We start from the raw sequence: 72,089 nt of genomic DNA, 5'->3' as shown, positions 1-72,089 counted from the left end.
TTAACTTTTTGGGGGGAATGTGGATATTTTATTTTAGTGTGACTGAAACCCAGAGATAGGCTGCCTACGTATTCTTTCGGAATCAAGTCGAACGTAGTTCAATGTAACATGAACTGTTTTTTTTCTTTTGTCTTTCTGTCTGTTTTGTTTTCTTTCTCTTTCCTTTTTTTTTTCTTTCTTGTTTTTTTTTTCTTTTTCTATAACTCCTTCACGCTCCAAAGAGGGTAATCAAAGAAAGGTAACAGTCTCAAAGGATTGGCAAAAAGGGTTAATGGTATTTGGATAGCGAGAATGAAAGCCTTCGTCATCTCAATCAAAGAGCATTAAAGGTCTGAAGGGTCAAACACACTACCTTTTTGACTGAATCAATTTGGAGCCAATTTCCTTTAGCTTCTTCATGATGCGAGAAGATACATCTCAGAACGAGTTGCCCCACTTTAAATTTTCTGGCCGCACTTTCTTGTTGTAGGCATTAGCCACTCTTTGTTGGTACAACTACTCGTGACAAACTGCGGACAATCGCTTTTCATCAATCAGTGTCAATTGTTCCAATCGATTCTTGACCCAATCTTTATCCTCAATCTCGGCTTCAACAATGATCCGAAGAGAGGGAATTTCAACTTCTTCTGATTTCATTCGGACTTGGCCTAGACCTATTGTTCAAATTATTTGTTTATTTTCTCACAAGCCTTATCTTCAACACATTCTGCTTCTTGATTCATTATTTCGAGGTCTGGCAGCATTTTAGGATCTATGCATGAAGTTCGCAAGCATGTCATGTCATTAAAATCTGCATTAACAGAACTGAAAAAAGAACAAGAAATATGACAAGATTAAGAAAAGAGACATTCAATAAAATATTAATTTCATTTGATTTGATTTTTTTTTAAAAAAAAAAAAATTAAAGATAGAAGGGTTTACATCACAAAGAAAGACAATAAAAGTAAAACGTCCGCATTACACCCTGAAATAATCCTGACGCAGAAAAGATAGCAAGACCGGCTACCGAGACTCCCATCTGATAGAAAACTTTTCAGGTTTGGCGCCCGTTTTTAGGTTTCTCTTCTGCCGCGGAAATTGCTACTGTGGCTTTCAGTATTGAATCAAATTCCTCATCTTCACAGATCATTCCGATTACTGGCCCATTGGTGTGAATAGGCAGAGGATTGTTCATCATATTAGGGGTCTCTTCATCCCTAAGCACTATTGCCTTGACTTCGATGAGGTCTTCCACTGCTCTCTTAAGAATCCAACAGTCTTATGTATCATGTCCCACTCCTCTAGAGTGGTATTCACATCTAGCATTAGCCTGGTGTGAGGGGGACTCAGGGTTTGGCCGGTTCGGGGCTACTAGCTACAGTAGACCTAGCCTCACTAGATTTTGGAATATGCTCGAGTATGATTCACCAATAGGGGTGAACTGATTCCTTATGGGGAGGTTCTTTTTTTTTTGATTTTTTTTTTCATATCTTCATTTCTTTTTCTTTCTCATTTTTTTTTCGCACTTTGTTTTTCTCTGTTATTTTTTTGTCACTCAATTTTTTTTATTTTTTTCGGTTTATTTTTTTACTCAATTTGTTTATGTCTATGATCGAATCCGATAGGAATTGCCTACGTATCATAACGCCGCATGAATCAGATCATTACGCAGTTCAAGAATATAGGGAACAAAGTACATAAGCTAGCTCTTTTTGTTTATTTGGAAATTTTTGAAAAGAAGATTTATTAAAGGAGAAAGAAAATATATATTTTTTGAATTTTGATTGATTTTGTTTTTTTGAATTTTAGGGAGAAATACTTCTAAAGAAGGAAAAAACATATTTTTGGATTTTGATTTGATTATTTTTTCAAATGAGACACTTCTAAATTTAAAGAAAATATTTTTTGGGTTTTAAATCTTTTTTTTATTAGAAATTTTCTAAGAAAAGACTTCTAAAGAAGAAATTAAAGGAAAATATTTTTGAATTTTTAAAAATTGGGGGCCAGAACCGATGAGGTTTGCCTACGTATCTCACATCCGGTGAGAATCAGACCCGCATAGTTCGATCAGTTTTGACTCATTTTGAAATGACTTCTCTTTTCCTTTTTTTTTTCTTCAAAATATTCGTCAGAATTTCAGAAATTTTCAAATAATTGAGTTTTTCAGAACCGGGGTGAATTTCCTTTTCCTACTCCGCTCTTGATTTTTCTTGATTTCCTCCCATATTTTAAAAGTCGATCAACATGCAAGCCGAAACAAATAAATGCACAAATAGCACGTATGATGCATCAGGATGGTCTTTTATTTTTGGGTACACTTGTCCTACACGGACCCAACCCCTGTGTTGAGTCCCCAAAGTCAAATGCACATGATGCAAACCAACATTCCTAATAGGGATCCGGCATGAGGCTATGTTATTGTAGGTTTAAAATCCTGGGGAGAGTGTTTTAGACCTGGCTTACCCAAGCGGACAGCTCGAGCCGAGGTGGGGGCAACGTACCGGGAGCACGAAAGTCTACCCGGCCTAGTTACTGATCCAACCTCGTTCTATTTGGTATGATATCTAACAGAAAAGTGGGCCACGCGCACGTGTGCACCATAAATTCAGAAGACTCGGAAGGGAGGCGTAAGAAGGCAGTTTATATAGTTCAAATAATATCAAAGTGGTAAATGAGTGGCAATTAGCACATAGGCCCACAAACACAGTAATATCAACAATCAAGAAAGCCAAGTATAGATCACATTACAAGCTCGAATTCTGAAGCCTAAACCAAAAGTTTTGGGTTCTTTTCCCCAGCAGAGTCGCCAGACCTGTCACACCTCATTTCCCTCCCACAAAAGATATATGTGTTAATGAATTGTTGTGGGTTAAAGAGTTTTTCCAATTAAAGTGATAAATTTGAATAGGAATTATTTTATTTACAGAGTCTCTATTTGAAATTGATTTTTTGGGTGTTCCAAGTCACATTTTATTTGAATCCCTAGTCAAAGGAAGGTTTGACTCTATTATTATTGGTCTGCGAAAACAAAGTCCAGGTAAGGAATTCTGTTGACCGAGGGGTTGACTTTTTGATATCAGGGTCGAAATCCGATTCTGAAAATTTTCATAAATCCATTACATCATTTATGACTTATATGCAAAATTTGAGGTCAATCGGAATTGATTTGATATGTTTCGGCGCAAAATATAGAAGTTGGAAGATTTAAAAACTCATAATTCGATTCGATGTGCGATTCGTAATTTCGGCGTTGTTTGGCATGGTTTGAAGCCTCAACTAAGTTCATATTGTATTTTGGGACATGTTGGTATATTTGGTTAAGGTCCCGAGGGCCTCGGGTGGATTTCGAAAGATTAACGGAATGGATTTCGGACAAAAAGTAACTGCTGGAATATTTCTGCTGCACAAGCTATTTTTGGACGGCAACCGGTGCAATCGCAGAGCTGACTTTGGAAGCTTATATCTCAAAATCTATAAGGAATCTGAACATTATCAAAACATAAAAGTTGTAGCCCTTTGATTCTAGTTTCCAGAATGATAAACCATTTATCATTCAGACATTTATACAAAATGTTATGATCGATTGACTGAAGCTGGTACTGCAGATTTTGGCTACAGCAGTGTGCATCGCCAGAAATTTCTGCTGCACAGGGCTGACTTTGGGAGCTTATATCTCGCAATCTATAAGGAGTTCGGCGATGAGAAAAACATGAAAGTTGTAGTACTTTGTATCTAGTTTGCAGAACTTTAAACCGTTTGGCAGTTGGAGTTGAGTACAAGAAGCTATGATTGATACACTACAGGCTGTCGAGGAAGAGTTTGATGTTTTCAACATAAGCATGTAATGATCCAAAAGTCCATTTTTAGTTGTAGAGATCGAAATTTAATTTCGAGACTTTCGACATTTTGATAATGAATTATAGGAGTGATCTGGAAAGTTTGGTCTAATTTCATCAAGTCTCGATTGAGTTTTAAGCGCGAAATATGAGTTAATTGTTTAACGAGCGAAATTGGTATCACATTGAGCAAATGAGCTCCGAATTGAGTTTCGATTGAACGAATGGGTTCGTAGTTTTATTTGTGACTCATAGGAACAAGAATCGTCGAATTTCAAGTTCGTATGATGGAGTTAGAGCCTTTTAGTGAAATAAAACTGCTGGTGTGCACCTTTACCGACCAAATGTGACACTTTAAGAGACGGGATTGGACTTTTAGCGACCGCAATAGTGTTTTTAGGGCAGAAACTTAAGGACCAAAAATGGTCATGTCCTTCATTTCGTTTTTGGAGTTTTGGAGCACGGTTCTTGGGCGATTTTGAGGATTTCTTCAAGACTTCAACTTGGGTAAGTGTCCTATATCCAAATGTGATTATATTTCATAAATCCATGGTCATATTCATCATTTATTTCGGATTTAAATGGAAGAAATCAAGATTTTTGCAAAATCTTCCAAAAATAAAAATTTAAGATTTGGAGGTCGAGTTATTATCGAATTTTGGTAAAATTGGTATGGGTGGACTCGTAATTGAATGGATTATCGGATTTTATAAGTTTCGCCGGATTCCGAAATGTGGGCCCCACTAGAAAATTTTGAGCTAATTTCGGATTTTAAAAAAAATATAATATTTTCTTATGAAATTGATTACTATAATTTTTGTTGACTGTATTGAATTAATTATGACTAGATACGAGTCGATCGGAGTCAGAAAATTGAGGAAAAAATATAATACTTGATTAAATTGGAGCAAGTCGAGGTAAGTGACTTGTCTAACCTTGTGTGGGAAAAATTTTCCCTAGGATTGGTATTGATGTGATTATTGAAATGTGTTGAAAGTCATGTGCACGAGGTGACGAGTGTGTACACGGGCTAAATTGCGAAAGATTATATTTTAAAATTGTGTAGATCATTGTTGCGCATTTATTAAATTATTTTATCTTGTTATATTCTTCATCATTGATCTGAGATATATACTTCAAATTTGTTTAATCTTTTCTTACTAATTGTTTTACTTGTTTAGTTGAAACTTGATTTCTTTTATTCTGTACATTATTTGAAGGTTGATTTTTTTAAAATTAAATATTATTAATATGAAGTATTTGACATTTTTAAACTTGATATTGAAGCAACGTAGTAAAGATTTTGAAATATTATTTTCGTAAATTATTTACTCCAGAATATTTTTATACTCATTGTGAGGGAGCTGTGAGCTCTTTATTGTGGAAAACTATTATTGATGATTTATTTTGGCATGAGCCGTGAGCTCTTTATTGTGAAAAAATATTGTTGTTGAATTATTTTGGCAAGTTAAATTATTTGAGCACTTGAGGTGCAAATTGTAATATATTGTGATATTGATACGCATGCAGTGGTATAAGGTCTGGGTGTTGAAACGCATGCGCTGAGATAAGGGTGGCTTGATACGCGTGGCTAGTAGGGGAACTACTGGAAGTCATGCGGTGTGATGAGGATGGCTAAAACGCGGGATGCTATTTCGGAAAAAAATATTTTCTTTAAATAAATTGTGAAGGCTCCCGCGGTGATATAAGAAAATGAGATATTGTGAATTTATTTATGATTTGGGACTACGAGGCGGTACCTCGGGAGTGCCCTTGTTGATATTGATTTATGGTCATAGTTGCTTTCGATTAATTGTTGTGATTTTCATAAAGTTGAAGGAAATTATGTTTTGATTCCACGAGATATTATTTGTAATTATTTGATGTCATTAAATGTGACATGCTATTTGATTCATTTCCAATGTCATCTTATTTTACTACATTGATAAATATTTTACCATGCCATTATTATATTCCAGTAGGGCCTCACCTGACCTCGTCACTACTCTACCGAGGTTAGGCTTGGCACTTACTGGGTACCGCTGTGGTGTACTCATACTATGCTTCTGCACATCTTTTTGTGCAGATCCAGGTACATTTTACCAGCCTAGACGTCAGTGAGTTACCTGCGCACGGAGACTTCGAGGTATATCTGCCAGTGTCCGCAGACTCCGGAGTCCCCTTCTATCATTTTATGCTGCTTCCTTATATTTTATTTAGACCTTGACATATAGAGACATTAAGATAAATTCTTAGAAGCTTGTGACTTATTTCTACCGGGTTTTGGGAGTTGAAATTATTTGAATTGTAGTTTATTTATTTCAGATATTTATTATTATTCCGCATTGATAGGCTTACCTAGTCTTAGAGATTAGGTGCCATCACGACATCCTACAGAGAGAGTTTGGGGTCGTGACAGTTTCGCCCAAAGTTGCACGAACGCATACCTTGATTTTAGTTTTGGGAATCGTAATTATGTCACGCGAACGTATACATAATCATGATGATTTAGTTAATTATGAGTACGCCTAAAGCATTCTAGCGCATTCATGATTTGTTTCTTTCCTAAGTTTGAGATTATTGTGAAGGCCATGAATTATGGAATTACTTGTAGAAGAAGTGTATGATTTTAGATATTTAAATAAATAAAACATCATATACCAATACCCTACAACTCAACAATTGACGCCCAAACTCATTAGGGTCCAAATCTTTTCAACTTTAAAGCAAGTTTGAATACCATATTTCCAAAAATATGATTAAGCATTTTCATTTAAGGACTAACTTACATTATTATTTATAAAGTTTAAAGGTAAATAAATAAATCACATGAAATAAGATAAAAAAAAACAGAGGGAAAAATAAACCTTTAAATCAAAATTTCCAATTAAATGAGTCTCCAAGAACAAGTACAATAACTCAGACGAACGTCGAACAAGCATAAGCGACGAATAACATCAAACCTAATGAACGGAGCTCCAACGGAATCCTCGACCTCGACTATTGACTCCACTTTTTGGCGTGTAAAAAAGGATGTTATGAAGTATTTTTGTTGGGTTTTGGGTGATGACTTGCTGGATTGTTTGAAAGAAAGACGAAGAAATAATGACACGAGTAGAAATTCTCTTAGCGTAGAAGAAGAAAAAACAATTTATCTCAATTCCTTCCTCCCTTTTTTTTTTTCTTATCCCCCTTTTCTTCTCACATTTCTCTTCTATTTATAGGGGAAAAATCGAAATTTTTTCAGATTTTTTATTTATTATTTTATTATTCTTTAATTAAAAAGAATTCTCACTTCTCATTTTTTTTTTAAATAAATAATTCCCTACTTTCCTTTACTTTTATTTTTAAATTTTCCACCTTTTTATACTTTACTTTTTTTTTTCCACTTATTTTATTTTCTTTTTTTAATTTCCACTTATTTTCTTTTCTTTTTTTAATTTCCACTTATTTTACCTTCTTTTTTTTTTTTAATTTTCACTTTCTTTTACTTATTTTTTAAATAAAAATTCAGCTACCTTTACTTTTATTTTTTAATTTCATCTTTCTTTTACATTTCATTTTTTAAAATTTTCACATTCTTTTACTTTTATTTTTTTAATTTTCCACTTTCTTTTACTTTTTTTTTTAAAAAAAAATTTCACCTACTTTTACTTTTTATTTTTTATTCCATACTTTTAATTTTTCTATTATTTTATTCCCATCCGAAAATTTTAAATAAAAAAATTGTTTTTTTTTTTTAAGATAAAGATAAAAAAAATACTAATAGTAATAATGTGACCTTTTTAAATTATTTTTAATTCTTAACCTATATATAAATAATGTAACAAAGCTAAAAAATATATATATTAAATTTCTAAAAATATTTACCTAGTAGAAGGTTGTAAAAATTCAAATATAGTCAAAAATTAGGTGCTCACAATGATCTCTCTAATACAATTGATTTGTAAAGCAATCACTCTCTGTGGTCTCAACTCTCAATTATTTTCATCTTTTAATTACTACTACCTCCGTGCTAGTTTATGTGAACCTATTTTCTTTTTGGTCCGTTCAAAAAAGAATGACCCCTTTCTAAATTTGGAAATAATTTTGCTTAAACTTACAATTATGCCCTTAATGAGAAGTTTTTATAACCACACAAATACTCTGGCCCCTTTTTGAATTGTTTAGGACCACAAATTCTAAAAGTCTTCATTTTTTCTTAAATTTTGTGCTCAGTCAAACATGTTCACATAAATTGGAACGGATGGAGTAATATTACCATGCATAAATGACTACAATTTCAATTCAAAATGGATGAACTTTAATATAATAATCAAGCATAAATTAACTCCGCACGCTATGGGTACTGTTGGTAAAAATCTGTAACACATTTTGATATTTTGTCATATGCGGTTTGGTTATCAAAAACTACTTTTACCAAATGAGAGAACGTATTTTTCTCACCTTTGGGATGCAGTCATTAGCTTAATTATTACTATAACTTCAAATCTACTTCAATCACACTTAAACAATACTATCAATCTTTAATATACTAAAAGGTTTCATCTGGACACTATCAAATCTGCTAGCATTGTTATCAATCTATAATAAAAAATAAAAAATATTTTTCACTATCCATCAAACGTCGGAATACATTTTCTAGAAAGAAATTCCTGTGGCGCGCTTATTTGTAATTTACATGGCATTGTTCATCTAGTAAAGGATGAAGTGCAATGCGTTTTTGATAGTTTTTGATAATTTTATCTTACGTGACAGTTCGTTGTAATTTTTGGTGTTGGAATGATGAATTTCCTACAAATTTCCTTTTACGTATAATATAAGGATAATTCATGTATTTTTTAACTTTGCTGAATACAATAGACCTTTAGTTCAATGATTATTAATGAAATTAACTTAGTTGGATTTGATTTTGACTCAATATGAATAAATATAGAAACCTTGAGGAAGAAAATGACAAGACGGATTTCTAATTTTCCTTTTAGTTAACAAACGATAGTCCTAAATTTTGTTTTAAATTACTTCTTTAAAAAAATGGAAACTTTTGAAAGAGAATGTCTAACTTCTAACAGCTTTATAAATTGTATATGCACTGACTGGCGGCCGCGCTGGAATAGCTCAGTTGGTTAGAGCGTGTGGCTGTTAACCACAAGGTCGGAGGTTCAAGCCCTCCTTCTAGCGTCCAATTTTATTTTTTTAATCCTAAAATTTCCCTCTTTTGTTTAATCTGATAGTAAATGCGCATATGGTATGTCCTAGGGGTGTCAAACTGTCAATGGTTAGGTTCGACCGATTATTTTATAAAATTTATACTCTACCAAATTTTCGGTTATTCTATTATGGATAATCACAATTAAATTTTTCAAAACCGTCTCAATCATGTCGGTTTCTCTTCAGTATCGGTACGGTTAATTTTCGATATTTTTTAAATGTCATGTAAAAGTCACTAGTAAAAGTAGAATGCAATAACATATACTATATTTTTATATGACTTAGCAAAACTCTCTAGACAGTTTTACTGTTTAAATTGTGATAAATTAAGAAAACATGAAAGATGACCAAAGTATAGATCCATCAACTACTCTACAGCTGCGTAAAAGAAACTAAGCAAAGAAAAGATAAATCACACGAGTATAAAGATATTAACCAAGTTCGGGCTCAAGAATAAAGTTTATAGAAGATTAAATATTCAAAAAGATAAATCTAAATCATACGAAAGGAAACATATTCAATACATTATAGTTTGCAACTCATAATCGCTAGAATACTGTGTCTTGCTAGTGAATATGCCGAAAATAATTTAGTTTCAGTAGGAATAGCATAATAGGTTTGGGAATTAGGATTTTGATATTAATTACTTGCTGGCTTGTAAAACATTTTCATAATTCCAAAGCCCAAGGAAAAATTTAATGCTTTATTATTTTTAATATACTTTTCACACATAAATTTATTCGGTATGGTTCGGTATTTTTTTCGATTTATTTTTATAAAATAAAAAATCTACCCTAATTATCGGTACGGATTTAAATTTATATAAAACCCTATGATTTTATTAAAAAAACCTAAAAATCGGTTTGGTGCAGTACGATTCGGTCGATTTAGTCGGTTTTAAATATCTATTGACACCTCTAGTATGTCCTATAGCTAGCTCACGCTTTAACTTTTCATACTCATAGATAAATCCTCTCTTCCATTACTTTTTTTTTCCCTCTCTTTTGGTTTGAAGTGAATGTTTCGAAAATTGAATTTTCAGTTACACTAGTGCAAGCTTTTATGAGCTCAATATATTTGAACTAAGGGTAAATTTATATTATTTTAATACAAACATTGAGCGCAAAGAAATATTTAAGGCATGTTCCCAAGTTATATATCAAGATCAGTTATAATAACAAGAAAGAAATGACGCTGGATGGTCCTTTTTTTAACCACTGCTCCCTTTATATTTTGATCCCATTAAAAAAAGTTTTGAAAATATAGCTCAGTGTCAGAACTATAAAGCACGATGGTAAAAATTATATAGCACTGGTCAGAATTTTGAAGCATCAAGAATTTTGACGATTACCAAAATTTTCAAGCACCATGAATCATAACGATCACCAGAAAAATTTCAGCCACAATGCGAAAAATTCTTGTGATTGATCACAATGTTTTTGGCCAATTGCACAAAAATATGGCCACCATAATTTGCAAAATTATGGCAATCATTAGAATTCTGACAAATCTATCTATACTATATTAAAAATACGAATGCCTTTAGCAAAATGTCGTTCGTCTTTTTTATCCTTTTAAAATAGAGTTCACACTAGACAAAATAATCATTTGATTATTCTCTTAGCTCATATTTAGGTGTTTAGAAATAAATCAGATTTATTATTTTAAAATTTTTTCTTATTTCAATTGAGTAAGAAGTCCTTATATTTAGGACTTTAAGATTTTACCTAGAATACATACCAAAAAATACTAAATTAAAACACTTTGTTTCCATGGCAATACATTAATTTATTTTAATGCATATTTCCGTTAACTAGATGAAAAGGACTTTTTTGGTTAAATGTTTTTAGAAAAATACTCCATTAGCTTTGAAATTCATCTCATAGCTAATAGGATATTTTAGATAACCCATCACTAACCTATAGCTAAATTCTAATCGAATATTTGCCCTTTAGCTACATAATTTATTTGCCCTGTCTGAGATACATATTACCTATATAATTATTTTCATCCGAAGTTAATATAAAAGAAGTATAAATAATACATCACTAAGCTATCAAAATTATTTTTGTTGACTAAATAGGATCAATATTCATCATTTTCAAGAGCTTATATTTTTAAATTCTATTTTATAACTCAAACACATTATTTAATAATATTTATATAATTTTAAAAATTTATATTCATTGATATATGGTACACGCGCAAAGCGCATACCCTAAGACTAGTACTATATTAAAAGCACAAAGCACCTTAACGAAATATCATTCACCTTTTTTACTCTTTAAAAATAGATTTTGTATTGGTTATAATTGTAATTTAATTATTCTCCTAATATTTAGGACTTTAAAATTAATTAAATTTTGGTTTTTTTATATATATATATATATATATATATATATATATATATATATATAAACTCCTAAATTTTAAGAATTTAAAACCAAATAAAAATTTACTTATAAATACTTTCCTTATTTAAATTTTGTAAAGTAATTATCTATATATATTATTATAAAAGCACGAATGTTTTATACTAAATGTTGAACAACTAAAATATCCTTGAAATATTGATCGACTTATATACCCTTAATTAATAAGATATCTCTACAATATTAATGTACAAAAATGTAAAAGTCTTGCAATTAAAGTCCAAGATTTTTGTAAATAAGACCAAATTTTATGTTGAAGATTGTATTTTAATAAAGTATAATCGAAGAAAGAGATGAAATTTTGTGAGAATTAGGAGAACGAGAAGCTTAATTAGTTGGAAAATGAAGCCATATTGTAGCCAGATATAATTTGAACACAAACTCTAAATAGTCTAAAATTTGTGTCCAATGTAGAGTTGAAGTTTCAAAGCAATTTCACTTGGACTAGAACATTGTGAACCACTTATTGCCTTTATATGAAGGTCACAAATTATTTTACCGAGTAGTATCTTTTTATTGGAATATCACTATCTGACAACTAAATTAATTATTTCTTCCATCACGTGAATTCGATCAAAATTAATTTTTTATGTACCAATACGAGAAGGAAGCAGTCGCCCATAGTAGCATTCGAGCCTTGAAAAATATAATTAACGTTCAACAACTATTATTAAATTGAAAAAAGTACAAGAAAGCCTCCAAAAAGTTGCTTCTGCAACGAAGAAGCATTGATGTCTAACAATTTTTAATTAGAAAAAGAAGGTTCAATCCGTACTTGGATTTGTTTAGATTTTCAATCATGACAACTTTCTAAGTTTTACTCTCTATACACAAGAGGTATGAAAGAGTAGACATAACTTAGATAAGGTAACTTTGCATTTAAGTTTGGTTTGGGATTTTGTTAAGATAATTTCATAACTGAGTTCATTGTTGAGATTGGCAAAAGCAAATTGTATCTATCTCAAGTTGATAATATGAAGACATCACTTCCGTTGTTCAATCACCTCCTTTTTACGCTAGATATTAGATCTTAGATATCTTTGACTAATGATTTGAGGACTTGCGCTACAACGTTAAATTTTTGTGTCAATTTTTTATTTAATGTTAATGTTTTATGTATTTGTTGTATAGGTTCGATATGGAACTTAACAAAACTTTTTTAAAAATTTTATCAAGAAATTTTATTTTTTCATGACTTAATTTATTTGAGAAATCGTTGGTCAGATTTGAGTTTGGGAAGCTTGATTGTTGTGAGAGTTATGGTTGAGAAAAAATGGCTTTAGATTTGTTATGTTACTATTTAACTATTAATATAATCTTAAAAGGGAGATTAAACGATTAATTAAAAAGGAAAAAATTATCAAGTACGTAGCATAAATTTGCTAATTAGCTACGAAGTTAAAAAAAAAACAAAAAAAAACAGGACACATGATTCATAAACCAAGTTCAAGAGATATGCAAATCTACTTGGTTATGTTATTTTTAGATATTTTTGGGATTAAGGATTACTACGCTATGTAACTCTTTTATAGGAGTAAAAAACATAAAATTTGAGTGAGAGACACCCCATATCTAATATCTTTATAAGTAGCATGAAACTATTATTGTCTGGCAACATACAATCACTTATAAATATAAATTGATAATCGCATCTACGGAGTACACTGTTAATATCTACTTTCTTATATTATTATTTTATTTATTTAATATTTAACACTAAATGTCAAACGATGAAAGTATTTAAATATGGATAAGAATAATTTTAGTTACACTTGTGTTTCGTGGAGAAGATAAATAAAGCACACAAACATACAATCTCAGATAATAGATTGTCTTTGTTGCTATGATTTCTCACATGAAAAATTATATGTTGAATTTTTAAGAGGGATATTAATATCGACAACAAGAATTTATTGTTCCTTCATATGAATAATTGACTAAACATTTACGTGCAAAGCACATATATAGAGACTAGTACTATATTAAAAGCACGGGATCCTTAGCTAAATGTCGTTTGCCTTTTTTGATATTTAAAAATAAATTTTACACTAGACAAAAGTGTAATTTAAGTGTCACAATCCAATTTCACTTATAGGTCGTGATGGCGCCCAACACTACAGCTAGGCAAGCCAACTAGTAAGTCAAACGTACATTGGTTAAACTTTTATTCCAAAAAAATAATAAAATACCAACTTCTACCAATGTGTGTGCCAAGACCCGATGTCACAAGTTCATGAGCATCTAGTAGATTATACAAAACTTCAAATACTGTCTGAAATGAAATAGATAGAATATAAATATAAGAAGAGACACTGGTAGCTGCAGAAAGGCAGCTCACCACTATACCTCGGGATAACGTGGGTATGTGATGATAGGTCATCCACTAGTACTTGTCTAAGATCCTGCACAAAAAGTGCAGCAAGTGTAGTATGAGTACGTAAACAACGTGTACCCAGTAAGTATCAAGCCTAATCTCGAAGTGGTAGAGACGAGATGGCCGACTTTGACACTCACTATGTGTCAATAATAATAACTGAAATAAAACTAGGATATTTAAATCAACATGATTTACAGAATTTACAATAATTTATTTAATCAGTAGAAATAATCAAATTCCTTCAAATGTAACAATTCTCAATATATTAATTAAATTCCTTCAATTTAAATAATTTTTAATTTATCAATTAAACCTCATTTACAGGAGTAACAATTAATTCCTTAACAAGCAAGAGTAATAATTCATTAAATTCAAAGATTTTTTAATTTATTAATTAGCTTCATAAGCTGAAATAAATTATTAAAGTATCGTGTAATTATTATTATTAAGCACGATTTCTGCCGAGGACGTACGGCCCGATCCAGAGTGTCGTGTACACTGCCGAGGGACGTGCGGCGCGATCCATAGATGCATCTATCCTGCCGAGGCGTTCGGCCCGCTCCACAAGAAAGGAGGACAATTTCTTATGTGCCTCCGGAAGGAGAGTATATTTATTATAAGATAAATTTGGGAGGAGAACAATTTCTTTTAACAATTAATTGATTTAAACAAAAATTAAGCATATGAAAATTTCATATTTTTCTACTTTTCATAACAATTCACAATATATACATCAATTATTTTAATTAATAAAGAATATAATTCACACAAGTAATTCATGCTTTGAGTCTTAAACTACCCGAACTTTAGCATTAATAGTAGCTACGCATGGACTCTCGTCACCTCGTGCATACGTAGCCCTCGCAATTAGCAATAATTATTCAATTTAATCCCTATGGGGTAATTTCTCCCTCACAAGATTAGACAAGAGACTTACCTCGTCTTGCTCCAATTAATCCATTATAAGGCCTTTTCCACGATTATCCAACTCTGTCTGGCTCGAATCTATCCAAAATAATTCGATACAATCACTAAAAATTATAGGAATCAATTCTATAAGAAAATACTACATTTTAAAATAAAAATTCCGAAATTAATTAAAAATTCGTCTGTGGGGCTCACATCTTGGAATCCGACAAAAGTTACGAAATTCGACAACCCATTCAATTACGAGTCCAACTATACCAGTTTCACTCAAATCCGACTCCGAATCGATACCAAAATCTCAAAAATTCGTTTCTATGAGATTTCTAAAAATTTCCCAAATTTAAATCTCAAAACATTAATTTATGGTGAAAACAATGATATACTTATATATGTAGACCAAATCCGAGTTAGAATCACTTACCCCAATGTTTTTCCCTTGAAAATCTGACAAAAGTCGCCTCTGCTCAAGCTCAAGTTCGTCAAAAATGGCAAATGAGACGAATGTCCTCTATTTTTATAACTTACAGCTCTGTCCAGTTCGATCAAGGAGCTCGATCAGGGGGAGCTCGATCTCAGGGAGCTCGATCTTGGGAGCTCGATCAAGGAGCTCGATCTTGGGAGCTCGATCTTGGGAGCTGGTCATGGCCTCGATCAAACCTCGAGCCTAGGACATGGTCATGGCCTCGATCAAGTTCAATCTTGGGTCTTGATCCTGGCCCTCTAGCCTTGACTTCAATCATGGCTTCGATACTGAGCCTCGTCCCTGACTTCGACTCAGGCCTCGATCGTGGGCTCGATATCTAGGTTCAATCATAGCCCGGAATATACAGCAGAAGGGAAAATTGCAGCAGCTTGTTAAGTATAACTTTTGATCCGTTAACCATTCGAAACTCACCTGAGGCCCTCGGGACCTCAACCAAATATACCAACAAGTCCTAAAACATCATACGAACCTCTAAATCACACCAAACAATGCTAAAACCATGAATCATACCCCAATTCAAGCTTAATGAAACTAAAAGTTTTCAACTTCTACATTCGATGTCGGAACCTATCAAATCAACTCCGATTGACCTCAAATTTTACACACAAGTCATAAATTATATAACGGAGCTATAAAAATTTTCAGAATTGGATTCCAACTCCGTTATCAAAAAGTCAACTCATCGGTCAAACTTCCAAACTTAAATTCTTGTTTTTAGCCATTTCAAGCCTAATTTAACTACGGACTTCCAAATAAAATTTCGAACACGCTTCTAAGTCCAAAATCACCATACGGAGCTGTTGAAAATCATCAAAATTCTATTCCGGAGTCATTTTCTCAAAATGTTGACCGAAGTCAAACTTAGCACTTTAAGGCCAACTTAAGGAACCAAGTATTCCGGTTTCACCCCAAACACTTCCAAATTCCGAACCAACCATCCCCACAAGTCATAATTCATTATAAGAACCTACGGAAAGTTTTATTTTAAGGAACGAGGTTCTAAAAGTTAAAATGACCGGTTGGGTCATTACATTCTCCACCTCTTAAATAAACGTTCGTCCTCGAACGGGTTTAGAATTGTACCTGGAGTGCTGAATAAGTGTGGATATCTGCTCCGCATGTCTTCCTCGGCCTCCCAAGTCACTTCCTTGACTGGTTGGCCCCTCCACTGGACTTTTACTGCAGAAATCCTCTTGGACCTTAACTGGCGAACCTGTTTATCAATAATGGCAATTGGTTCCTCTTCATAACCCAAGCTATTATCTAGTTGAACTGTGCTGAAGTCTAACACATGTGATAGGTCGGCATGATACTTCCGGAGCATAGATACGTGAAAAATCGGATGAACTCCCGATAGGCTGGGAGGCAATGCAAGCTCATAAGCAACCTCCCCAAATCGTTTCAACACCTTAAATGGGCCTATATACCTTGGGATCAACTTGTCCTTCTTCCCGAATCTCAAAATTCCCTTCATCGGCGAAACCTTCAAGAGAACTTTTTCACCTACCATAAATGATATATCATGCGCTTTCTGATCCGCGTAACTCTTTTGTCTGGACGGTGCTGTACGAAGTCGCTCCTGAATCAACTTTACCTTTTCCAAGGCATCCCTTACCAAATCAGTACCATATAACTTAGCCTTACCTGGCTCAAACCATCCGATAGGTGAATGACATCGCCGACTATATAAAGCCTCAAATGGAGCCATATCGATGCTGGATTGGTAACTATTATTATAAGCAAACTCGGCCAAAGGCAGGAAACGATCCCACTGATCTCCAAAGTCGATCACACATGCCCTAAGCATATCCTCCAAAATCTGAATTGTCCTCTCTGACTGTCCATTGGTCTGCGGATGAAAGGCTGTGCTGAGCTCTACACGGGTCCCCAACTCACTCTGTACTACTCTCCAGAAATGTGAAGTAAACTGATGACCTCTATCTGATATGATGGAAATTGGCACACCGTGCAACCGAACTATCTCCTAAATATAAATCTGGGCCAACCTCTCTGAAGTATACGTAGTCACAACAGGAATAAAATGTGCAGGCTTAGTCAACGTGTCAACAATCACCCAAACTGCATCAAACTTCCTCAAGGTCCACAGCAACCCAACTACAAAGTCCATAGTAATTCGTTCCCATTTCCACTCTGGTATAGTCATCTGCTGAAGTAGGCCACCTGGCCTCTGGTGCTCATAATTAACTTGCTGGCAATTTAGACACCTAGATACATACTCAACTATGTCCTTTTTCATTCGTCGCCACCAATAATGTTGCCTCAAGTCACAATACATCTTAGTAGCACCTAGATGAATAGAATACCGAGAACTGTGTGCCTCTTCCAGGATCATTTTCCTCAGTCCATCTACATTAGGAACACATAGACGATCCTGGAGTCGCAGAATACCATCCGCTCTAATAGTAACTTCCTTGGCACCACCTCGTAGTACCGTTTCACGAAGAACCATCAAGTATGGGTCATCATACTGGCGAGCCTTGATCTGCTCAAATAGTGAAGATTGGGCCACCACACATGCAAGAAATGGGCTGTCCTCTGAAATATCCAGCCTCACAAGTTTGTTAGCCAAGGATTGAATATTTGAGGCTAATGGCCTTTCCTCTGCTGAAATGAAAGCCAAACTACACATACTCTCCGCCTTCCTGCTCAAGGCATCTGCAACCACATTTGCTTTGCCCGGATGATATAAGATAGTAATATCATAATCTTTTAGTAACTCCAGCCATCTGTGCTACCTCAAATTTAGATCCATCTGCTTGAACAAATACTGCAAACTGCAATGATCAGTGTAAACTTCACAAGACACCCCATAAAGATAATTCCTCAAAATCTTTAGAGCGTGAACAATCGCAGCTAACTCCAAATCATGTACTGGATAATTCTTCTCGTGGGGCTTCAGCTGACGTGAAACATATGCAAATGCTCGCCTTTCCTGCATCAATACACAACCTAAGCCAACACGTGACGCGTCGCAATACACTGTATATATTCCCGAACCAGATGGTAACACTAACACGGGTGCTGTAGTCAGTTGTCTTGAGCTTCTGAAATCTTGACTCACAATCATTGGACCATCGGAACTGAACACCCTTCTGGGTTAATTTGGTCAAAGGTGCTGCAATAGATGAAAAACCTTCCACGAACCGACGATAATAACCTGCTAAACCCAGAAAACTCCTGATCTCAGTCGCCGAAGTGGGACGATGCCAATTCTGAACTGCCTCAATCTTTTTGGGATCAGCTTTAATACCTTCGCCCGATACAATATGTCCCAAAATGCTACAGACTCTAGCCAAAACTCACATTTAGAGAACTTAGCATATAACTTTTGTTCCCGCAATGTCTGAAGCACTGCTCTCATATGCTGCTCATGTTCCTCCTTACTGCGCGAATAGATTACTATGTCATCAATGAAGACAATGACAAACGAATCAATATATGGCATGAATACCCTGTTCATCAGATCCATAAAACGATGTCGGGGCATTAGTTAAACCAAAGGACATCACCAGAAACTCATAATGATAATATCTAGTCCGAAAAGCAGTCTTCAGAACATCCGAATCCCGAATCATCAACTGATGATACCCCGACCTCAAGTCGATCTTAGAGAATACCCTAGCACCCTGTAACTGGTCAAATAGATCATCAATACGCGGCAACGAGTACTTGTTCTTAATAGTGACTTTGTTCAATTGGCGATAATCAATACACATCCGCATTGTTCCATCCTTCTTTTTCACAAATAATACTGCTGTACCCCAAGGCGATACACTCGGTTTGACAAACCCTTTGGCTAGTAACTCTTCAAGCTGTTCTTTCAATTCTTTTGGAGCCATGCGATACGGTGGGATAGATATAGGCTGGGTATCTGAAGCCAGGTCAATACAGAAATCAATATCACGATCATGTGGCATACCTGGAAGATCTAACGGAAATACATCAGGGAACTCCCGAACTACAGGCACTGAATCAATAGCCGGAGTCTCTGTAGTAGTATCCCGAACATAGGCTAGATAAGCCAAACAACCCTTCTCAACCATGTGTTGAGCCTTTATAAAAGAAATAACTCGATTAAATGAACTAACAGGCGAACCCTTCCACTCCATCTTAGGCAATGCCGGAATAGCCAAGGTAACAGTTTTGGCATGATAATTTAGAATAGCATGATATGGAGATAACCAGTCCATGCCCAGAATAATTTCAAAATCGGCCATCTCAAGCAATAGAAGATCTACTATAGTTTCATAACCACATAATGTAATAATACAAGACCGGTAGATCCAGTTCACAACAACAGAATCGCCCATAGGAGTGGACACATAAACATGAGTACTCAAGGACTCACGAGAAACACCCAGGAATGGAGCAAATAGAGATGACACATATGAATACGTAGATCCTGGATCAAATAATACTGAGGCATCTTTGCCACAAACAGAAATAATACCTGTAATCACGGCATCTGAGGCCTCTGCATCTGGTCTATCCGGAAAAGCATAGAACCGAGTTGGAGCGCCAACTGTCTGGCCTCCGCCTGGCTGACCTCCACCTCTAGGATGGCCCCTACCCACATGTCCTCCACCTCTGGGTGGTCGGACTACTGGTGGAGCAACTTCTCTGGTAAGCATAGGCTGCTGACCCTGTTGTACTGGTCTACCCCGAAGCTTGGGGCAAAACCTCCGCATGTGACTGGGATCCTCGCACTCATAACAACTCTTCGGTGCGATGGGATATTGACTAAGTGTCTGGCCCTGGGGACCTGAATACCCATAGAAAGAACCCTGAATAGCTGGTGGGCGATAAGAACTCTCTGGTATAACACTGAAATAAGGTCGTACTGGAGCACCTCGAGGAGGTGGTGGTGCTGGATATGGGGGTCTACTGGACTGCCTCCTCACGAACTGACCTCTGCCCCCGGATGGAGCACCTCTGAACTCTTCAGAGTACCTGAACCGCTTATCTCTCATAATCTGCTCTCGGCTCCGCTGACGTACACCCTCAATCCTCCGGGCTATATCCACAACTCGCTCATAAGAAGTACCCATCTCAACCTCTCGAGCCATAATGGCCTGAATACCTATATGTAAACCGGCTACAAACCTTCGCACTCTCTCCGCCTCAGTAGGGAGTATCATTAGTGCATGGCGAGATAATTCAGAAAACCTCGCCTCATAATCAGTCTCTGACATCTAACCCTACTGGAGCTACTCAAACTAAAACCGCAACTCTTCCCTCTGGGAGGGTGGAATATACTTGTCCAAGAAGATACGGGTGAACCTGTCCCAAGTCATGGGAGGAGAATCTGCTGGTCTGCCAAGAGCATAAGACTGCCACCATCTACGGGCTCTACCCTCTAGTTGAAAAGTAGCGAAATCAACCCCATGTGATTCCAATATCCTCATGTTGTACAGTCTATCCTTGCAACAATCAATGAAATCCTGTGGATCCTCATGTCGCTCACCCTCGAAGACAGGAGGATGTAGTCTAGTCTATCTGTCCAATAGTTTCTGAGGATCGGCGGCTACAGCTGGCCTGGGCTCAGGTGTAGCTGCTGCCACTAGCTGGACTCCACCCATGGGTAGTGCACCCTGGGTCTGATATACAACAGCTGCCTGTCCATGAACCTGCACTGTAGGGGTCTGTTCTCCCCCGCCCGCCTGAGATGTGGCTGGGTATGCCGGAAATAAACTGGCCTGAGTCATATTGTCCATGAATCGCAGCATACGACCCATGATATCCTGAAATTCCGGTGCAGATGTGAAGTCCACTGGAGCTGGCTCTGCCACAGGCACATCACCTTGCTCCTCAATAATGGGATTCTCTGTTGGATCCACTGGCGGCATAACTGGAACAGTCCTAGGACGTCCTCGCCCTCTACCACGGCCTGGAGCCCTCCCTCGACCTCTGTCTCGGCCTCTAGCAACTGGGGGAGTAGCTCTTCCCTGGTCTGGAATCTCATTAGAGCGTGTTTTCACCATCTGTGAGAGAATAAGAGAAGGATTTTTAGTGCTACATTAATTGCACGATGGAATGTGAAGAAAGGTAACTTCCTAACACCCTATAGCCTCTCTAAGATAAGTATAAATGTCTCCGTACCCATCCGCAAGACTCTATTAGGTCTGCTCATAACTTGTGAGACCTACGTGAACCTAAGGCTCTGATACCATGTTGTCACGATCCAATTTCACCTATAGGTCATGATGGCGCCCAACACTACAGCTAGGCAAGCCAACTAGTAAGTCAAACGTACATTGGTTAAACTTTTATTCCAAGAAAATAATAAAATACCAACTTCTACCAATGTGTGTGCCAAGACCTGGTATCACAAGTGCATGAGCATCTAGTAGATTATACAAAATTTCAAATACTGTCTGAAATGAAATAGATAGAATATAAATAAAAGAAGAGACACTGGTAGCTGCAGAAAGGCAGCTCACCACTATGCCTCGGGATGACGTGGGTATGTGATGATAGGTCCTCCACTAGTACCTGTCTCAGATCCTGCACAAAAAATGCAGCAAGTGTAGTATGAGTACGTAAACAACGTGTACCCAGTAAATATCAAGCCTAATCTCGAAGTGGTAGAGACGAGATGGCCGACTTTGACACTCACTATGGGTCAATAATAATAACTGAAATAAAACTAGGATATTTAAATCAACATGATTTACAATAATTTATTTAATCAGTAGAAATAATCAAATTCCTTCAAATGTAACAATTCTCAATATATTAATTAAATTCTTTCAATTCAAATAATTTCTAATTTATTAATTAAACCTCATTTACAGGAGTAACAATTAATTCCTTAACAAGCAAGCGTAATAATTCATTAAATTTCAAAGATTTTCCAATATATTAATTAGCTTCACAGGCTGAAATAAATTATTAAAGTATCGTGTAATTATTATTATTAAGCACGATTTCTGCCGAGGACGTACGGCCCGATCCAGAGTGTCGTGTACACTGCCGAGGGACGTGCGACGCGATCCATAGATGCATCTATCATGCCGAGGCGTTCGGCCCGCTCCACAAGAAAGGAGGACATTTTCTTATGTGCCTCCGGAAGGAGAGTATATTTATTATAAGATAAATTTGGGAGGAGAACAATTTCTTTTAATAATTAATTAATTTAAACAAAAATTAAGCATATGAAAATTTCATATTTTTCTACTTTTCATAACAATTCACAATATATACATCAATTATTTTAATTAATAAAGAATACAATTCACACAAGTAATTCATGCTTTGAGTCTTAAACTACCCGGACTTTAGCATTAATAGTAGCTATGCACGGACTCTCGTCACCTCGTGCGTACGTAGCCCCCGCAATTAGCAACAATTATTCAATTTAATCCCTATGGGGTAATTTCTCCCTCACAAGATTAGACAAGAGACTTACCTCGTCTTGTTCCAATTAATCCACTATAAGGCCTTTTCCACGATTATCCAACTCTGTCTCGCTTGAATCTATCCAAAATAATTCGATACAATCACTAAAAAATATAGGAATCAATTCTATACGAAAATACTATATTTTAAATAAAAAACCCGAAATTAATTAAAAATTCGTCCGTGGGGGTCACGTCTCGGAATTCAGAAAAAGTTACAAAATCCAATAACCCATTCAATTACGAGTCCAACCATACCAGTTTCACTCAAATCCGACTCCGAATCGATACCGAAATCTCAAAAATTTGTTTCTATGAGATTTCTAAAAAATTTCCAAATTTAAATCTCAAAACACTAATTTATGGTAAAAACAATGATATACTTGTATATGTAGACCAAATCCGAGTTAGAATCAATTACCCCAATATTTTTCCCTTGAAAATCTGATAAAAGTCGCCTCTCCTCAAGCTCAAATTCGTCAAAAATGGCAAATGAGACGAATGTCCTCTGTTTTTATAACTTACAGCTCTGTCCAGTTTGATCAAGGAGTTCGATCAGGGGAGCTCGATCTCAGGGAGCTCGATCTCGGGAGCTCGATCTCAGGGAGCTCGATCTCGGGAGCTCGATCTCAGGGAGCTCGATCTTGGGAGCTCGATCAAGGAGCTCGATCTTGGGAGCTCGATCTTGGGAGCTGGTCATGGCCTCGATCAGGCCTCGAGCCTGGGACATGGTCATGGCCTCGATCAAGTTCGATCTTGGGTCTTGATCCTGGCCCTTGAGCCTTGCCTTCGATCGTGGCTTCGATACTGAGCCTCGCCCCTGACTTCGACTCAGGCCTCGATCGTGGGCTCGATATCTAGGTTCGATCATAGCCCAGAATATACAGCAGAAGGAAAAATTGCAGCAGCTTTTTAAGTATAACTTTTGATCCGTTAACCATTCAAAACTCACCCGAGGCCCTCGGGACCTCAACCAAATATACCAACAAGTCCTAAAACATCATACGAACCTTTAAATCACACCAAACAATGCTAAAACTATGAATCATACCCCAATTCAAGCTTAATGAAACTAAAAGTTTTCAACTTCTACATTCGATGTCGGAACCTATCAAATCAACTCCGATTGACCTCAAATTTTACACACAAGTCATAAATTACATAATAGAGCTATAAAAATTTTCGAAATTGGATTCCGACTCCGGTATCAAAAAGTCAACTCATCGGTCAAACTTCCAAACTTAAATTCTTGTTTTTAGCCATTTCAAGCCTAATTTAACTACGGACTTCCAAATAAAATTTTGAACACGCTTCTAAGTCCAAAATTACCATACGGAGCTGTTGAAAATCATCAAAATTCTATTCCGGGATTATTTTCTCAAAATATTGACCGAAGTCAAACTTAGCACTTTAAGGCCAACTTAAGGAACCAAATGTTCCGGTTTCACCCCAAACACTTCCAAATCCCGAACCAACCATCCCCACAAGTCATAATTCATTACAAGCACCTACATGAAGTTTTATTTTAGGGAACGGGGTTCTAAAAGTTAAAATGACCGGTTGAATCATTACATTAACCTTTTCCAAATTTTTAGGAATTTAAATTAACTAAAATTTTAGTACATATTAAATCCTTCCATGTTTTGAACTCGTATGAAATTAGTCCTAACATATAGGACTCGCACAAGAATGGAAACAAAATATTTCTACGAGGAAAAGAAAACTTAGGCTCACCAAGATTACAATTTGCTTTGTGTACATAGTTTGATAGAAAACGTTATTGAACTTATAGACAAATTTTATTCTAACCGAGTTGTCATCATTTTTTTCTAAATATTTCAACAAATGATAATTTTTTATAGCAATATCATTCATTTTTTTACCCTTTAAAAATGACTTTTACATTGAACAAAAATAATTATTAAATTATTTCTCTAAAATTTAGAAATTTAAAATCAACTAAAAAATTTGCACATTAAATCCTTTTATATATGAACTTCTATGCAATAGTCACAATATATAGGGCTCACGCATGCTATAAGCATGAAGAACAAAAACAAAATATTTTTATTTATGAGAAAAATAAAACTTAAGGCTCACCAAGATGCAACTTACTTCGTTAACCAATGAAAGAAGAAAGATATCATCGTTGATGTCCTACTTTTAATAAAGAAAATATATTCAACTTATAAACGAAATCTATTCTTACCGAATTGTCATCATCTTTTTAATTATTTCAACAAATGATGATTTTCGATATTTCTATATATTTAATTATCTGTTGTAAAATATTAAGCCCACATTAGTAACTTTTAGATGTTTTCACTTATCAATTTTTTTATGAGCTATAAGCCAACATCTTTATTCCAAAAGACCAAAATATTTAATTTTTAAATTTATTTTATTTGAGAAATTTTATTATTTGTTTACTTAGGTCACAAATATATCAATAATTTTCATAAAATATTCTCCTAGGAGTTCTCATAAATCACAATTATGTATTTGAGGACTTCTATGGCCAAGATTTCTTCGCGATCAACATTCATCTTTTTAGTAGCTTATACTTTTTTTAAACTTTTATTTTACAAGCCAATCACATATTTAAAAATATTTTATATTTTAAAAAATTATATATTCATTTGTATTAGGTACACACGCAAAGCGCGTACCCTAAGACTAATAACTTTCTTCTTATGTGCATTGGATAAAGTGTATATAAACGTGTTAGAAATCTAACAATAAAATTTTAGATCTAATTTTACGTCTTCAAAAATTGAAAATTACTATAATATGTAAATCAAACTTACAACATACTGAGCCGAGTATGAAAATATATGTAAATAAGTTTAACACAATATGTTTACGTTTTGAAAATAATAGTAGTATTGTAATTTAAAGTAATAAGTACTATAATGTACTTTAAGTTAAGAATACGTTGTATACATGTTGTAAATTTATACATATTATGCCACAAATTCAATTACAACATAGATACGATAAATTTATATATTAAAATTAATAGAAATAAATCATATGCATTTATTCATATGTAATTTAAGGGAGTACCTAAAAGAGCTAAAAGAAAACATAGAAAATGAAGGTATAAATTGATATTCCTTATTGAATTAGCTGTACAGAATCAATAATATTATTTTTTAACATAAATTTATATATTTATTTTAATTCAAAAATAATCTTTATATGATTTTTTATAAATTTTATATTCATTTAGATAAGTTACACGTTGCTGCGCGTACCACAAGACTAGTCACTATAAAATGTACCAAAGAATTTCTGACTAGCTACTTTAAAATTTTCATCTAAGACTATTTTTTCTAATACTTTTCTTACAGGATTCGAAATTTAAACGGTGACACCAAATGATCCTATTTGTGACATTCTCCCAATTACAAGTTACTAAGCCCAATGGGCCGTTATTTTTCCCCATCAACGGGCCGTTATCCAATAAACTAAATCCAGCCCACTCAATCAAAACCGTAGAGCTGCCTCATCCTTTATACACATCAAAACCCTAGGGTTTCTTTTCTTCCTCCCGCAAACAAAGCTCTTGCCACACACACACGCACCAGCTCTGCAGTTGCCTCTTACTCCCAGGTACTCCTCTCTTAGCCAAAACTTCTTCATATTTCACATCAAAATTCAATCTTTTAACATTTTCCTTAGCTCTTAGAAGCACATGATTATGGTATCTCTAGCTTTGTGTTATTGATTCTCTGTTAAAGTGTGAAATAGATGAATAAATAGACAAACCAATGCTGATTTGAAAATAAATGACGTTTTTCCTCGACCCCTTTTGAGGTTGTACATTAGATTATCTGTAGAGTGTTGATGTTAGTTTTTTTTTTCCTTTTGTATAGCTACCACTGTATTGATGTTAAATGCGGTTCAGTAGAGCAAAATGGATGTAGAGGATTTATATAGCTGACCCCAATTAGTTTGATTAATATGCTGTTTTATTGATATTATTTAGAAAATGTTTCTGCTGTATCGTGTTATACATTTAGAAAAGTTGAATATTTTTAAGTTGCTCGTGTTGAGTCGTTCTTTATGGTACTTATTTGGGGTTATTGTTTAATACTGTTTAATTGGTTTGATAAACAGATCTGTCAAGATGTACACGTCAAAGCAAAAGATTCACAAAGATAAAGATGCTGAACCTACTGAGTTTGAGGAGTCTGTTGCCCAGGTTGCATTTTGTTTTTACATGATGACATTTGTTATTTACAACCTGAATAGGTTCATTGGATATAAAATGTTTAAAGAAAGGCATTAAATTGTTTCTGAACAGGCTTTGTTTGATCTGGAAAACACCAACCAAGAGCTGAAAAGTGAATTGAAGGACCTATACATCAATTCAGCAGCGTATGTGTAGTCAAGTCTATGTTACACCCTTTTTAATGGCTGTCTAGTATATGTTGTTGTTAGTCTATACTGTATTTTTCACATTGTAGTAACTGGTTCTGTTTCTGGGTTATTGCAGTCAAATTGATGTGTCAGGAAACAGGAAAGCTGTTGTTATCCATGTGCCCTACAGACTGAGGAAAGCTTTCCGCAAGGTTCATGTTCGCCTTGTTAGGGAGTTGGAGAAGAAATTCAGTGGCAAGGTAACTATTGAATTACTTTCGTTATTTTCTGTCTTCATCATTGCCTTTGAGAATGTTCTCTAGGATTGGGTTTTGAGTGTTTAATCTTAAATGCATATGCTATTTTAGTTAATTGATGGTTATCAAATGTGGTTGTGATTTGTAATGAATTCATTCTTCATAATTCCCATTATGATTTGTCAATTACTGATCCCTTCCTCATGGCGCTTCACATTTTGTTTTTCCTGTATTCTGATTTGGGTGAAATTGTATTTTCTTAGGTATCAAGGAGGAAAATATTTGACATTGCCTTTTGGGATTGGCATTTGTGAAATTGACATACTGCTATTTAGGTCTAGTGGTATTGACATTATTATAAAGTTCTGGCTTCCGCTCTTTTTTGAATTACAGCTGTGGTACTATACTGATAATGGAGGCCAATGTTTGAAGTCCTATTCAGTTGGCCTTGTTCATCTGTACCGCATGCTTTGTGGAACTTTTGTAGGTACCAAGTACCTGAAAAAAATACATAATAAATAAAAGAGTTAGTATTTGATTAGTTGACATCCAATGCGAGTAAAATAATGAGGGTAAATTGTCATACTCATTCTGAAGCTTGATATGTCACATTGTACTTGCACTAGTTTATTAGGCTAACTATTCTTGTTTCCTTGTTTTACAATGTAGGCCACTGGTCTTCCTTCCTTTGACGTTTTGATTTTTTGTAGGATGTAATTTTTATCGCCACTCGGAGGATAGCTAGACCTCCCAAGAGAGGTTCAGCTGCTCAACGACCCCGCAGCAGAACTCTTACTTCTGTTCATGATGCCATATTGGAGGACTTGGTTGTTCCTGCTGAGATAGTTGGGAAGCGTACTAGGTATCGCATTGATGGCTCCAAGATAATGAAGGTAATATTATGAAGCACTATAGAAAGCTCTATCTTCTTGCTTAAATGTTTATGGTTGTGGTTAACTGGAATATTCTTTTGGGTGAAGTAATAGTACTGCTTGTGCATTTTCACTAATGTCAGAGAACTAGTAACTGCATGTTTTCTTTGTTGGTATCGTTTTCTCCATGATAACTTCTTTGACATTTTCATTAAAAGGGGTAGAAGCTCTATTGTGGTTTTCCTGATTTGTTTTTCATCCTTTTTTTTTTTTTTCGTGGATAGGTGTTCTTGGACCCCAAGGAACGCAACAACACTGAGTACAAGTTGGAGACCTTTTCAGCTGTTTACAGAAAGCTTTCGGGCAAAGATGTTGTGTTTGAGTACCCCATCACTGAGGCTTAAGGAAACAAAATGCTTGTGAAACTACACTTTAGTGGTTCCTTCTTTGAAATTTTGACGATTTCATTTTGTTTAGAATGCAGAGAACCATGTGAAATTTCTATTGATTTTCACTTAAGACGTGCTGCTATGCCATAGATTTCTGGCTTGTTTGTTGAATTTGGTTTTATTTGCTCTCGCTCTGTATGTTTGTGTGATATTTGGGTAGATCTCATTGTCTGATTGTGGGTACTCTACCAGTAAAGTTTAGTGTCTTTTGTCCTAGCCAGACATCTTGTAACGGTATCCCTCCTCCCTTGACAGATCATAAGGTTCAAGGTTTGGGAATGGAGAAAACCCCTAGTTGGGATTGCCTCTCTTCAGTGTGCCTTGTGCGGCGTGGCTCTATATTACTCATATCGGTGAATGTCGGATATTAGATTCTTACTTCCAAAACGAAAGTAAACTGAAACTCTTAATTCAAGACACGCAGAAGTACTTGAGTGAGTGAGGGAGCCAAATTATGAAAAGTGGTCATGGCCAAGTGCTGAAATACCATATAGAGGAACTGTTTTCACTTAAATTTCACTTTGTACGTGCTTTCTTTCTACTGAGTATTTACCACTTCCTTTGCTACTATTCTGTCATTTTTCTAATTTTGTAATCAAAATTTCAAGTTTTTTTTTTTCCTTCTCTAGCACTTGCTGCGTTAAGGTGATATTAAGGACCCTTGGTTGACGACACAATCACTAGTCACTTAATATTCTAATTGTTGATGAGTTTAAAGCATATATTATCAATTTCATAAGTCACAACATAAAACACTCACCAGATCGTGTTCCAACATAATGCAATATGGAAATTGTGTACACAGTTTCAAACATGAAATTACAGAAAATACAGGAATCATAATAACGCATTTACCATAGGGCAGGAAGCAGTTTCTTCTTTTCTTGCTTTTGAAAATTGAGACTTTTTTTTTTTTTTTTTTTGGCTGAATGGTAAAATGGTGTTCAGCTCACCTAGTAGTTTTGGCGTTTTTAATTTTGTAATTTTTGGTCAGATATGTCTACTTATATACTCCAGACCCCATTTATGAGATTTCATTGAGTTTTTTTGTTTTTTTTGTTGTTTATGCTATCTCTATTACTTTAACTTTTAGAAATTATATTGATGTTCCGAAGTTGTTAAGTTGGAAACGACAGGCATACATTTGTTTAGCTCCTAATCCAATCCAACTTTACTGTCACGATTGAAAATTTAAATTTTCGTCAAAAAAGAAAACGGAGACACCACTGATTCGATTCATGACTAACAGCGATTCCAATACATGGCTATATAAGTTAATAACCTAATCACCCTAAACTAACGAATTATTATGAATTACATACCTAAATTTTCGGGTGTCCTCAAAATCCCATAAACTATATTGCACTTCATATTAAAAATCCTTCGTTATTTATCTAGCATAACATGTGTAATAACTTGCTAGAGAGCGCGTGACAGCTGAAAAAAGCCATCAAAATGATCCACATGACAGAGTGTAATGGCGAATTAACCTAACCTTCTTAAATTTTTTATTTTTTATTTTCTCCTTATTTCCTTTATATCACTTTTCTTCCTCATTTTTTCACATTTCTTCTTTATTTTTTCACCTTTCTTTTTCAGTTCTCCATATGAATTCCCCTTTGAATTTTCTCTCTCTTGTTTCCTCTTAAATGGTTTATTTTCTTTCTTATTTTAGTCTTCCTTCATGTTTTACCTATATTATTGAAAGAACACACATTTAAATATTCTTATTAAACCCAAATTATAAAGAATGAAGTTGAATCCCTTGAACCTTGTTTACAGAATTAAAGAATGCAGTTGCTAGCTAATTAGTTTCTTATTTGTGGAATGTTGATTTGTGCAATCTTTTGTGTAATATTAAACCCAAACTATATGACTTTATTTGGTCTTTTTTTGTGTGTGTGCTGCAAAGTGAATGTAAATAAAGGCTTATTCAAGTGGAGTCTAGCATAAAGCACAACCACAATTAAACCTAAAAGTAACACATCATATTAGATTTTATTTTGGTCAAAAATCCTAGAATTAAATAGTCATGCGAGAATACATCATGAGTAAATTACACCAAAAACTCAATATAAACCTAAGTTAATATAGTTATGTAGACACATCGCTAAGAATTTAGAAGGTTTTTTAATATATAGGGAAATATAGTTCAAGGAGGGTTTAGGATACTAGGTAGTTTAAGTAGGTAATTAACAAAAAAAAATAGTTTAGGAGGATTTTAGGCTGAGTTAAATAGCCATGTGTAGTGCCACATGACATGTTTTTTAGATAATTAGGAGCGTGTACTAGATACACATCTAAAAATGCAAAGATGAGGTTTTAATATGAAGAACAATATAGTTCATGGTTTTTTGGGGATACACGACAGTTTAAGTATGTAATTGACAAATAAAATGATAGTTTAAGAAGGTTTTAGGGTATTTACTCATTAATTCACATCGCGACTACACCAAAACAATAGGTACATGACATATGTTCTTTACATAAGATTCATCACTTGTCCATACTTAATTATTAATTTTACCTAATTTATCTTTTAGCCATAGTAAATTAATATGATTCGATACATGCACTGAAACCTTTCTCAACAAATAAACCTATGGCAAGGAAAAGCGGATCTAGGATTTAAGTTTTATAGATTCAACCTTTAAGGTTTTTAGTATTGAACCTATTGTCTTTTTAAAGTTATAGGTTCATTTTGTTATTTATTGTAATATTAGTAAATTTTTGCACATAAATTTATATTTCGCGTCAAAAATACTGAATTCGATTGAACCCGATGCAGGTACATTGCATCCGATTGCAGATTTATTCAAACGGCACGAAAGTCTTACTAATAAAAGAAAGCAGAAGCAAGGTATCTCCAAAGCAAGTTACGTTGCAACTACGAGGGTGTGTAAGCAAGTTGCTAGCTGCTGTTGTTTAGTTTCTTGTTTATCAACAAATTTTGTAAGGATTCGCTTATTGCACGTGAACTTTTTGCAGACATTTTGTCTCAACCCCAAGAGGTTTTAAACAAACATACCGGGAAAAAACCAAGAAGTTATTAAACTATCGTTTATTGGATATATTTCATTTCAGCTCTAAAATGATATTTGTTTGCCTTCAAAATCGGATAATAATTAAATTTGTAAGTGATTTTAAAGTTATACGGATTAATTTGATATAAAACGATAAATTGAGTTAGAATGGACAAGTAAAGATATAATAAATTAAATTCAAACCACGCGAGGAGGATGATTCCAGCCTTAATAAAGCATTCACCCTCGATCCGGGCGCAGAGCAGACAACTTTTATGAACGAGAAAAAGCTTATAATTACAATGACAATAGTAGTATGTTGCATTGGAATGCGTGCTACAATGTGTCTAATGAATTATTAGACCCCTTTTATATAGTAGGAGAATCCTACTCCAAGTACAACTCTATAAAAGGTAAAAATCTTCTGTTTAACTGATTGTCGATTTTTCATCGATACGTGCCGAGATCCACGCTGTGATATCTAGCCGGTCGCGGATATTACGGCCTTCTGCTAGTGTGAGCACTTAATTTTTGACTATATTTGAGTTTTTAACTCACTTTTTAGTATTTAAATAGTTTTAAGTTTAATCGTAATATTGTAGTTTTATTTCACCTTTTTATAGGTTTATTTTAGATAAATTAAAAATCAACAAAAAAAAAAAAGAAATTTCACATTGATAGAGTATACAATTTTATTCTAATTGGCAAAAGAAAAGAAAACACACAAAAATTTGTTTTCCTCTTATTTTTAGTATGTCAGTAATTTTGGAATTTCTTTTTAATAGTTCCTTGACTGGAAGTAGCTAGTTAATATTTAATTTTTCTATTTCAATTTAGTAGGAATAATATTTTAAAAGTTTTTTTTTTTTTTGTTATCCTTTACAAGAAAATCAGAAAAAGAAAGAATAAAGAACCAATCAAATTGTGCCAACTCTTTTGTTCTTGTTGAGATTTTGTCTTTTAGTCAAGATTCTTCCATATCCCAAAATAACTAACTCATAAGGCATATTCTCTCCCCTCACGTGATTGTTCTGGAGTAATCACATGCACCTTATTTTGGATCTTTTATTCACACACTTTTCATGATTTGAATTTCTTTCTCTCCAAGACTTTGCCCACACACATTATATATATAGACCTAAAGCTAACCATAGGGAAAAGAAAAAGGGAAAAAAACGGGGGAGGCAGAAATCAAAAGAAAGGGAACGAAAGAAGTCTGGGAGAGGATCAGATAGAAAAATGGAGGGGACGTGAGAAAATCGATAGCGGCGCAACAGAAGCAAGCTTTCCATCCCCTTCTCTGATTTTGCAACTAAATTCATATCCAAACCACAACCTTTCATCCTCGCCAATCATTAACCACATTTTCCCCCTCTCAATCCAATTTCTCCATGAGGCTCTAGTTCAAAAAGAAATAAGTCATCTCTCTTTTCTTTTCCATACGAAACATAGGTTCTATTTATGTGGTCTGATTTTCGAAGAATTGCGAGCTTCGAGGTCGCCGATCGAGGTCTCCGGTCGCAGGTTCATCTGCTCGTTTAAGGATTTGTTCGGTATTTTTTTCATTAATACAGTCTTTCAAAGAATGTGCAACAGTAAAGGTGCACTTTTCAAACCTTCATCTTATTTCATCTCATTATTCTGGTTTGGTAAAGGATTTTGATTGATTTTGGTATTCTGTTATGTTGGTTTATTTGCATTTGCTGTCTTAGTTTTATTATTTGGTTAAATATCTTAATTCGTGTCAGTGAATAGGATGAATTGATATTTCAATGCAACTTTGACTTATATCACTGAAAGCTTCGTGACTTTCCGGTAAATAAAATGGCGAAGGAAACGACTTGAGTTGAAATTGATTTAGGCATTTGGTGCGCCGCAGGGATATAGTATGCTATTGTTTTTAGTTTAGCCTTCATGTCTAGTTGGTACTTAAGTCACTATTATTTTGAACTTGCTTGATTAATTTTTTTTATTGTTTAACTTGAGCTACTGTGTTGGTTAATTAGGGAAAGAATTTGGGTTTAAGTTGGTTTTAAATATAAATGGTTTGTTGTGGCAATCTTGCCTGAAATTATACGCACACAGTGAGTTAGGCTCAGGTTGATAAAATAGAAAAGGGATTTGGTCGAGGAAGTTTATTTGAAGTTAGAAAAGAAATTGGGCTTGAGAACATTTCCTATTATTTTGCTTATGTTTTTTTTTGTCTAATTGTGTCGTTAGAATGTATGTTTAATTTAAAATTACACTTTTCCAACAATGTCATATCCATAATTCATGACCTCACAATAATCTCAAGCTTAGGTAATTAAACAACTTATAAACCATCGCTAGTTGCTTTAGGCGCGATTAATAATAAATCATCGTGACTATGGGTACGGTTCCCGTGGCATGGTCACGATACGTAAATTCCAATTCGGGTGTGCATTTCATGGGACCCGACCATAACTTTAAATAATAATAAAAACAAATATGTTGTAAACCGCGGGTGCATTTCATGTGACGCGATTCGCAATGTGTTCAAAAACAACGAGTGTGCGACATCGCAACTTGTTCAAACAGATTCCATAAATAATTAAAAGCGATTTAAAAGGTTAAAAATGCACAATAGGTTTTAAACATGTAATAAATCAGATAATTAGGCCAATTATTAATAGTTGAGCGACCGTGCTAAAATTACGAAACTCGGGAGTGCCTCACACCTTCTCCTGGGTTAATAAAATTCCTTACCCGGTCTTCTGTGTTCGCGGATCATAAATCGAGTCAAATTTCCTCGATTTGAAATTTAAAATAAATCGGTGACTTGGGACACCATAAATTATTCCAAGTGGCGACTCTGATAAATAAATAATCCCATTTCGATTAATGTTACTTTAATGAAAAAAACTCCCCTATCCTTTCAGAAAAAAGGAGGTGTGACAGCTCTAGCGACTCTGCTGGGGATCGAACCCAGAATCTCTGGTTCAGAGTTCAGAATTTGAGCTTAGAATAACTGTTATGCTTGGCTTTCATGATTGTCTGATATTACTTGTTTGAGCCTAATGTGCTAATTGCCTCTCTTTACCGCTTTGATATTGTTGTGAGCTGTATATAAACTGTTACGAAAACCTCTCTTCTCTCTGAGTCTTCTAAATTTTCTGGGAAGCGTGCGCTTCGCGTGACTTCTTTTCTGTTAGAGTCATATCCTAATTTTAGAACGAGGTTCAGACAAGTTGCAAAGCCGGTGAAGCTTCTGTATTCCCGGTACGCTGCCCCCCTCCCGGCTCGAGTTGTCCGCTCGGGTAAGCCAGGTCTAGAACAATACACCCAGGATTTAAACTTAGAATAACACAGCCTCATGCCGGATCCCTATTAGGTACGTTTGCTTGCATCACGTGCATTTGACTTAGGGGACTCAACACAGGGGTTGGGTCCGTCTAGGACAGGTGTACCCAAAAAATTAAAAGACCATCGTGATGCATTTTACGTGCTACTTGTGTTTTCATTTGCTTCGGCTTGTATGTTGACCGGCTTCTAGAATAGGGAAAGAAAATCAAGAAAAAATAAGAGTGAGGTAGGTATTTGAAACATTTCGAAACTCTGCGGAAATTTTGAAAAACAAAAGAGAGAAAATAAGCCAATACTTTCAAAAGTCATTGTTTCCCCTGTTCCGTCAAAACTGGCAGAACTACACGGGTCTGATTCTCACCAGATGTGAGCTACGTAGGCAAACCTAATCGGTTCCGGCCCCCATTTTAAAAAAGAAAAAAAGAAAAAAAAATCCAAAAATATTTTCCTTTAATTCCTTCTTTAGGAGTCTTTTTTTTAGAAAATCCCAAAAAAATATAAAAAAATAAAAAACATTTAAACCAAAAAAAAATATTTTATTTGTAGGAGTCTTTTATTAGAAAAATAAAACAAATGAAATCAAAATCTAAAAAAAAAATATTTTCTACATTTTGTTTAGAAAGTCTTTCTCCCAAAAATACAAAAAAAAATAAAATGAAAAGCCAAAAAATATTTTTCTTTCTTATATAGAAGTCCTTTCGGAAAAATTAGAAAAAAAAAACAAATCAAATTCCAAAAATATTTTCTTTCTGCAATTTATAAGTCTTTCTTTCGGAAATTAAAAAAAAAAAATTAAAAAAAAAAATCAAAATCCAAAAGAGTTAGTTTATTTACTTTATTTCTAATCTTCCCGAACTACGCACGATCTGATTCATATTCCCATATGATACGTAGGCAACCCACATCAGGTTCGATCGACCATAAAAAAAATTATTAAAAAAATGATGTTGATAATAAGGACCGACTGAGTCCATTCTAACATGCCTTTTGTTTTGAATCATAGAAGAAAGTTTGAGGTGGTCGGTTTGTGGTAAGCTATCAATATAAGATCCAAAGGAAAAATATCATTGACAACTGACATTGAAGCTGTTACAAGTGGTAAAGAGACTCAGGGTCAGAGGGTTCAACAAGAGTCTACTGTGGTTGAGGAAAATAGAATACTGAAACAGCAAATGATTGAAATGTGTCAAGCATTGGCCAATGGTCAAAGACCACCCCTTTCTTATGATTTCCCAAAATTCACACCCATCTCGACTACTACCACTCCTGTCTCATTGTCTGATCGATCCTATCCATTTGGGTTCAGTCTTTATCCCAACTGTACGACTACAGCTGGAACTTCTGTTGCGCGCTCCCAAAGTGTGCCATTGACAACCAATCAGACAATCACTGCTGTTATGCCCGTTTTCACTATCCCACAACCAACAGTGGTACAAAAGAAAAGTCATGAGTCACAATTTGCTACCCATCAAGAACAATACCATTCTCCTGAGTACCACTCGTATTTATTTGATCTTCCTTCAAAGGTTGAGAAGCCTACCCGAAACATGGCACAAGAAGAAATGACCCAAAGAGTGAAAAGCTTAGAACAAAAGTTGAAAAACATGCAAGGGTCGACGTGTCAGAAGAGTATTGCCTTCAAGGATCTATGTATATTCCCCGGTGTTCGTTTGCCACTTGGTTTCAAGACTCCTAAATTTAAAAAGTATGATGGACACGGAGACCCCATAGCCCACCTGAAAAGGTATTGTAATCAACTAAGAGGTGTGGAGGGAAAAGAAGAACTAGCAATGGCTTATTTCGGGGAAAGCCTGACAGGGGTAGTCTCTGAATAGTTTATGGATCAAGAAACCTTTCACTGGCATGTCTGGGATGACATGGCCCAGGCCTTTGTCAAACAGTTCCAATACAACATCGATATCGCCCCAAACCGCAATTCCCTTTCAAACCTGAAGAAGAAACTAACTGAAATTTTTAGGGAATATGCCATTAAATGGAGGGAGCAAGCGGCTAGAGTTAAGCCACCCATGGATGACCACGAGCTAATCACTGTCTTCCTTCAGGCTCAAGAGCCAGATTATTTTCAAAATATGATGTCTGCAGTGGGCAAATCCTTCTCGGAAGCAATCAAAATTGGGAAAATGGTTGAGAATGGCCTTAAGACAGGCAAAATTATAAGTCAAGCAGTTCTCAAAGCTGCAACTCAGGCTGTAAAGATTGAATCTGATAATTTTAGTGACACGAATGAGAAGGATGAAGAAACCATGATGACAATAAGGTCGAGAAGCAGTCCTAGGAGAACATCTCGAAGGTATGAGCAGCCTCATCAAGTTTTCGATGATTCCCCTGAGCACTACTATCCACCTCAGAACCCACAATACTCTATTGCTCCATTTTAGTATGTTGTCCAGCCACCAAGACACCCCAGAAGGCAAGCACCAGCACCGTAAAATCTCCACCAGCCTCCATAAAATTTTTAAGTGTCCTATAACCCACAATCAAGCCAGGGGTATAGAGGGGAACAAAGGTTGAAAGATAATTTTACACCAATAGGAGAGTGCTATGCAAGTGTGTTGGAGAAATTAAAGCATTATGACATGATTGCACCTATTCTTCCAAATCATGTGGACCCACGTGCAAGAAGCTTTGACCATGCTAAAAGGTGTGAATACCATTCCAATGCCTAGGGACACAATGTTGAAAGTTGTCGGGATTTGAAAAGAGAAATAGAAAGGATAATCCAGGAAAAACTGATTGTGATCCAAGATAATGACACCCAGAATATCACGCAGAATCCTTTACATGCACATGATGATGCACACTTTGTAGGGATGATGTGTGGTGACATGGAGTATGAGAATCCTCTTGGGAACTTGCCGACTGAAATTGGAGAAGGCCATGGTGATTCTGATGAGCAAATTTGTAGCTAAATGTCAAGCTTAGCAATTGAAAAGTCATTCCCTCCTTACTAGGAAGGAATCTTGGTAGCTTGTTTTGATATTTTTTCTATTATCTGGGTTATTCCTGGGTGTAATCCAGATTTTATTTGTTTTATTGAGTCAAACCCTTCTATCCCTCTATTTTGTTTGTGTGAGTCTTGTATGTCTGTTTTGTTGCTATTTTCATTAGCCGGGTTATTTTAGGGTTGTAACTCGAATTTTAGGTTATTTGTCTTGTTGTTTACTCAATGAAATACAGTTTGTCCTTTTGTATCATTCCATGCTTTGTTCTTTTTCTGCTAGTTTTAGTGATATGACATGCATGCAGAATTTTTGGCCAGATCTTAGAAGTGACTTAAACTTGAATTGGATAAATAAGAAAAAGGAACTTTTAAGGATGAATAAAGAGTTGAAACACTTTGGAATTAAGCTCGAATAAAATTATCCGTGGAGGTTAATGATCTTTACCTTCAAATCATTGTGAAGGTCGGGTTTGAGGAAGAATCAATTGAAGTTTATTGGAAAGTTTGACATTAATGGGTGAAAAGTGTCTTCCGACCACGACACACCAAGAAGACAAACATGTTCATCAATGATGTGTCGCGAAAGGAAACCATGATTGGCGCTCTAGAGGCTAGGAGGCCCTTTTTCTGCTACCCAAACACTTTATACCCTTTGTTACCCCTTTTGAGCCTGTGTTATTTTCTTCGACCACCCTCTTTTGGAATCAAGTTTAGAGTTAAAAGTCTAAAAAAAAAAAAAAAAATGAAAAGAAAAGTTCATGTCCCAAGAGTACAAACTGGGGCGAATCTTAGAAAGTTCAAGTGAAAAAAAGAATAAGAAAAGAACAGTCAAAGTCCATGCCCTCAGAAAATAAAAACTGGGGCAACTTGTTTTGAAAAAAAAAAGAAAAAAAAAGAGAAGAACGAAGAAAAAAAAAAGAAAAAAAAGGAAAGACAAAGAAAAGAAAGAAAGATGAAAAAAAATAATATTAGGTCAGATGTTTGAACTACGTTAGACCTGATTCCTTTAAAAAAGGGATACGTAGGCAGCCTTACACGGTTCGGTCCAATCAAATAAGAATTCAAAACAAAAAAAAAATACAAAAATCCCCAGTATCAGAAACTGGGGCAAAAATTTTATTTCACTTTTGAAAGAGTCGATTCCAAGAGTTGTAAAGTGTACAACCCATCATATTGAGTCTACTTAGAGCCTCCATGCCGACCCATCTTTCCAACCCTTTGAGTCTACTTAGAGCCTCCATGCCGACCCATCTTTCCAACCCTATTCAAAAACCTTCCAAATAAAGACCTCCCGATATGTCTTCAAGAATGCCGAGAAACGCATGCAAAGAGCAGCAGTTGTCACACGACATAGAACACTGTCGAGTTGCTCACACAAAGAAAAAAAAATAAAAAATGAGAGAGTCTTACTAGTGAAAACCCTCACGGGCACTGTAAGACGACGGTAAGCAGAGATGAATAAATGAGAGAGACTTGTTGGTGAAAACCCCTCGGGGCACCACTAGTCGAAAGTGAGTCATGAAGCTGATGCAAAGAATTGGCACAAACAAGCCCGACTTCAAATGTCATAGGAATGGTAAAAGGAAAGATTTGAACAGTTTGAAAGATCAGGCCGCTAAGTTCAAAATGCATGTCATGATCATAAAGGCTAGCTGCCCCCCCCCCCAAAAAAAAAAAAAAATCTTCCTCCTTTCTTTCCCGACAGGGATATTTCTTGTTAATATTGTTTCTTCGCATCATTGTGTCATTCGTTCTGAGTCAGTCCTTGTCAAAACAAGCAAGAAAAGATTTCAAAATCTGCTACCGGCTTTTCAGTTGCACAAAGTAAATTTGGCCAGCACACTCAGTTGTTACAACCAACATGTCTTGAGGATTCGTGCAATATGAAGGTTTCCTCCAAAAGACTCTTGTCAGCCTATTTGGCTAAAGCAAGCAAAGATAACCTCAAGGTTAATCAGGGATTCCCTGTAGTACCGAACAAGGACTATGAAGTGGCACATTGTGCAAAAGACACTTACTAGTTGTGATTCTCCCAGAGAGACAAAATTGCTCCAAAAGCAAAAGCCATTCAAGATATCTGAAAAGGTTATCCAAGAAATAAAATCTCTTTTTTTGAGATAAGGCTGATTGAGCCACAAAACACAAATGGCATTGGGAGCGAAACAATCAGGTTTGATACAGAAAGTAAAGGTCCCTTGTAAGGAACAACAGAGTCTCCCAGCAGTGCGGCCAATTACCAATGCAGTCAGTCTTCCAAAAGTGGATGATCACAAAGTCAAGCCACTCAAGACTCAAGGCCGCAAACCGACCACCACTTTTAAAACTGACAAAATTTTCTTTGTTTGAAACAGGAACAAAGCAATGCAAGGAATTTGGGTTTTCAAAAAAAAAAAAAGAAAGGAAAGAAAAAGAAAAAAAGAAGAGAAGAGCCGACAAAAGGGAAGTTTCTCAAATCTTTGCCTTTATTTGTCTTGCTAGTGTGCATAAAATATTGCCATTGCTCTTCACATTTTTCCTCCTAGAATCGAAATCTTAGTCTGATGAATCTTTCTCCTAAGATAAAAAAAACCTAGTCTGATGAATTTTCTCCTAGGATAAAAATATCTTAGTCTGATGAATCTTTCTCCTAAGATAACAAAAAATGACCTAGTCTGATGAACTTTCTCCTAGGATCGAAGTCTTAGTCTGATGAATCATTCTCCTAAGAAAGAAAACCTAGTCTAATGAATTTTCTCCTAGGATAAACGTCTTAGTCTGATGAATCTTTATCCTAAGATAATAAAAAAGAGACCTAGTCTGATGAATTTTCTCCTAGGACCAAAATCTTAGTCTGATGAATCTTTCTCCTAAGAATGAAGACCTAGTCTGATGAACTTTCTCCTAGGATAGAAATCTTACTCTGATGAATCTTTCTCCTAAGATTGATGACCTAGTCTGATGAACTTTCTCCTAGGATAGAAATCTTAGTTTGATGAATCTTTCTCCTAAGATAACAAAAAAGGACCTAGTCTGATGAACTTTCTCCTAGGATCAAAATCTTAGTCTGATGAGTCTTTCTCCTAAGATAGTAAACCTAGTCTGATGAATTTTCTCCTAGGATAAACGTCTTAGTCTGATGAATCATTCTCCTAAGACAGAAAACCTAGTCTGATGAATTTTCTCCTAGGATAAACGTCTTAGTCTGATGAATCTTTCTCCTAAGATAGAAAACCTAGTCTGATGAACTTTCTCCTAGGATAGAAATCTTAGTCTGATGAATCATTCTCCTAAGATAGAAAACCTAGTCTGATGAATTTTCTCCTAGGATAAACGTCTTAGTCTGATGAATCTTTTTCCTAAGATAGAAAACCTAGTCTGATGAACTTTCTCCTAGGATAAAAATCTTAGTCTGATGAATCTTTCTCCTAAGATACAAAAATAAAAAGACCTAGTCTGATGAATTTTCTACTAGGATAATAAGTTTAAAAAAAAAGGGAAGTCTGGAAAAAAAAAACAAAGGTCAATTTTTAGTTTTCTTAAGTTATCAATATTTAGTTTTCTTGAAATCAGGGGTCCCGCCTGGAGAATAGGGTCAGTTTTTAGTTTAGTCAAGCTTAGTTTATAGTTTTCTGCAAGCTCAATCTCAAATTTAGGAGATGCACTTCCTAGTTTGGGTTTTTCAGATTTTTATTTCTTTAGGAGACACATCCTAGTCGAGTCTTCAATTTTACTCTCATCATTGCATCCTTCATCAATAGCATAGGTAATTTATAGTTCTGCTAATAACTCACAAATCTTCCTAGTGTAAACTGGGGCAGAAAAAGTTTCTTTTGTTGTTTCCGTTTTGTTATAGTTGCAGGCGCCCACCTGGAGAACGAGGGAATTAATTTCAAGTTTTAAAGTCATCAGGCACCCACCTGGAGAATGAGGGAATTTATTTTAATTTTTAAGTCATTATCAGGCGCCCACCTGGAGAACGAAAAAATTTATTTCAAGTTTTAAGTTAGCATCAGGCGCCCACCTGGAGAACGAGGGAATTCATTTCAAGTTTTAAGTTAGCAACAGGCGCCCACCTGGAAAACGAGGGAATTCATTTCGAGTTTTAAGTCAACATCAGGCGCCCACCTGGAGAATGAGGAAATTTATTTCTGTTTAAGTCATCACAGGCGCCCACCTGGAGAATGAAGGAATTTGTTTCAAGTTTTTAAGTCAGCAGACGCCCACCTGGAGAATGAGGGAATTTATTTCGAGTTTTAAGTCATCAGGTGCCCACTTGGAGAACGAGGGAAGTCATTTAAGAATTCAATTCAAGTTAGAAGTAGCAGAAGCTCGCCTCAAGAATGCGAGCTGACAGTCCGAGATGACCAAAGGAAGAAGTCTCAATCCAGAATAAAAGAAAAAAGAAAAAAAAAAGAGAAGTGAATCCAAAATGTATAAGCCGATGAAAGACATGAACTGCTCAAGACATGGTTGAATACACGAGCACTGCATGTCCGGTCTTGATCCGAAGAAGCTGTAGAAGAATGAATCGGCACCTGCAGTTAGCAAGCAGCAAGGTTCAAATCAAAAGTCTGCATGAAGAACCATTCAAGCCTCAAGATCAAGCTTCAGAAGACTTATAGATAAGAATCTTGTAACTCATAGCTGACAGGCTTAGTTAGTCTTTTTTTAATTTTTTGATTTTGATGTAATAACAGGACCGCGGACCGGAACCTCGACGGAACGATAGCTAACTCGACTCTCTCATCCTCTCCACACACTTCACCACTTCATTCACCTCTTGAACTACACGAGACCTGATTCCCGTATAACCCGGGATATGTAGGCTGTCCAAAACAAGGACTCGGTTGCACCTTTTCCTTTTATTTTCTTCCTCTTTTGAATAACGTTATGGTCAAAAATTAGTCACACGGATCACTTTGTCTTTGCCTGAAAACTCTTTATGTTTCCAAGCAAAGAGGGGCAGCTGTGAGCACTTAATTTTTGACTATATTTGAGTTTTTAACTCACTTTTTAGTATTTAAATAGTTTTAAGTTTAATCGTAATATTGTAGTTTTATTTCACCTTTTTATAGGTTTATTTTAGATAAATTAAAAATCAACAAAAAAAAAAAAGAAATTTCACATTGATAGAGTATACAATTTTATTCTAATTGGCAAAAGAAAAGAAAACACACAAAAATTTGTTTTCCTCTTATTTTTAGTATGTTAGTAATTTTGGAATTTCTTTTTAATAGTTCCTTGACTGGAAGTAGCTAGTTAATATTTAATTTTGCTATTTCAATTTAGTAGGAATAATATTTTAAAAGTTTTTTTTTTTGTTATCCTTTGTTATCCTTTACAAGAAAATCAGAAAAAGAAAGAATAAAGAACCAATCAAATTGTGCCAACTCTTTTGTTCTTGTTGAGATTTTGTCTTTTAGTCAAGATTCCTCCCTATCCCAAAATAACTAACTCATAAGGCATATTCTCTCCCCTCACGTGATTGTTCTGGAGTAATCACCTGCACCTTATTTTGGATCTTTTATTCACACACTTTTCATGATCTGAATTTCTTTCTCTCCAAGACTTTGCCCACACACATTATATATATAGACCTAAAGCTAACCATAGGGAAAAGAAAAAGGAAAAAAAACGGGGGAGGCAGAAATCAAAAGAAAGGGAACGAAAGAAGTCTGGGAGAGGATCAAATAGAAAAATGGAGGGGACGTGAGAAAATCGATAGCGGCGCAGCAGAAGCAAGCTTTCCATCCCCTTCTCTGATTTTGCAACTAAATTCATATCCAAACCACAACCTTTCATCCTCGCCAATCATTAACCATGTTTTTCCCCTCTCAATCCAATTTCTCCATGAGGCTCTAGTTCAAAAAGAAATAAGTCATCTCTCTTTTCTTTTCCATACGAAACATAGGTTCTATTTATGTGGTCTGATTTTCGAAGGATTGCGAGCTTCGAGGTCGCCGATCGAGGTCTCCGGTCGCAGGTTCATCTGCTCGTTTAAGGATTTGTTCGGTATTTTTTTCATTAATACAGTCTTTCAAAGAGTGTGCAACAGTAAAGGTGCACTTTTCAAACCTTCATCTTATTTCATCTCATTATTCTGGTTTGGTAAAGGATTTTGATTGATTTTGGTATTCTGTTATGTTGGTTTGTTTGCATTTGCTGTCTTAGTTTCATTATTTGGTTAAATGTCTTAATTCGTGTCAGTGAATAGGATGAATTGATATTTCAATGCAACTTTGACTTATATCACTGAAAGCTTCGTGACTTATCCGGTAAATAAAATGGCGAAGGAAACGACTTGAGTTGAAATTGATTTAGGCATTTGGTGCGCCGCAGGGATATAGTATGCTATTGTTTTTAGTTTAGCCTTCATGTCTAGTTGGTACTTAAGTCACTATTATCTTGAACTTGCTTGATTAATTTTTTTATTGTTTAACTTGAGCTACTGTGTTGGTTAATTAGGGAAAGAATTTGGGTTTAAGTTGGTTTTAAATATAAATGGTTTGTTGTGGCAATCTTGCCTGAAATTATAAGCACACAGTGAGTTAGGCTCAAGTTGATAAAATAGAAAAGGGATTTGGTCGAGGAAGTTTATTTGAAGTTAGAAAAGAAATTGGGCTTGAGAACATTTCCTATTATTTTACTTATGTTTTTTTTTTTTGTCTAATTGTGTCGTTAGAATGTATGTTTAATTTAAAATTATACTTTTCCAACAATGTCATATCCATAATTCATGACCTCATAATAATCTCAAGCTTAGGTAATTAAACAACTTATCAACCATACAATAATCTCAAGCTTAGGTAATTAAACAACTTATAAACCATCGCTAGTTGCTTTAGGCGCGATTAATAATAAATCATCGTGATTATGGGTACGGTTCCCGTGGCATGGTCACGATACGTAAATTCCAATTCGGGTGTGCATTTCATGTGACCCGACCATAACTTCAAATAATAATAAAAACAAACATGTTGTAAACCGCGGGTGCATTTCATGTGACGCGATTCGCAATGTGTTAAAAAACAACGAGTGTGCGACATCGCAACTTGTTCAAACAGATTCCATAAATAATTAAAAGCGATTTAAAAATGTTAAAAATGCACAATAGGTTTTAAACATGTAATAAATCAGATAATTCGGCCAATTATTAATAGTTGAGCGACCGTGCTAAAACCACAAAACTCGGGAGTGCCTCACACCTTCTCCCGGGTTAACAAAATTCCTTACCCGGTCTTCTGTGTTCGCGGACCATAAATCGAGTCAAATTTCCTCGATTTGGAATTTAAAATAAATCGGTGACTTGGGACACCATAAATTATTCCAAGTGGCGACTTTGATAAATAAATAATCCCATTTCGATTAATGTCACTTTAATTGGAAAAACTCCCCTATCCTTTCAGGAAAAAGGAGGTGTGACAGCTGGTCGTGCTTGATTGCCCGATAATGTTCTCCGAAGTCTTTTACGATTTGGATCAATGTCGAATTATGACCGCGATATTCTCGAAAACAGACAACGTGCCTCCGAATTCTGACCCGATGAAACCTTTGCGTCGATTCCGATCTTTCGCAATCATATCTCGAGCTCATTTTACCCTATTAGAGTCTGGAGTATATCATGAGATCGATTTTACCCGTATAATATTTTTAGATATGACATTTTTTTTTTCCAACATGACATGTTGTTTCTTACGCGGTGAAATTACGGACACAAGCTAAGGTTGGCAGTTGGCACTCTGCAGAGGATTTAGATTTCTGAGCTCCGAGATTTACTACCTTTCTTGCCTGTGCTACACTTGTTCTTTTCTTCTCTTGAATTTTCCTCTCTTATCTTATTTAATTAAAGAGTTTCCTTTTTGTTCGGTCATTAATGAGTTCGTTGGAGCAAGAAATTCTAATAAGACGATCAACATAAAATTTATATATACCATCCTTGAGATTTGAACCCCTCTCTCTCTATATATATCTTATATTAAATGGATTCGATATTTTAATATAATATATATAAAAGAATTTGTATTTACGCAATTGAATTTTATTGGGTGTGCGAATAAAATTCTAGTTGAAAAAATTAAAAGTCACTATATAAGGTGTAGACATCTCTTAATGATGTGATATTTTATGAGAAAAATCGTGCAGACTTGACTCAAATCTAATAATATTATATTATATTAAGAATAACTTTGGACTAATTGAACCTTAGAACTGATATTATAATTCAAATTCGACACGAGAGAAATATGGTGATGGTTGAGTGATGGTGCCGGACTCGATTTGCACAAATTCTATAGTGCAAATAACACCCTCGATTGGTGCAAGAAAATATTCAAGTTTAGATAACTTAACAAGAGAGGAAAAGAAATAAATCAAGATTTATCTTCTCTTGCATGTCGACAAAACACGACGTTTGAAGTTTGCACCAATTCAGCAAATATCCCAATTGCGTGACAAAAAATGATAGTCCAGTTGCTTCTTGTCATTATTTTTCAGGGTTTTTTTTGTCCTTTTTCAGGTAATTGAACCTTATATATTACGGCATGAATATACCAACATCAAATCCATATGAAACAAACTCGTTAATTCTCGGAAAAATAAAATGAAAAGTTCAAACAACAAAAACAATGAGCAAGAATGCTTGCACGAATCTTGGATGAATCTTCAACGTGAAGAACTAAGGGAACTTGAACAAGCTGCAGCAAACGGCCCAAAAGATGAACAGAAACAAACTCAACTCATTGAAAAATTATAAACCATTTCCAAGACTACTGTAACAACCGTAGTCGCTTAGCCAAAAAGGATGTGTCACCATTCTTTGCACCCACCTCGTGCACCCCATTGGTAAAGCTTGTACACCGGGGGATTGATAGAGCTTGTACGCCGGGCCAACAAAGCCTCATTTTCGAGCATCGACGAGGAGTGAGATCGAGGCTGGCAGGGTCGTTTTGTTCGGGTGAGGACCTCGGATTTGATCCCGGCCGAATTCAGACCATTCCCCGAGAAGTTGAATGCATCACATAAGTAAAACTTTCCCTCGAATGTTGATTTCGTGTTCATCTCTTTTTCTCATTAGTATTCGTGGTGGTGCAGCTGTCGCTTGAGTTCCAAATGTTGTCTCTCGACTCAAGGAGTGGGTCGAAGGCATTGTCTCACAAATGCCCTACTCCGAGCGCTTGTGGCGCAAACTCTGAAGGGCCGTTGGGAGGCCCGTTCCCATGGTATGATTCCTTTCTCGAGTAGGGGCTGTTAGGCTTCTTCTCTTAGTATTACGTTCTTATTATTTTTTCTTTACTTCTCTTTTGCAGGTTTGCCTAAGAACGTCGAGCTTAGGCCCCCGGTTGGGGACGAGGACTTACCTGCCGATTCTTCTGCTTCGGAACTGCCCGGAGCCACAACAGTGGAGAATAAAAGAAAAAAGGCCCCGAGTTCCCCGAGCTCGGAGAAAAAGAAAACGAGAAGGAGACTAGTTCGTAAGCCAAAAGAAACCTCCAGCTCCCGAGTGCTTGACTTGAAATCACTCCTCCGACTCAAACACGAGCCCGATGAGGATGAAATCTTTGTGGCCCACGAGTCGTCTGTCCCCGAGGAATGGGTGGCAGCCGAGAGGGAAACGATGGAAGCTAATCTCCCTCAGGTTCGCGAGGCTGATGCCAGAGTGAAAGCCGAGAATTCTCGAGACGCCGGCTCTGCCTCGACCGACGTTATAGATATTTCGGGATCGCCTTCGTTCACAAAATCAATGTTCGATGAAGCCCGAACGATGAAGGAGCGATCCCACGAGGGGGTCCATGGAGCGGGCGATCCCCTCCAAGGTTTTTTTGATGCTGTAGACTCATCGACCCTAGAGGATTTTACCTGATTGGGTGACTTAGAGGTGCCAAAAAAAAGTTCACCCTCGGAGGTCGGCGGGTCTAGCTTGAGTTCGAGATTGATCAATCGGTTACCCGCTCTGAGCACGATTTTTGGTCGGAAGCGATATGTCGTTATCACCGTTCCGGAGGATACCCAGATTATTTTCTCCCACCGTAGGGATAGTTAGTTACCTCCGGTGCATGTTAACCGAAGAAGACCAGGCAAAAATGAACAAGGTAGATGCGTCATGCCTGTTTAACGAAGCACACAGGCGCTGAACCGAGTAAAGTGTTACCAAACTTTTTATTTTTCAACTTTAGTTCTTGATAACTCTAATATCTCTTCTCATTTTTGCAGGCCTCGGTGCTACACCATGAAACCTTCCTCCGGTATCGGGATGAGCTGAGCCAACTCGAGGCCGAAGTCAAAGAGCTTGCTGAGAAGAGAGATATGTATAAGCTTCTCAGTGAGCAACGTGAATGAGAAGTCAAGAGCCTTCAAGCCGAGTTGGATGTGGCTCAGAAAGAACACTCCGACCTGGTGGAACAGGTAAAAATCTTTGAAGTTAGTGATGATGAGCTAGGCACAACGTCTAATGGTCAGAATTCGCAGGTCCGGTAGAAGATTGATCGGGTCGACCAGCTTCGCGCTGAGATGGACGAAGTCAAGGCTATGGCCGAAGAGTAGAATGGCAAGATGGACCGATTGGCTTCATAAAAGGAGACTGCCCGGGAACAGGTGGCCTCGGCGGAGGCCCAACTTCAATTGACGAAGGAGAAAGCTGAAACCCAGTCCCAAAAAATCGAAGGCCTCCAGTCTCAGCTGGGCTCGGTCGTTGCCTCACGGGATACCCTTTCCAAGGAGTTTGAAGCAGCCAAGTCAACGGCAGAATTAACCAGGGTCGATGCTGAAGAGATGGTGGCCCAGTACAAAGCTGATGTTGCACCCGAGGGCCATCATCAAATATGTGAGGTGGTAGTTCAGTAGGGAGGCTCTCGAGAAAGTTCATGCCCGGGATTTCGATTTATCGGTCGAAATTAAAAATGTTAAGAGGCTCGAGCCCGAGGCCAAGAAGTTGGCATACCCTGAGGAAGAGGAAGATTCCGAGTATTCGGGTGGATCCGAGGACGGGGAAGACCCCGATGGTTCCGGTGATGAGGCGGGCTCCGGCGAAGATCGGGCTTCTTAGGTGCTTTGCAGAATTTTCTTCACTTTTGTACTTTTGTATTTTGTTGAGGCCGTTTGGCCTTTTTAAAAATTTATGTATATATTCAAGGCTTTTTCCTTTCGACAAATTACAAGCTTGTTTCTTTTCGCTTTTTTCGTTACGATCACAAAGATTTTGAATGCCTTAGCACGTAATAATTAGGTCTTGTTCGGAGGTTCGAACAATGCTCATTCTTGATATTATTTTGCTTAAGACTCGTGGGGGCTTGGTATGACCGGAAGCTTTCCTCGAAGTGTTTACTTAGAATTTTTTAGATTATAATTTTGCCGAGGGTAGCCTTTGAACCGGTTTAGAAATTTTGAAGGCCTTATGTTTTGGTTACGAATCTTGGACGTCTCCAAGCCATTCTAGGATGACCGTAGCCTTTTAAGTTCGGGTGTTGCCCAATGGGCTTATTACCCCGGGATAATAGTCCCCGAATGGGGATGGTTGCAGTCTTTGAAGTTCGGTCACTGCCTAATATATTTTGTGTCCCCGAGCTTCGTAGCCCGAGCCGTTCGGGCTTGCCCATGACGGAAGTCCCCGAGCGGGGGTGATCTCTTAGATTCAGACAGAGGTGGCCCTTGGGCCCGATATTCTTAAGGAACAAAATATAGTAATTTTTAAGACACAAAGTATGTATCTGATAGGTAGAAACCTTCTTTTATTTCTGTGCAACATACAAGATTGCAAATGTATACATGCTTCATGTTATGGCTTAAGTGGTCTATGTGGGCACGGTTCATTTGACCGTTTGTCTCTTACAACAAATCCTATCTACCAAGTCGAGACTTGTTTGAGCATGGAGTTTCCGTCCTTGCTAAAATCGTTACCCGAGGGTGATGGTGTAACGACCCGGCCAGTTGTTTTGAGTATTATAGCCCCGTTCCCCTATCTACTGCTCCGTTTGTGCTTTATAGCTATTGTATGACTTATCGAGTTAGTTAGTTCGGGTCCGGAAAGAATTTAGAGTGAAATGAGACACTTAGTCTCTTAAATGGAAAGCTTAAGTTGTAAAAATCTACCGGATGTTGATCTATGTGTAAACGACCTCGAATTCGAATTCTAATGATTCCAGTAGCTCTGTATGGTGATTTTGGAGTTGGGAGCGTGTCCGAAAAATTATTTGGAGATCCGTAGTGGAATTAGGCCAGAAATGTCGAAAGTTGAATTTTTGGGAAGTTTGACCGGGGGGTTGAATTTTTGATATCGAGGTCGGAATCCGATTATGAAAATTGAAATAGGTCCGTTATGTCATTTATAACTTATGTGAAAAATTTGAGGTCAATCGGACTTGATTCGATAGGTTTCGGCATCAAAAGTAGAAGTTGAAATTTCTTAGTTTCATTAAGCTTGAATTGGGGCATGATTCGTGGTTTTAGCATTGTTTGATGTGATTTGAGGCTTTGACTAAATTCGTATGATGTTTTAGGACTTGTTGGTATATTTGGTTGAGGTCCCGAGGTACTCGGGTGAGTTTCGAGGTGGTTTCGGACCATTTCTAGGCCATTTTTAATTGCTGGTTTTTGTCTACAGGGGTGTGCATCGCGATCGCGAATATTTGGTAGCATTCGCAAAGAGCAAACAACAGTTTGGGGCATTGTGAATCGCGATCGCGGAAGCCCTTTCGCGATCGCGTAGAACAAAATCTCTACTGCATTGACCCGACTTTAGAAGCTTATATCTCGCAATCTATAAGGAATTTGGAGATGATCCAAAAATAAAAGTTGTATCCCTTGATGTCTAGTTTTCGGAAAGTCAAACCATTTGTCATTTGAAGTTTTGTACAAAACGTTATGACTATTATAATAGAGGCTGTCTGGGAGAGTTGGGGAGTTTGTTCTTCGCAATCGCGATTGGTTTTTCGCGATCGCACAGGGAAAATTTTGGGCTGGAAATTATTGTGCTTCGCGATCGCGAAGTATTTTTCGCGACCGCGAAGAGTAAATAACTGGACAGAGAGGTTAAGTTCTGAAAATGGGACTTCCATTTTTACCGATTTGGAGCTCGAGAAGAGGCGAGTTTTGGGAGATTTTCAATAAAAACAACGGGGTAAGTGTTCTTAACTCAATATTGGTTAAATTACCCGAACTAACGGTTGTTTTTAACATTTAATTAGTTAATTAAGTTGAAAAATTGTGAAAACCCTCTTGGTTAAATTTGAAGATTTGAGGGTCGAGTTGATGTCGGATTTGAGTAAAATTTATATGGTTGGACTCGTGGTTGAAAGGACGTTCATATTTTGTAACTTTTGTCGGGTTCCGAGACGTGGATCCCACAGGCAATTTTTGGAGTGTAATTTCAGATTTTGTGAAAAATATTAGTATTTTGATATGGAATTAATTCCTATAATTTTGTGGACTAAATCAAATTTATTGTGACTAGATTCGAGCTATTTAGAAGTTGATATGCGCAGAAAGGAATTTTTGGAGCATTGTTTAGCTTGCTCGACATTGGATTCGTCTTGTTCGAGGTAAGTAACTCTTCTAATCTTAGAGCTGAGGGTATGAACCCCGATTATACGTGGTATGTGTTTGATGTTGAGGTGACGCACATGCTAGGTGACGGGCGTGTGAGCGTGCACCGTTTGAACTGTGATCCTGTTATTCCTGTGGTACTGTGTAGTTACCTGAACTTATCTATAATCATGAAATCTCTACGTACTAGAGTTATCGAGTTGTGACTCGTGTCAGAAATAATGCTTAGGCAAATGTTGGTATTATTGGGACCCACAGAGGTCATTTCTAGTGTCGATTTATTTGTTTAAATTGTAAATTCATACTCAGTCGTGTTCATTCATTTCATATCATCTCCCAGTCTCTGCTGCACATCATATCATCATTTTGGGCTAGTTTCATGACATTGTGATCCCGAGAGACTGGAGAGATTGATGACTGAGTGAGGCCGAGGGTCTGATTGTGAGGATAATTATGGGATCGAGCTGCACACCGCAACAACCCATATTGGCTTTATATACTTTATTATTATGGGATCGGGTTGCCCGCCGCAGCAGGCCAGATTGGCTTATTATAGCACGTGAGTTGTCCGTGCAGATACAAATATTAATACTATAGCATGTGAGTTGTCCGTGCAACACGTGAGTTGTCTGTGCAGATTATAGCGCTTGGGCTGAAGGAGCCCCTCCGGAGTCTGTACATACCCCCAGTGAGCGCAGGTACCTACTGAGTGCGAGTGCCGAGTGCTGAGCGATTGGGAGGACTGAGTGACTGTAAGGAATTAGTGACTGTGAGGACTGAGTGACTGGGAGTAGGGGTGTTCATAAAAAATCGAAAAACCGAACCAAACCGAAAACCAAACCAAACCGACTAAAAAACCGATACTTTTTAGGTTTGTTTTGGTTTTGGTTTTAAATTTTAAAAACCGATCAAATTTGGTTTGGTTTTGGTTTTAATAGAAAAAAATCGAAAAAAACCGAACCAAACCGACTATAAAAATAGCTATATAAATTTATTATTACACCTATATATATGTATATTTTTATATAAAGTTTCTGAAATTTTATGGTACATATTAGTCATTTGTATTTTTGGTCTAGTTCTTTGCTATTATAATAATCTAATTCTTTGTCTTCTAGTTTGATTGGTAGTTTTCTTTTGCTAAGTACAAGAATTTATTTCATGTTAAAAATAATCAATTTTTAATTGAGTACTTAAATTATTCATCACTATTTGAGTCAATTATCATCAATATATCTCGATAAATGATAGATTTCTCAAAGAGCAATTAGTTTGATAGTGTTACGTTGAAAATGTAGTCGCCGGAATATGCGTTTTGTAGTGTATGTCTCATATTTAAGAAAAAACCGATAAATAACCGAAAAAACCGAAAAACCTACAAAAACCGAATCGATAAAAAATCGACTTAATTAGTTTGGTTTGGTTCCAATATTTGAAAAATCGACTTACTTGGTTTGGTTTCTTTTTAGGCAAAAACCGACCCAAACTGAACCATGAACACCCCTAACTGGGAGGACTGGGTAATTGGGAGGATTGAGTGAAATGATACTCTGAGAATATGCATATGATTTTATCACTGAGTTGCATCGCATTGACATGCACATTTGACATACATGCATAGATATGCATTTTTCTCATGTTGTATGGTATCACGTCATTCATGACTTCTCACACATATTGGCATATGGGCATAGTGATGCATTTTCCAGTGGTTATCTGGAAAGAAAATAAAACATCTTATCATTGTTGAAAGGAATTTTGGAATTTCTTTTTTACTGTTTTCAAATTTACTTATATTTTTGGTAAATGATTTGGATTTTCACTGATACACTGGAAAGGCAGAATTACTTTTAGAAATCATGATGTAGCTGAGCATTTATTCTTTGAGTTACTTCTTGTATTACTTGCTTTATGTTGTTATGAACTGTTGTTGGTTATTGGAGCTGGACCCTGACCTTGGTACAAGCTCATCACTACTTTCAACCTAAGGTTAGGTTTGTTACTTATTGAGTACATGGGCTCGGTTGTACTCATACTACACTTCTGCACCTTGCGTGCAGATGTTAGCTGCTGATGTTGTTGTGTTCGTTGGGAGGTGGATCTGAAGGTGTACATGCATTCCGGTTGTAGCTGCCTCTTGTTCATGGTAGCTTTAGATTCATAAAACTCTGTTTATATACTTTTCAAACAGATGATGTATTTATTTCATACCAGCTTTGTAAACTCTATTCTTAGAAGCTCATGATTTGTACTACCAGTTCTTGGGGAAATGTATTGGTTTCATATGTTTTCTTTTAATTAATTTCCTTATTAAATTCATTGGAATTAGATAGTTGATAATTGGCTTACCTAGCGGGTTGGGTTGGGTGCCATCACGACTAGTCAGATTTTGGGTCGTGACAGATGGCCCCCAGTATTCGAGGCCGATCTTAGAGAGGTATCAGATACTGTTGATGTGAACCTTGACTCCGGTTCATAGTCGGTATTTAGTTCTAAGTTAGTACGATCCATTGTTTCCTCATTAAAAACCTTGCCGGAAAACCCATTTAGGACAAAACCCGTTCAAGGGAAAAAGAGTGCAACACGTGCTTTCAGGCCTAATAGTTGCATCATTCCTTGGTCGTTACCTGCAAGTGTTAGTCCAATCCGTAAAATATTTAAAGAAAAGTAATGAATGGAGTCGTACCTTAGCAGTAGTATCGTTTTAAGTGGGTTATGTTCCAGTTGTTCGGTAGCCGCTCACCGTTCACCATTTTGAGTTTGCACGATCCTTTGCCGGTGATCTCAATAATTTGATATGGACCTTCCCAATTCGGTCCCAACTTGCTTTTGTTTGGATTCCGGGTGCTCAGTGTCTTCTTTCTTAACACCAAGTCCCCGACATTGAAGTGTCAAATGTTGGCTCTCCGATTGTAATATATTTCAATCCTTTGCTTTTGGGCGACCAACCGGATGAGGGAAGCCTCGTGCCTTTCATCTAACAGTTCCAGGTTCATACTCATTTCCTCGTCGTTTGACTCTTCGGTCGCATATCAGAACCTGGGACTCGGTTCTCCTACTTTGACCGGTATAAGAGCTTCAGCACTATAGACCAATGCGAACGGGGTGGCCCCGATACTAGATTTTGAGGTCGTACGATATGACCATAGGACTTCAGGGAAAGATTTCCTTCCATTTCCCTTTGGCTGGTCAACCTCTTTTTGAGGTTTTAAATTATGATTTTGTTCGTGGACTCTGCTTGCCCATTCCCACTAGGGTTATAGGGCGTTGATATGATCTTTTTGATCTTATGGTCCTCAAAAAACTTGCTCACTTTACTGCCGATGAACTATTTCCCATTGTCGCACACGATCTCGGCCGGCATTCTGAATCAACATATTATGTGGTCCCATATGAAATAAATAACCTTCTTCTCTCTAACTTTCTCAAATTCTTGGGCTTCCATCCACTTAGAATAATAATCAGTCATAAATAAGATAAATTGAGCCTTACCGGGTGCCCAAGGCAGGGGACCAACGATGTTCATTCCCCATTTCATGAACAGCCAGGGTGATAAGACCGAATGCAGCGGTTCCCCGGGCTAATGGATCATTGGAGCATGCCTCTGACATTCGTCGCATTTTCGTATGAACTCCTTTGCATCCTTTTCCATGTCAATCCAGTAGTAGCCGACTCTGATTATCTTCTGAAACAATGACTCGGCGCCCGAATGGTTCCCGCAGGTGTCCTCATGGACTTCCCTCAAAACATACTCGGTGTCTCTCGGTCCCAGACATATGGCTAGTGGGCCATCGAATGCTCTTCTGAATAGGGTACCATCTTCGAACAAACTGAACCGGGCCGCCTTCGTACGCAGAGCTCTTGATTCTTTATGATTTGAGGCAAGTTTTTAGGTCTTCAGGTAATCTATGTATTTGTTTCTCCAGTCCGAGGTTAAGCTTGTCGAGTTTATCTCGGCATGGCCTTCCTCCACTACCGATTTCATGAGTTGTACGACCGTTCCCGAGTTGAATTCATCGTCGTCGACTAACGATCCCAAGTTATCAAGAGCATCGACCTCGTTGTTTTGATCCTGAGGTACATGTTGTAAAGTCCATTCCCTGAACCGATGTAACGTTACCTGTAGCTTATCCAGGTATCTTCGCATTCATTCCTCTTGGACTTCAAACGTTCCATTGACTTGGTTCACCACGAGGAGGGAGTCTCACTTAGCTTAGAGAACCTCGGTCCCCAAGCTTTTAGCCAGTTCAAGACCTGCAATCATGGCCTCATACTCGGCCTCGTTATTAATCAATTTTATAGTTATAATAGATTGCCTAACTACATTACCCGTCGGTGGCTTCAACACGATGCCAAGTCCGGAACCTTTTGCATTCGAGGCACCATCCGTAAAGAGGGTCAGATTCCGAAAGAGTTCCCCGAGTTCAACAATAACTCCTTCTCGACCTCAAGAATTAGGGCCAGCGTGAAGTCGGCCACGAAGTCCGCCAAACTTTGAGATTTGATGGCGGTTTGAGGTCGATATTCGATATCGTACCCGCTGATCTCCACGACCCATTTGGCCAATCGTCCCGAGAGCTCGGGCTTATGCATTATGTTTCTTAATGGGTAAGTAGTCATAACACATACCTGATGGCATTGAAAATACGGTTTTAGCTACCTAGAGGCGCTTAGCAAAGCGAGCACACATTTTTCTAGGTGAGGACCTAGTTTCGGCCTCGCCTAGGGTTCTACTAACCTAATAGACAGGAAATTACGTACCTTCCTCTTCCCGGACCAGGACTCCACTTACCGCTGCCTCGTATACCACCAAGTACAAGTACAACTGTTCGTCTGCCTTCAGAGTATGAAGCAAAGATGGGCTCGAGAGGTACCGCTTGAGTTACTACAAGGCTTGTTGGCACTCTGGGTCCATGAGAAGTTATTCTTCTTCTTCAACAGTGAGAAGAACCGATGGCTCTTATCGGAAAACCTCGATATGAATCGACCCAAAGCGGATATGTGCCCGGTTAACCTTTGAATGACCTTGACATTATCCACAATGGTGATGTACTCGATGGCCGTGATTTTATCGGGATTAATCTCGATTCCCCGGTTGGACACCATGAATCCGAGGAATTTCCTGGACCCGACTCCGAATGCACATTTTTCCGGGTTCAACTTTATATTGTATTTCTTCAATATATTGAAGGTTTCCTGCAAATGTTTCAAATGGTCCTCTGCTCGTAGGGACTTAACCAACATATCGTCAATGTAAACCTCCATTGATTTTCCTATTTGCTCTTCGAACATCCGATTTACTAGGCGTTGGTAAGTGGCACCAATGTTTTTTAGTCCGAATGGCATTACGTTATAGCAGTAGGTACCGTATTTAGTGATGAAGGATGTTTTTTCCTGGTCGTCCGGGTCCATCCGAATTTAGTTGTACCCGGAGTAGGCGTTGATAAAACTGAGGATCTCGTGGCCGGCCGTGGCATCGATCATGCGATCGATATTTGGCAGAGGGAAAGATTCCTTGGGACATGCCTTGTTTAAGTCTTTATAGTCTACACATATTCTTAAGTTATTCCCCTTTTTAGGGACTACTACTATGTTTGCTAACCAATCTAGGTACTTAACCTCCCGGATGGACCCTATTTTAAGAAGTTTAGATACCTCGTTCTTGATGAATGCATGCTTGACTTCGGGCTGAGGCCTCCTTTTCTGCTTGACCAGATGGAACCTCGGATCCAGGCTTAGATTGTGAGTAGTTATCTCCGGCGGAATCCCCATCATATCGAGGTGGGACCAAGCAAAACAATTTATGTTAGCTATAAGGAATTGAATGAGTTTTTTCCTGAGCTCGAGACTTAGCCCCGTGCCCAAGTGTACCTTACGATCAGACATATGCTTGATCAATATGACTTGCTCCTGTTCTTCGACTGTTGATTTGGGGGCGTCGAAATCATCAGGGACTATGAAAGACCTAGGAACGTAGTCGTTGTCCTCATCCATCCCATGCTTCTCCGGTTCGATCGAGGGAGGTATCTGTAATTGCTATTTGGTTTCGTCTCTGGACACCGGACCTAGACCCTTCAACGTCGAAAGTACGGATACCAGGATCACCTCGTCGACCGCAAACATCTTCTTTGTAGCCGGTTGTTCTCCGTAAACTGTTTTAGTCCTTCATGGCGTCAGGAATTTCAGCACCTGGTGCATCGTCGAGGGAATTGCCCTCATGTTGTGAATTCATGGTCTCCCGAACAGAGCATTGTACCTTATGTCTCATTCGATCACGCAGAATTTTGTTTCCTGAATGGTTCTGGCGGTGTTCACCGATAATGTTATCTTCCCTTTAGTTGTCTCACATGCCATGTTGAATCTATTTAGAACCCTGACTGCAGGTACGATTTGGTCTTGTAGACCTAGTTGTTCCACGACCCTCGATCTAATGATATTGGCCGAACTACCTATAACAATTAACACACACTTAATTCGAGATTTATTTATGAGTACAGATATTATTAATGTATCGTTGTAGGGATGTACGATGCCTTCAACGTCCTCGTCGTTTAAAGACAATGTTCCTTCTGGTACGTAATCTCGAGTCCATTTTTCCCTTGTGATGGATATTTGGTGCGCTTTAACATCGGTCCCTGGGGAACGTCGACCCCCTTGGTGATCATGTTAATGACGGGCAGAGACTCCTCCTACTCGATCTGCTTACTAGAATCTCTATTCCTGAAATGGTTTTTGGCTCGATCGCTCAGGAACTCTCAGAGATGTCCGTTGTTGAATAACCGGGCTACTTCCTCTCTCAATTGTCGGCAATCCTCTGTTATGTGGACGTGAGTGCCATGATATTTACATATTAAGTTGGGATCCCTTTGGGCTAGATCGGACTGTATAGGTCGAGACCACTTGGTATCTTTGATGTGTCCGATGGCAGATACGATAGCAGCAACATCGACATTGAAGTTGTACTCCGATAACCTCAGCGCTTCTTTAGGCCCGATGGGCCTGTCGAAACCATTTTTACTCATGAATCCTCGGTTATTTTGACACCGATCGCTTCTTCTTTCACTTCTCACAGGGTTTCGTCCAGACCCGTTACCCCTACAATCACCGTTGTACGGTTGATACCGATCTCTACTTGACCTTGGTTCATGATCAACGTCTCTTTTGGATCTATCATTAGCTCAGACGGGATAAACAAACCGGGAAGGGGCCCCAAGCTGATCATCTTCTACCCTAATTTTTGATTGGTACCGGTTATGTACATCGGCCCAAGTTACAGCCGTATATTCTACCAGATTTTGCTTCAACTACTGCGAAGCCAATGAGCTTCGAGTATTGAGTCCTTGGGGCGAAGGCCTGGACGACCCAATCGTCTGGCATCGACGTCAGGTTCATCCGTTCCATTTGAAACCTTGACACGAACTCCCTGAGCATCTCGTTATCTCTTTGTTTTACCTTGAAAAGGTCCGACTTCCTGGTCTCGACCTTAATGGCTCCAGCGTGCGCTTTTACAAAAGCATCTGCAAGTATAGAAAATGAGTCAATATAATTTGGGGGCAACTTGTGATACCATATCATTGCTCCTTTTGACAAGGTCTCTCTGAACTTTTTCAGCAGGACATATTAGATCTCATCGCACACGTGTACGAGGTCACATATTCAATTGGATCAGTTATTCTGTTGTACTTAGGAATTTTAGGTATGCAAAACTTCTTCGGGATCGGCTTCGGCGCTGCGCTAGGAGGAAAAGGTTTTTGAACAAACTTTTTGGAGTCTAGGCCTTTCAATATCGGTGGTGCTCCGGGGATTTGGTCGACCCTAGAGTTGTAGGTCTCCACCTTCTTGCCGTTGGCTTCAATTTTTTTTTTCCCGTTTCTACCTGTTTTATCAATTCTTCGAGCATCTTTATTATCTCAGGGTTGGTCCCGGGTTCAACTTCATTTGGCGTATCTGTGGCTGGTACATTTCTGCGAGTATTTTTCCGGGACGGTTCGGGTTCAACTCTACTAGGAGCGTGACTTTGGTTCTGCAGTTGGGCTATCGCTGCCTGCTGAGCCGGCAACATTTTGAAGATCACCCGTAAGTTGATCCTATCTCCTTCATCGTCACGAGCAATTTGGGCTACCGACCGGACTCCCCAGCGGATGATGTTCCCAGGAACGATAGGCAAATTCGTGTTAATGGCCATATATGAGTTGGCGTCGATCGGGTCCGGGCACCGTATTATTGTTCTCGCTATGGTGGCCAGACTCAACATCCATGTTTAGAGGGGCAGATTGAGAGTTCTACATTTCAAACTTTGACCTGAAATCAAAGACACTCCAAAGAGCAAGTGTGAAGTAGGGTGTGTTATGGAAATTTATATCAAATTGCCACTATCTTCCTTAGCCCCAACGGTGGGCGCCAAACTGTTTACCCTGAAAATCGGATAACAATTAAATTTGTAAGTGGTTTTAAAGATATGCGGATTAATTTGATACAAAACGATAAATTGAGTTAGAATGGACAAGTAAAGATAGAGTAAATTAAAACCACGCGAGGAGGATGATTCCAGCCTTAGTGAAGCATTCACCCTCGATCCGGGCTCACAATGGACAACTTTTATGAACGAGAGAAAAGCTTACAATAACGGTGGAAATAGTAGTATATTACTTTGGAATGTGTGTTACAATGTGCCTAATGAATTATTAGACCGTCCCTTTATATAGTAGGAGAATCCTACTCTAAGTACAACTCTATAAAAGGTAAAAAATTTCTATTTAACTGATTGCCGGTTGTTCATCGATACGTGCCGAGATCCATGCCGTGATATTTGACCTGTCGCGAATATTACGGCCTTCTGCTGGTCGTACTTGATTGCTCGACAATGTTCTCCGAAGTCTTTCAGGATTTGGATCGATCTCTAATCATGACCCCCCCCCCTCCCCCGGATATTTTCGAAGGCAGACAACGTGTCTCCGGATTCTGACCCGATGAGACCTTTATTTCGATTCCGATCCTTCGCAATCATATCTCGAGCTCGTTTTACCCTATTGGAAATCGGAGTATATCATGAGCTCGGTTTTACCCGTATAAAGTACTATTTTTAGATATGACATATTTTTTATGCGGTGAAATTACGGACACAAGCTAAGGTTGGCAGTTGGCACCCTGCAGAGGATTCAGATTTCGGAGCTCCGAGATTTACTACCTTTTTTGCCCGTGCTACACTTGTTCTTTTCTTCTCTTGAATTTTCCTCTCTTATCTTATTTAATTAAAGAGTTTCCTTTTTGTTTTGTCACTTATAAGGCCACGACATTAATGGGTTCGTTGGAGCAAGAAATTTTGATAAGACGATCAAAATAAAATTCATATATACCATCCTTGAGATTTGAACCCCTCTCTATATATATATATATATTAAACGGATTCAATATTTTAATATAATATATAAAAAAATTATATTTATGTAATTAAATTTTATTGGGTGTGCGAATAAAATTCTTTAAAAAAAATTGGAAGTTACTATATAAGGTATAGACATCTTTTAATGATGCGATGTTTTATGAGAAAAATCGTATGTGCTTGATTCAAAGCGGATAATATTACTATATCCGTTTCAGTTTATGTGAACTTATTTCCTTTTTGGTCCGTTCCAAAAATAATGAACCATTTCTAAATTTGAAAATAATTTTGCTTAAACTTACCATTCTACCCTTAATGAGAAGCTTTTATAATCACACAAATACTCTGTACCCATTTTTGACTTGTTTAGGACCATAAATTCTAAAAATCTTTATTTTTTTAAAATTCCGTACTCAATCAAACAAATTTGCATAAATTAGAACGAAGAAAATATATTATATTAAAAATAACTTTGAATATGTTGAGCCTTAGAACTGATATCGCAATCCAAATTCCACAAGAAATATGATGATGGTTGAGTGATGGTGCGGGACTAGATTTGCACAAATTTTATAGTGCAAATCAACAACCTCGATATGTGCAAGAAATACAAGTTTAGATAACTTAACAAGACGGAAAAGAAATAAATCAAGATTTATCTTCTCTTGCATGTCGACAAAACACGACGTTTGAAGTTTGCACCTATTCAGCAAATATCCCAATTGCGTGACAAAAAACGATAGTCCAGTTGCTTCTTGTCATTATTTTTCAGTTTTGTTTTTGTCCTTTTTCAGGTAATTGAACCTTATATATTACGGCATGAATATACCAACATCAAATCCATATGAAACAAACTCGTTAATTCTCAGAAAAATAAAATGAAAAGTTCAAACAACAAAAACAATGAGCTAGAATGCTTATATGAATCTTGGATGAATCTGCAACATGAAGAACTAAGGGAACTTGAACAAGCTGCAGCAGCTCCCAAAAACAGCCCAAAAGATGAAGAAAAACAAACTCAACTCATTGATAAAATTATAAACCATTTCCAAGACTACTGTAACAACCGTAGTCGCTTAGCCAAAAAGGATGTGTCACCATTCTTTGCACCCACCTCGTGCACCCCATTGGAGAACTCAGTCCTATGGATTGGTGGGTGCAGACCATCTTCATTCGTACGTCTCATTTACGCTCTCTTCTGCGGTATGGAAATCGAGTCTCATATTACTCAGTTTCTTAAGGGGATAACAAGAAATGGCGAAATCCGTGAGTTTACGGCGAAACAAATGAATATGGTGGACGAGTTGCAAAACAAGACGATTCGAGAAGAAGGGAAGCTCTCGTCAAGATTGGCTAGCTTGCAAGAAGAGATAGTAGACCAGCCGCTTATTAGCAAGACGAAGAAGAAGAAAGATGGAGATGATGATGTAGAGTGTGAGAATGCAGATGAACCGTTGGATAAACATAGCAAATACATGGCAGCTATAATGGAGGAAGCTGATGAGTTGAGGATGAAGACATTGAAAGAGATTGTGGTTATACTTGAACCTGCTCAAGCTGTGGAATACTTAGCAGCAGCTAAGAAGATTAGGCTTTGTATCCAACAATGGGGAAAGAAGAGAGATCATGATCATACCAACTAATTCATTTAGTTGTTTTGGTATTTCTTATATCTGCCAATTAACTTAAAAGAAAAACATGTATGGTTGGATAATTTTAGTTTGATGAACTTGTTTAATTTGTTTTGTACTAGTTTAGGATACTTCTTGTTTTGATGTTTGAATTTTTTTTGCACCTACAAGTACTCTATTCTTCCGTCCTCCTGTTCTATTTAATGTTATTTGACTGAGCACAGAGTTAAAAAAAAAAAAAAAAATTTAAAACTTGTGCACCGACTTGCCGGAAGGCCATTGATTAGCGGTTCCATATGTTGCTAAAGTAACAGCTGCGAGATTTTTATCATTGATCACTAAACAAACTCAGCAAAAAAGGCAATTCGGTGCATAAAACATCTCCCGTTCACACAGGGTCCGAGAAAAAATCGTACCCCGCAGGGGTGTGATATAGACAGCCTACCCTGATGCTAGCATCAATGGCTTATTCTATGGCTCGAATCAGCCAAATCTTAAGAACTTTATCTTCCTGTGGAACCACAACTTTCATCAATGAGAATTGACTAGAAAGAGAAACCAGAAGCTACATTTCCAAAGATGATATTCTAAAATTGAGGAGAGGAAGTGAAGCAAGTTGAGGAAATGATAATATTTGCTTAAACTTTTGAACATTTTGAAACAGAAAGAGAACAATAATTCTTTACCAAATCTCATAAACAAAAAACACTTACAAATAACATGAAGTTTATCTACTGAACGAATGAAAACTAGATAAGATGTAAGGATGAAATCGGGAACTAAGAAGGAAAAAGCAGCAGAATATTGATAGTCTTCAACACGTTTAGTAGTTGAGCAGGCTAGAAGCAACTCTATTTTGAGGAACGAGCAAAAAAATCCAACATTTAGGGTTCCAAGGACTGTCCAATAGATCATATAGTACAATTAATCTAAAATTCTTAAAACATTGATGTAATTATCCCCAAAAAACCTCCTAATTGTATGTTATCTAAGGATGATTTTGGACATTGTGACCAAAACCAGTATAAATAAAAGAATCAAAGAATAAGCATTTGACCTTTAGATGGTTGGAATAGTTCAAATAACGGAACTAAAGCTTTCAATGGGATCAGACTCTTCAAGCATGGAAGCTGCCTGGAAACAATCAGCAGCATCAGCTACCCGTCCATCGTCTCTATGAACCAATCCCAAGTGGTACCAAGCTATGCGATTGGTAGGTTCGATCTTCAATGCATCTGAGAATAATGCTCTTGCCAATGGCAACATCTTCGACCCCATTTTAGCCAATAAAGCACCAAGCAAGATCTTGCATTGCACATGATTAGGCTCTACTAATAGTGCATTTACATAAGCAGCCAAGGCTTTGTCATTTTCGCCCTGTCTTTCAAGCATCACACCTGAAACAAAATGAAATAGAAGAATCAATAGAAGTTTACCCTGCTTATCTTTTTCCCTCATGTTAAGAAGGAAGCTTTTAGGTATTGAAGAGAAAAGCGCAGCTGATATGTAAGCAAGCAGCCTTATCAACAACAACAACAACAACAAGAAGCCCAGTGAATTCTCACGAGTGGGGTCTGGGGAGGGTAAGATGTACGCAGCCTTACCCCTACCCTGAAAGGGCAAAGAGGTTGTTTCCGATAGACCCTCGGCTAAAGAAAGAATGAAAAGAAGTAACGGCAACAAGTATGCAGCCTTATCATACCTCATAATGTGGTAAGTTTTACTCAGTATTAGACTACTGCTCTAATAATTACTATCTAAATATCCATAACCACAATACAGAAGAATTCTGTTGGTGAAATTGTCTTTTATTAATAAATTTTTTTTTTTTTTTTTTTTTTGGTTGTTGGTGAAATTGCCTCTTTTCAATGTCAACTCATTGCTGTCAATGACGCTAGACAACCACCAAACTTGTCATCATTTTCTTAGAAATGAGAAATACAACTACAAGCGCACTAATATAGACAAAAACAAAGCCATAGACAACATTTTGTTCAAAAGTTTCTCCACTCTCCTTGATTTCCAACTTTAATTCCAGGGCTTTTCTACTTTTCTTGGTAACACTGGTGTCTGGACCAGCTTGTACGCATCTCAACTAGTGTTTCAACGCATTCTACTTTCACTGCCTATTACACTATGATAGTATGATGAGTTGAATGTTAAATTAGAACAATTTTCAAGCAATACAGACATCTTGTTACTCCCGTGTATTCTCAGAGAAACAAGAAGGCCACTGGGGGTCGAAGTTTCTAACAGTGTTTCTATAACTTCACACCCAAAAGAGTAGCACCTCTCTGTTTGTAGAGGGGGAAAATGCTATGATCAATATAGGCGGATTCAGGATTTAAAATCTATGAGTTTAACCTTTAATGTTTTTAACATTAAACCTATTATATTTTTAAAATTATGGGTTCATGTCTACTATCTATTGCAACTTTAGTGAAGTTTTACACATAAATTTATGCTCCACTTCGAAAGTTATAAGTTCAACTGAATCCGTAACTATAGTGGTACATCGGCTCCTAATGATCAGAGAGAAGGGAAAGGAAAAGAAATAAAAGAAGGGTAAATGTATGAGAATTATTTAGTTTTCTTTCTTCATCTCGGAGAGAATTTGTCAAAGAAGTTGGGCCTATATTGTTAGATGTTCAAGACAGAATAAAATATTTGGTCTCTGCAGTTGAGGAATTTTACTTCTTTGAACATTCTCTACCCTCTTCATCAATAAGCGAAAGGGATGGTAGAATTTCAAACTATATCATTGTTCCCCTCCTCTCCAAACACAGAGAAGTCTTTGTAGGACAAGGGACATCATGAAGCTAGTTTACAAGACCCTCAAAATGCTTAAGACGCGTTTGTGACAAAATAAATAATAGGAAGGATCGTAATTACTAGGTGTCATTTTTTCCCCTCTACCACTCATTTATAGAAAAAACATTAAGTAGTTTTGAACTGTGTCTATTAAGAACTTCTCATAACCAGAAAGCAAATGAATCAGAAAAGCTTAGAATGGTAGAGCTTCATGTTGATTTTGTAATACCATAAAGTGAAGTGACTCATTAAAATCTTAATTACTCTTTACAAAACTCTGATGGCACAATGGACGCCATACACTATGTTTGGTATTTTAGAAGAAAACTAAGTTAAGATTTTGCTTATAGTAACATTTACTCAAGTTTCAGTAAACTTCACCTATACCAGAGTTTGTGACGTTTTAGAGGTAAGTTCCCCTCCCTCCCCACCAACCTTCCTAGAAAAGAAAAATGAAACAAAAGCAACTTCAGCAAGTCAGCTATTTCTAAATTCCTAAATTGTTGGGTTCGGTTATATGAATCCTCAATAATCATTCCGCTCTATTTAGACTCGTCTCCATCCAATACTATTAGGGGTTTGCTAACTAGGCATTCTCTACATTTTTTACGGACATATTAAATATATAAACAAACTAAAAAGATTTCTAGTGAATACCATACCTAGTGTAGGAATACCAACACAACTAAGCCTTAATCCTAACTAGTTAGTTTTACCTATATGAATCTTTTGCTCCCCCCCCCCCCCCCCCCCCAAAAAAAAAAAAAGAAGCAGAGCTAAATGTAGAAGTACCTGGAATCTATCCCATGTTTCAAACTCTAAAATATTACATCTCTTTGGAAGGCTTGTATTAAGATCAAATATGCAGCATCAAAATTAGTATTTCAGAAAGTTCTCAGATAACAGCTGTAAAAACATTGAAGGGGCGCATAATGCTAAAGGAGGAGGAAGAGAAACATGCTTGAACTTCACAAGGTACAAAGTAAACAAGCACCATGCACTTTCTCAATTCTCCTGTTATTACTACTCCTATAACTAAACTAAAATTATTTAAAATGACATATAAAATGTATACTACTGTAAATGATTACATAAAAAATCTAATGCAATGTAGATCACACAAGAAGCATTGTCTTAAAACTGTTAGGAGGGTTTCTCCCAGGTCAGGCAAAAGGTGCATAAAAAAGGAAAAGCTAAATTCTAATTCGAATGTAACAAATGTTACTTTATCTGAACCTGCCAACAATAAGCAGATCCAACACTTCATTTTGCTATTTCTATATTAAGAGTACCTACATGAGTCAGAATTGCATGAATGAGGTAATTTTCCAAGTCCTATTTGGGTTACTCACAACCATGTTAGGCCAACACCTCAGTCTTAGTTGCAATCACCTTTTTACTTTTAATTAATTTGATGTCAAGTAAAGAAAACGAAATGTCAAGTAAAGAAAACGAAGGAAGAAAGTCAATTAATAAACTACAAAATAGCTGGATCTGTCATTATAAATTAAGTTCATAATCTTGCCTTCTGTATGCAAAGTGTCTGCTGAATACTCGATAAGAGCTCTAGCTTTCTCCAAACATGTCTCTGCATCCTTCCAATGTGAAAGGTTAGAGTACAAGTTTGCCAGGCCATGCCAAACTTCATATTCATTTACGTTATCTTCCTCCAACTGTAATAGATAAGTACAAAAAGAAAATGAATTTAATGAAGTCAGAACCAGAAACATAGCATATATGGCAAGCATCTTCTGTTCTATCATAATAGAAGTTAAAAAAAATTCAGCGGTACGGCACCAAAGCAAGTCACAGAACAACTACAGGCAAACGTAAAATGGGCTTTCCTAATATGTATTCTTCTCTTCATTTGTAAGACCATTAGAATAACAATAGAAAGAAATATGCACACATCCAATCTCACTGTTTGATAACTCACCCAAACCGCTCGTGCACCTCAATAGACCCAAATACAACTATCCTTTTGTTTGAGAATGCAATTACAACTATTAACAAGAGAGTCAGGAGCCAAGTAAAATGATTTAATTTGTTTCTTAATTCTGGGGAGAGCGGGGGCAGGCAGAGGGGAGAAGGGGGAGTCAAAACTGGTTTTGAAATTGTAACTATGGAATTTCAGAATCAGAATCTCATTGGTGGTTACTTCTATCCCAGTTCTGAGTTCCAAATGCAGACTACTATGGGGCATCTGGTGGTGGGAAGTGAAAAGGAAAATCTGAGATATACATATATGTTCCCGATACAGTTACTAGAAAATAAAATCTAACCTGAGGTGCATTTCTGAATGGTCCATAAGATTTCCTTTGAGCTTGAACCAGTGCAAGGAGATAACGATAAGTTTCAATGGCATCCATGTGCCGCGACTGAGATATTTTTAGCTTAGCTTTCATTCTTAGCAGAGGTCCTTGATCCCACTTTACAGTCTCCTCTAAGGCCGCATCAGTAACTACTTCAGCCTCTGTATAGCGCTGTTGAGCAGAAAGAACTAAAGCAAGCAGTCTCCAACCTCTTACAGCAGATCCTCCTGTTACATCAAGATACTTTTTTGCATAGCACAAAGCTGCATCCAGATTACGGTGTTCTGCATATTGAACACCTAACTCAAACATCAAATCTGAATTTTCATTCTCTAAAGCCATTGCACCATCTAAAGATTTCAAAGCCTCAGATTGAAGGCGTGATCTCTCAAAATCAGAGGTTGCAACTTTGGCCTGCTTGCCCAAACAAAGACCTAACATGCGGAGACCAACACCTTTCAAGTGTTCATTTAAACCCTGTGCATTAGTTATTGCCCTCTGTGCATACTTCACTCCCTCAGCAGCAAGAAAGACCTCCTCTGAGCAAATTTTAGCGGCCAACAACAATGAGAGAATGTCATCAGGTTCTTCATCCTTATGCAGAGACTTCCTCAGCAGACTTAAGGACGTTTTGTTCTGTCCGGCCGCACTATAACAAAGAGCCAAAGCTCGCCATCGGTCAATCCTGCTAAGTACCCCTGGCATTACCTCTTCAAGTTGCTTAGCTAAAACAGAGGTTTGGCTGCATACAGACAGAGCAAATGTAAGGTGCTCTAAAACTGAAGGGTCCCATTTGATCTTACCAAGGTAAACTTTTCTCATCAGAATCATAAACAGCAGGATTGCTTCTTCCAGATTGTTCCTAGGTACATAAGAATCGTCAATTTGCACAGCTAAGCTTGGTGGGCATACCTCAACCCCACTATAAAGCAAAAACACAGCAAAAGCTTTTTGAATCCTTGCACAGCAGTCATTATCGAGATTCCATTGGCTTAAGAGGGCACGGCGGTAGGCAGTCATTGCTTCAGAATAGCAACCAGCTTGCTTCCATAGTTCTGGAAGGAGCTCAACAGCATGGCTGACGGTTTCTTGCAGCTTATTCTCTACAAGTACATCAGGTATTCCATTATCGAATATCTTCTCTACAGCATCAAGCACACTTTGACACTCACGAGCAGCCTCTACAAATTCCCAACCAAAGAAAGGTCTGTAAATAATCAAATCAAAGAAATAGTAGCAATTATTCATTATCTTGGATAAACTATAGAAATTGCCTTGTACCAGTCAGTCTCCCAAGCTTCTGAAGGGACTTTGCTTTCAAATATATGGCCTCGAGGACCAGACCAGCAGCATGCTGTGAGACGCCCGGCACAGACTCAACGCTGCGAGTGCGGCCCTTTTTAGAAGGTTGTTTCTCAGTAACAGAAGGCTGCATTCTCTGTATGGCTGATTGGAGATCAATACCATCAAACACCCTAAGAGCACCTTCCACATTTCCTCTTTGATATTCCAATCTTCCAAGTAGAGCTCGCGCTTCCTGCAATCAAAATTATGAATCTTCAGCAAACGCATGCCTTCAAACCTTTAAGTTCATACTGATGACAATGGAAGGGAGAGATAAAGGAAGTAGAAAAAAACATTTATAAATTAACACAACTTAAAGTGCTTTCAGGAAAATAAGATAAAATACATTGACGTCAACAAGCATTTCAAATTTACATGCAAATTGGACCTGAATCCTAGTTTTAAATACAATCCGACCAATATTAATCCTGTCAAAACAAAAAAAGCTTTAAAGTCCTTAGTTTCTTTTTTCTAGACAAGAAGCCACAATGTATTTTGCTTATTCAATCGAAGTCTGTAATTCCTTTAATGCAAGGTAATTGAACATAGACTTTCACCTGAAACCTAAAGCATCACCAAATGATAACAGATGAGAAAACTCAGAACTCGCAAAGACTTTAAGTAAGGCATTATGCCTATAATTGATGGAAAGCATACAACATAATAATATAAACTCACAACTCGCGGAGACTGGGTATCGTCAAGAATTATCACTTGAAGCCTAAAAGATTAAAGTGACTTGACTCTCAAACTCACAATCAGTGAATTCCTTCATACATTTAAGCCACCACAAAAGAATTCCGGGGGCGACCATAAATCTAATTGAAGAAAGCATTCTCTTCTAACTTATCACTATGAGTTTGTTACACGAAAAATAAAAAGATGCAGTAGGAATGCAAAGGAAAAAAAGACATAAACTTTGGGAAACACTGACCTCAAAATTGAGGGACAAACCATCACGCAATGCAGATTCAGCCTCTTGAATATTTCCTTCATCAAGTTTTGCTTCAACAACCGTTGTTTGCATGCAAATCCCATTTGCACAAACTTGCCTGACCGATGGATCAATATCAACCTGCCCTAATTCTGCTGATTCGTTTCCAGACATCTCTATCCCCCCACTTTCTATGCTCACTACATTTAAAAAAAAGCATCATTAGCAATGCAATTTGATCCCTTAGCTTCTATAGCTTCAAGAAAATGTGCAAAGCCTTTGCCCATTTTCGTTCTTGATATTAATATATACAACAAGCTATATATTAACTACCCAATTGGTGAAAAGATCCATCATTTTTATAAAACACACACACACAAAATAAAAAAAGAAAGAAGAAGAGAGGATGCAACAGAATGCAAAGAAAGAAAAAAAAACATAAACTTTGGCGACCACTCACCTCAAAATATCATTTTTCAATCACAATTCTATGCATTGAAATAACCAAAACCGTGAGAGTTATGAAAATTGAATCTTGAAAAATCAAAGCACAGAGAATTTCAAAATAAGATTAAAAGGGAAGGGCTATTACCTCAAATGTTGTGGATTTCGGTGGCAGATGAATGGTGTTAAAGGTTTATTATTTGTACAGCCAAAAGGGGTCAAAATATTTTCTGGATCAGAAAGGGAGAGGGAAAGAGAAAGAGGAGGACAACAAGAAGAAGAATGGTGACAGCGTTGTTGAGTTTTGACTTATAATTCGGAATATCCTAGTAAAAAAAACAAAGGGAGAAAAGTACAAACGGTCCAGGTTTTATATTCCTCCACATTTGGGAGTTTTGTACTTACCGCCGGCAAGTTTTCGAAAAAACTTATCCCCCTAATTTTATGCACAAAATCTTGTATTATATTAATATTAATATTAAATAATAAATGGAGCTAAGCATATAAATTAATTTATCATGATTAAGTAATAAATCTTCATGTAATTTCTTCCTCTTTCAGTTTTCTATTTTTGGATTGATTTCCATTATTTATTTAGCTGGCATAAATCATTTTAAATTGTAGCAACTGAAAATTATATACCCAATATACATTACTTGTAGATTCAAAACAGAATTACCCCTTCATATTGATTTTTATTTTTTTTTATTTTCGTAACCCCTTCATATTGATAGAAAAGAACAATTGGGTATTTACTCGCACATGCGTTTGCTTCTAAATTTGTCCAAGCTGTTCGAGAAATTAAGATGACTGGTCGTCCAAGTTGTTGAACAAATTAAAAATATTTATCGATCATGAGTAAAATAAGGGGTTGTCATGTGTATTGTCAGCAAAGCTCAACGTCAACAAAAACAATTTAACTGGTTTCTGGTAGGTAGAGTTACTAGTATACGTGCCAGTGTAAGGGAACAAATATCCGGTGGAACAAACAAGATACAATCAAGTTAATTAATTCGGACACCATCATCATAAAAAAAATAAAAATAAATATATATATAGTTAGAATTACACATATTATACATTCCATCAAAAATACTACATCTGTAAATTTAATTTTTTTCCATATAACAGAGGTTAACTACTGTCAAAGATATTGGAAGAGATGTATTTGAAAAAGAAAAGGAGGAAGATTCGATATCATTGACCTCTCACCGAGATTGTCATAATTAAAAATGCAGTTTGACTTTTAATATTTAGTTCAACATTTCGTTACCAGAACTTCTTTAGCCAACAGTTAATTTGACTGTTGAATTACCCAACCGAGTGTACACCAATCAAATAATTTAATCTGAATAATGAAAAATTAAAGTAATAATACATACAGTATCACTTAACAAGACATTTGCCATGTATTTATTAACTAGTGTTATACCCCGCGCCATGCACAGACAAACTTCAAGAATCTTATGAAATTATGATCTGATATATCATATTATTTTAATAAAATTTTAGTTGCTATTTTATCTTTTAATACAATATACAAAAATATAACAAAATTTATATAATTAAAAGATACACATCAATATTTACTAAATATTTACTAAATACTTAGTACTAAATATTTACTATGTAACTTTTTATTAACTTGTCAATTGGCTTAATAGTCTGTCACTATTTATTATAATATAACATAGATATATTTTCAAAATATTTTTATTATTTTTACTGTTTAAAATTCTTTAATTGTCTAAATTTATCAATATATTTTTTGAGTATTATTTACTTACCTCTTTTTTTTTA

At 36.7% G+C, this 72,089-nt stretch overlaps 3 protein-coding genes, 2 long non-coding RNA genes and 1 other non-coding gene across 7 annotated transcripts; 5 read left to right on the top strand and 1 right to left on the bottom strand.

Moving 5' to 3' along the window:
- Positions 1 to 8,922: 8,922 nt before the first annotated feature.
- On the top strand, positions 8,923 to 8,996 carry TRNAN-GUU (transfer RNA asparagine (anticodon GUU)). The gene has a single exon. It is a non-coding gene; the product is annotated as a tRNA-Asn (tRNA).
- A 17,164-nt stretch (positions 8,997 to 26,160) lies between these two features.
- Positions 26,161 to 28,718, top strand: LOC104110782 (small ribosomal subunit protein eS7). The gene is made up of 6 exons (XM_009620331.4): positions 26,161 to 26,279; positions 26,787 to 26,871; positions 26,974 to 27,047; positions 27,166 to 27,289; positions 27,997 to 28,179; positions 28,443 to 28,718. Exons 2-6 carry the CDS (start codon positions 26,797 to 26,799, stop codon positions 28,560 to 28,562), a joined length of 576 nt encoding a protein of 191 aa, XP_009618626.1. The 5' UTR covers positions 26,161 to 26,279; positions 26,787 to 26,796; the 3' UTR covers positions 28,563 to 28,718.
- A 3,698-nt stretch (positions 28,719 to 32,416) lies between these two features.
- Positions 32,417 to 41,371, top strand: LOC138893419 (uncharacterized). Its single transcript, XR_011408884.1, has 2 exons — positions 32,417 to 36,157; positions 36,383 to 41,371. It is a non-coding gene; the product is annotated as an uncharacterized lncRNA (long non-coding RNA).
- A 1,691-nt stretch (positions 41,372 to 43,062) lies between these two features.
- LOC117274262 (uncharacterized) lies at positions 43,063 to 49,218 on the top strand. Of its 2 annotated transcripts, XR_011408883.1 has the most exons (4): positions 43,063 to 47,113; positions 47,201 to 48,030; positions 48,105 to 48,296; positions 48,360 to 49,218. It is a non-coding gene; the product is annotated as an uncharacterized lncRNA (long non-coding RNA). The 2 variants fall into 2 exon arrangements; XR_011408882.1 differs by having other exon boundaries at positions 47,201 to 48,296.
- A 12,427-nt stretch (positions 49,219 to 61,645) lies between these two features.
- On the top strand, positions 61,646 to 62,565 carry LOC104086562 (protein DOG1-like 3). Its single transcript, XM_009590858.4, has one exon. The coding sequence runs from the start codon at positions 61,692 to 61,694 to the stop codon at positions 62,454 to 62,456; it is 765 nt and encodes a 254-aa protein (XP_009589153.1). The 5' UTR covers positions 61,646 to 61,691; the 3' UTR covers positions 62,457 to 62,565.
- A 701-nt stretch (positions 62,566 to 63,266) lies between these two features.
- Positions 63,267 to 70,577, bottom strand: LOC104086558 (protein NPG1). The gene is made up of 6 exons (XM_009590855.4): positions 70,438 to 70,577; positions 69,846 to 70,045; positions 68,849 to 69,104; positions 67,538 to 68,748; positions 66,781 to 66,928; positions 63,267 to 63,841 (listed from the first exon to the last, which is right to left on the bottom strand). The coding sequence occupies exons 2-6, from the start codon at positions 70,017 to 70,019 to the stop codon at positions 63,522 to 63,524; spliced, it is 2,109 nt and encodes a 702-aa protein (XP_009589150.1). The 5' UTR covers positions 70,020 to 70,045; positions 70,438 to 70,577; the 3' UTR covers positions 63,267 to 63,521.
- Between the last annotated feature and the right edge of the window lie 1,512 nt (positions 70,578 to 72,089).

Source organism: Nicotiana tomentosiformis, chromosome 6 (genome assembly GCF_000390325.3).
Source record: "Nicotiana tomentosiformis chromosome 6, ASM39032v3, whole genome shotgun sequence".
NCBI classification, from domain to species: domain Eukaryota; kingdom Viridiplantae; phylum Streptophyta; class Magnoliopsida; order Solanales; family Solanaceae; genus Nicotiana; species Nicotiana tomentosiformis.
The sequence above is the reverse complement of the archived record's forward strand: the minus strand, read 5'-3'. Positions and strand labels throughout refer to the sequence as shown.

What these genes read in the sequence shown, in the direction of transcription:
- LOC104086562 (XM_009590858.4), top strand. Translation starts at nt 61,692, where the DNA reads ATGAAAAGTTCAAACAACAAAAACAATGAGCTAGAATGCTTATATGAA.
- LOC104086558 (XM_009590855.4), bottom strand. Translation starts at nt 70,019, where the DNA reads ATGTCTGGAAACGAATCAGCAGAATTAGGGCAGGTTGATATTGATCCA. An exon ending in CATTCAGAAATGCACCTCAG is followed by an intron (nt 66,929 to 67,537) that starts GTTAGATTTTAT and finishes TATCTATTACAG; the next exon opens with TTGGAGGAAGATAACGTAAA. An exon ending in AGACACTTTGCATACAGAAG is followed by an intron (nt 63,842 to 66,780) that starts GCAAGATTATGA and finishes ATTTTGTTTCAG; the next exon opens with GTGTGATGCTTGAAAGACAG.
- LOC104110782 (XM_009620331.4), top strand. Translation starts at nt 26,797, where the DNA reads ATGTACACGTCAAAGCAAAAGATTCACAAAGATAAAGATGCTGAACCT. An exon ending in TTGAGGAGTCTGTTGCCCAG is followed by an intron (nt 26,872 to 26,973) that starts GTTGCATTTTGT and finishes GTTTCTGAACAG; the next exon opens with GCTTTGTTTGATCTGGAAAA. An exon ending in CTATACATCAATTCAGCAGC is followed by an intron (nt 27,048 to 27,165) that starts GTATGTGTAGTC and finishes GGGTTATTGCAG; the next exon opens with TCAAATTGATGTGTCAGGAA.